The sequence below is a fragment of the Octopus bimaculoides genome, chromosome 20, assembly GCF_046866305.1.
Source record: "Octopus bimaculoides isolate indiv1 chromosome 20, ASM4686630v1, whole genome shotgun sequence".
NCBI classification, from domain to species: domain Eukaryota; kingdom Metazoa; phylum Mollusca; class Cephalopoda; order Octopoda; family Octopodidae; genus Octopus; species Octopus bimaculoides.
Genome location: NC_142947.1, coordinates 15,441,770 through 15,513,858, shown reverse-complemented (window position 1 = coordinate 15,513,858; position 72,089 = coordinate 15,441,770). Strand labels below are relative to the sequence as shown.

General features: G+C 38.9%; 4 protein-coding genes across 5 annotated transcripts in view; 3 read left to right on the top strand and 1 right to left on the bottom strand.

The window, feature by feature from the left end:
* LOC106871709 (salivary peroxidase/catechol oxidase) overlaps positions 1–12,117 on the top strand; it is a 25,310-nt gene extending 13,193 nt beyond the window's left edge. Inside the window, exons 7-14 of one of the 2 annotated variants that reach the window (XM_089338064.1) lie at positions 622–737; positions 2,424–2,525; positions 5,305–5,400; positions 6,637–7,108; positions 7,830–8,042; positions 9,170–9,336; positions 10,514–10,616; positions 11,814–12,117. In XM_089338064.1, coding sequence (XP_089194190.1) covers positions 622–737; positions 2,424–2,525; positions 5,305–5,400; positions 6,637–7,108; positions 7,830–8,042; positions 9,170–9,336; positions 10,514–10,616; positions 11,814–12,009 — 1,465 coding nt within the window. In that variant the 3' untranslated portion in view covers positions 12,010–12,117. The remainder of the gene's footprint in view (positions 1–621; positions 738–2,423; positions 2,526–5,304; positions 5,401–6,636; positions 7,109–7,829; positions 8,043–9,169; positions 9,337–10,513; positions 10,617–11,813) is intronic. The other variant, XR_016237507.1, reaches the window with a different exon arrangement.
* A 13,599-nt stretch (positions 12,118–25,716) lies between these two features.
* On the top strand, positions 25,717–45,447 carry LOC106880475 (salivary peroxidase/catechol oxidase). Its single transcript, XM_089338061.1, has 14 exons — positions 25,717–25,753; positions 27,624–27,856; positions 30,571–31,201; positions 31,641–31,855; positions 33,117–33,302; positions 34,244–34,268; positions 36,444–36,559; positions 37,514–37,615; positions 37,801–37,899; positions 39,571–40,039; positions 41,362–41,574; positions 43,039–43,205; positions 44,135–44,237; positions 45,139–45,447. The coding sequence occupies exons 1-14, from the start codon at positions 25,746–25,748 to the stop codon at positions 45,347–45,349; spliced, it is 2,778 nt and encodes a 925-aa protein (XP_089194187.1). The 5' UTR covers positions 25,717–25,745; the 3' UTR covers positions 45,350–45,447.
* Positions 45,448–49,915: 4,468 nt separating this feature from the next.
* On the bottom strand, positions 49,916–50,810 carry LOC149131601 (spermatogenesis-associated protein 24-like). Its single transcript, XM_089338060.1, has one exon. It carries the CDS (start codon positions 50,774–50,776, stop codon positions 50,057–50,059), a length of 720 nt encoding a protein of 239 aa, XP_089194186.1. The 5' UTR covers positions 50,777–50,810; the 3' UTR covers positions 49,916–50,056.
* A 257-nt stretch (positions 50,811–51,067) lies between these two features.
* On the top strand, positions 51,068–64,053 carry LOC106880476 (uncharacterized). Its single transcript, XM_014930416.3, has 7 exons — positions 51,068–51,481; positions 53,255–53,353; positions 55,716–55,868; positions 59,104–59,361; positions 61,626–61,809; positions 62,311–63,035; positions 63,674–64,053. Exons 1-7 carry the CDS (start codon positions 51,385–51,387, stop codon positions 63,856–63,858), a joined length of 1,701 nt encoding a protein of 566 aa, XP_014785902.1. The 5' UTR covers positions 51,068–51,384; the 3' UTR covers positions 63,859–64,053.
* The last annotated feature ends 8,036 nt before the right edge of the window (positions 64,054–72,089 follow it).

Here is a 72,089-nt window from a genome sequence, read left to right as displayed (position 1 = left end):
AGTCGAAATACGAACTTATAATTCTCCGGAAGAGAAAAGGTAATGCATTAACTCACCTATACCTGACGCTGACGATATAAATCTGTGTTCTTTGAAAAATGCTTTTATACGTCTTTATATTTGGACACAATGTGCTTACGTGTGTATTTCTGCTTACATGTGTATGTGTGTGTGTGCGCGCGCGTATCAACGGCCGTCTGCCTCTTTTATAGTCGGCCTGAGTATCTACACCTGAAAATTGCTTCTCCAAGTAGCAGGCCTTCGTGTAGCAGAGCAAGGTTTTGGGGAAGACTAGGAGTTGCCCACGCATACAAGCCAACTCACCTATCTCCACGCCATCGAGAATATCAAAAGGAAAGACAAAGCTGATACAGATTGGTACTTGTGTCTTTTGCAGAGTTTGCCATCAGAACGTAGGGTTAGGGTTAGGGTAGAGTTCCGTTCAAACAAATTCCGCTAACCCATCACCCTGGAAACAATGACCTTGACGGATTTTAAGCTCGGGATTTAATTGGGCTCAATTACCGCAAGCGCGTGTGCGTACGTGAGTGATGACCCTCATGTTTATCTAATTCTATTGATTGATGAATTATGTATTTTGTATTTTGATTTACATTATAGGGAACAGTGCATGCCGATTTTGCTTCCCAATGATGACCCTTATTTCGGCGCATTTAATAGAGATTGTCTTCCTTTCACGCGAGCTCTTACAACACCTCCACTCAACTGTCAACCTGGTAACGTGACATTTCATTCATTTTATTTATCTATTTATCTTCCATTTGCCTGCCACGTGTATTACACATGGTGCACAGACAGGACATATCTCCAAGACGTCCATTCCCCAATTTCTTTCAACCGCCAGAGTAACTGGGGCTTATGATGAAAGGAAATCTTTATATTACTGAAAACGTATGAAACAAGGGCTAGCTAAAAGTCTGAAAGAAAGCATGCACACTTACGCACAAACTTATGAAAATGCTTTGGACAAGCAAAGGGTCAACTTTGGGAAGATCTTCAGCTTGTTTGTTTATTTGTTTGGTTTTTAGTTGTTTTATTTTTAATTATAACTCAGTGGAAGAAGAAAAATGTCTGTGATTTTTTTCAAAACCTGAGAGGAAGAAGAAGGAATTCATTTTCACTTCCGAAAGACCTGGTCCGAATGTTTGCTATACGGTGTAATCATTAAAGACGCCTTTGAGCCATATAATAACAATATAGTGATATTAAAACTGGTGACAGATTCAGCAACAATGGTCGATAACTGAATTATGTAAATGTCTAGTGTTATTAAATATTATCTCAAAAACGTTGAGCTTGCAAAATCGATAAGTGCATCGGACGAAATGTTTCGCAGCATTTCTTTCTGATCTTTACGTTCTGAATTCAAATCTCACCGAGGTTAGTTTTACCTTTTTTCATTCGGGATTAAGGAAATAAAGTACTGGTCAAGTACTAAGGTCGGTGATTTACTCTTACTGTCCTTGTGCCAAAATTAGGACCCGTTACGAAATTTTGTTTTGCTACGTTCCAAGTTCAAATCGCACCGGCTGAAACTTTGCTTTTCACATTATCGAGATCGAAGTGTTTGAAGTGACCGAAGTGATTGTCATGTATTGGGATCCTTTTAATTGACAAAACTCCTTTTTTTTTTATAAATCTACTGCCTCATGCGCCAAATGTGAGAAATTATTTCATTCTACATTTGTTTCAATGCAACTATGTTAACGTTACCTTTACTGGAAGAACAGAGCAGAAGATTTTTGAATTTCTGACGTTAATTTATGTGTGACAATGTTCTGAGTTCATACCTCCCATTCATCAACTTCGTATTGTAAATCTGTTAAATATGACTTGTAATACTGATATGTTCAACTCTGCAGAATGGTTTAGCTCAAAAAGACTCCGAGTGTCAGATCTCTCTAGAGTAAATTCATTGCTTTTTGTCTCTGTACGATCGATAAAATAAGTTCCTCTCTTGCAAATGGAAGACATATCATCGATTTTATGCCAAAATACGAATTGGAAATGGTGATTTAAGATAAAATGATGATGGAGAATTGAATTAAATGCCTTGTACGTACTTTTACGTTCGGATCCCGCCGAGGTCGGCCTTGCCTTTCATTTCTCCATCGTTGACGTAATAAAATACGTCATATATTGTGTGAATATAATCCATCGTAGTACTTATCACACGAATATGTAACTTAGTGTCTATGGTAGAAATGAATGTGTATAATAAAGGCAATGTAAATCATTGTATTATGTGTCACACTTTGGTAACTTTACTAAATGAAATCTCTCTGTGTCTTTCTCTGACTTCATTCGGAGTTAGCCCCACCATAAATGTGATTGTGTGAGCGCGTGTGCGTGTGTGTAACAGCTTTTGCTTTAAACATGAATGTAATTTATTTATTGAACAGGTGCTAAAGAAGTATTGAACAGTCAAACAAGCTTTATCGATTGTTCACAAGTCTATGGAAGCACTCGTGAGCAAAGTCTCAGTTTAAGGACAATGTCTAATGGTAAGATGTTCATAATTGTTTACAACGTCATATCCATAGAATTATTCTGTTCGTCACAACGTGTGTTAAAGCATTACGCTATTAACAATCTTATCTATGGAAGGTAGTCGGTGACATAATCGAAAATTTTAACATAATTTGATAAATTTATAAATTTATGAGTTATACCTGTATTTTAAAGGGCCAATCTTGTCACGATGAACCTCCCTGAGGACTACGTTAAGGGCATGTGTGTCTGTATAGTACTCGGCCACTTGCACGTTAATTTCGCGAGCAGGCTGTTCCATTGATCTGATCAACTGAGACCCTTACCGTCAAAATCGACCGAGTACAAGTTATTACAATCATAGTCGTTATTTGTTTTATCTCCTTCTATATTTTCTCAATCTTCTACAAGTTCCCTCTGTTGCAAGCATTCGTATGATGTCTGTTGCATTGGGATAACATTTAATTAATAATATACAGAAATAAATTTATTTCTCAAACGCGTGATAATGCTATACGTAGCGTGATCAAGATAAATTATCCATATAATGCAGAAAAATACGTTACCGTCCAGCCATGAGACTCGAACTCACATCTCTGTGATTACACGTCTGCAGAAGAATTCGTTGCTGGGCAGCTTAGTTTAATGGTAAAACACTTGACGTGTAATCACAGAGATGTGAGTTCGAGTCTCATGGCTGGCCAGTAACGTATTTTTCTGTAATGTATGGATAGTTTATCCTGATCACGCTATTTATTAGCATTATCACGCGTTTGAGAACTAAATTTATTTCTGTATCTTACGATACACCTCAACGCTTCTAAAAACAAACTTTGTTTGTTTACTTTCATCGTAAAAGTTGAATTTAATTAATAATATTTTTATCCTTCACTTTACCTCTCTGGCCATGGCGGTTCTGCAAAAAAAAGTTTATAGTAGTTAACCTTCATACTCTGTGTCACTATACTATAAAGAAAAGCTGTCTTGTTGCTTATCTGTTGAGACTAAATAAACACACACACACACACACACACACACACACACACACACATATATAATATATTTTTTTATAGTTTCAGCTTAGAGCTGCGGCCATGGTGATGCACCGCCGTGTTGCTACACTGTTATTACAGGGAGCCTCTTACAATATGTGGCACTTGGTGAAGAATGGAGTTTGATTTAGCAACCCTCATTTGCACCTCCTGCCGCGAGGTAGGTTCATCTGGGACTCTCGACAGGAAGAGGTCCAGCTTTGATTAAAAAACCCCTACATCTACTTTGTGCAGGTTCCTCAGGCTCTTTGGGAGAATATTAAAAAGCTGTGGGCCCCTGAAACCCAAACTGTTGCAGTAACTGGTCCTGAAGCGCGATGGCATTGCTGGGATCTTTGGCACTATGCAGTGTCGTCCCGTTCTGGCATTGGTGTAGCTTTCAATGCCAAAATTTGGCACAATTCCTTCCAGGATCTTCCAGATGTATATTACTGCATACCTCTCCCGCCTTCTCTCCAGGGAGTAGAGTCTTAGCTGTTTCAGCCTTTCCCAGTAGCTGAGCAGTTGCAAAGAGACAATCTTCTTTGTGAATCTTCTCTGGATTGCTTCAAGGTCTGCTGTTAATTTCACACTGGTGGGTGACCACAGCTGTGAGCAGTAATCCAGGCGGCTGAGGACGAATGTCCTCCAGAGGATCATCATGGTTTCCTTATCTCTGGTTCTGAATGTTCTCAGGATCCATCCAGCAAATCGTCTGCACTTTGTGGCCATCCTGGTAATGTGCACTTGGAAAGAGGTATCATCACTCATGTCGATACCCAGGTCTCTCACTGATTTAGGCTCTGGGATTGAGATTCTCTGCGGACCAGTGTACTCTGTAAGTTTCATATTCAGTTTTGGGCGTTGGTAGCGCAGGGCTTGGAATTTTTCAGCATTAAACTGCATATATAGTAAAGAGTATTTGCCAACATAATTTGGCAGTCTTGATTAGGACGAATGTTACTGTTATCTAGCCCCAGGAAACATCGTGAGGCTAAATAACAGTAACATTCGTCCTAATCAGGACTATCACATTATGTTGGCAGATAATTTTTACTCTAGAGTACTGTTACTGAAAGTTTCTCGTTCAGAAATTTAGAAATAATACAACATTACACGCATTTTCCGACTTCACTTTTTTTTCTTGGAACAGTCGTGTTCCAATTTCAACTCTTAACAATAAAACACATGGTGATTTGAAAACGACAGATTACACATATTTTTCTTGGACCCTTTTATCATTGTCAAATACATCTTATTCATAAAATCCAATTGAGATGGTCAGTGGCGAACTGGACAACAGACAAAAATATTAAAGTCTCGCCGAAAATATAACATACTACCCCATCTTTTTCTCCCCTCTCTTTCTTCCCTCTCTCTCTCTCTCACTCTCTCACTCTCTTTCCCTCTCTATGTCTGTTAAATACAATGACATAGGAATCATTTGTCGTGATTTTGCTTTCAAATGAAAGAACATACACATTAAAATTAAATAAAATTGGATTTATTGAAACCAATACAGTAAGTGAAAGTGTTAACAAGTACCGTTTCATATTTGCGAATGAGCTCTAAAATATATGTACGTGTTTATGCATAAATGGTGTCTGTGAATCTGTGCGGGGTGAATATATAGATATATATTCATTCTTTATTTTTTATGCCTATATTTTATTCTGAAATAAAAGAAAACAACAAACAAAACAACATCAATAATCTTTCAGTTTATTATAACTACAGAATGTCTTTCTTTATGTACCTCTAGGTTTATTGCTAACAACCTCAGCTGAAGATTTCGATTTATTACCTGTTAATAACTCCTCTTTCTGTCGAGTACCGGACAATTTCTGTTTTATCACTGGTAAGGTCATTGTTTTTTTCCTTCGGCAATAATTCCTAAAAGAAAATTTCCCTAGTTCGGTAATTGTTATTGATGTGTATAAAAACAGCATAAAGCTGTTGAATGGTTGAATCAGTAGAGTGACGGCCGAACAAAATTGCTTTGTCTTATATAGTTACTTTCCTTTACGTTCTGAGTTCAAATACCGTCCAAGTTGTCTTTGCCTTTTTGGGTCGATAAGGAAATCAGAAGTTGAGCATTGAAATTAACGTAATACATATTACTCCCACACCCATACCACCTCCCACTCCACTCACACCAGCACCGACCACATCTCAGCACCCACACCACACACTATTATCCACACACCCACACACAATTTTCAATAGCGTCACTACACAAACCACTATACAAGCAGCCACAATGTTCAGCTCAGTACATACACCACACACCCTCATGTACACTCCCATTCCCACACAAGCACATAATACCTGAACACAGACAATATATATTCCCATACCCACACAAGCACATGATATTTGAACACAGATAATACATATATCATTGGTTGTAAGTGAAACAAGCTAAAAGCGATTTCATAGTTTAAACGTAAGAACTACACATCTCGCCGTGTTCCCAGCATAGTACATCTAGGACTATACTTTAAGACGACAGAGTATGATTTTGAAGGTTAAATAGTTGCTATTTCTAAAATAAATACAGAGAAATATATATTTGCTATTTGAGCTGTTAGTTTTCATTATTTAAGATTAGCTATTCATCCATCTTCTCCGCCCACTTATTCCTGGGAGAGTCGTGGGTGAAGAGTTCTCTGGCACTTCCTCTATATGGTTCTCTCAGAAGCAAACGTCATTACACTTTCCTGCTGATTTCCCAAGTGCGACCAACTAAGATTATGGATATCATCCGACCATTCTTGATCCATCCCTTGGTATCCAGCAAGTTAGTCTTCAGCCGTCTTGCAATTCGTTCCTACGTCACTCTAATCACATGTCCCTTGTGCCGGAGCTATAACCTCTCAATGTATCGGCTCCGCCTTATCAGCTCGGCCTGAATAGACTCCCTTATCTTCAAACTGTGAACCCCGTTGAATAATGTTACTCCAATCCTCCCAGTGAACTCTGCATGTAAGGTTAGTTATTGAATAAATATCTCAGTTATAATGAGTTTTCCCAGTCAAAAATAAATAACCAACTAAAAGATGATTTCGTTCACTATCCCTTCCTTTGTTTACAGGTGATGCAAGAGCCAATCAAAACAACATGCTTCTAACGTTGCACACTGTATTTCTCAGAGAACATAATCGTATTGCAAGATTTCTCCGTGTTGTAAATCCCAATCTTGCCGACGAAGAACTTTTTCAGGAATCAAGGCGGATAAATATTGCACAAATGCAGAATATCGTCTACAGAGAGTATCTCCCTCGTATTCTCGGCGTTTCTGCAATGCAGTCCCATGGATTGCAGTTACTGAATAGTGGCTTCGAAGAATATAATCAAAATATTAACCCAGCCATTAACGTAGCATTTTCTGGCGCTGCTTTTCGTTTCGGTCATTCAACAATCCGGTCGACATTTTCCAATGGTGTAGGTCAGCAAATTTTGCTGTCCACTTCATTCAATACCAACGATCCTTTCTACGTGGTTGATAATGCCGTTGGTAATTTCATACGGGGTCTTTTAGTTGACCAAGCTCAAACAACAGATAGGTAGGTTTTAACAGTTGTTTATTGATAATTGTCAAATGAAGGTGTGAGATTATATTTTATGCTTGGAATATTAAATAAGTAAAAGTAGGATCAAATGTGCAGTGAGATTCAAGGCTGAAGAGATGCCACGCGGTGCATGAAAGACAAGCAGCCCAATTGAAAGAGTGTGTCCAGAAAGATACTGGGGGTGGGGACAACACTTATAAGGAAAGATAGAAGAAAGGGGAATATTGTGGGAAACTACCGTCCCATAGCAAGACTTCTTAAGGCAACTGGAAATCCCATGCAAGATTGATGTCTTGCAAAAAAGCAGCCTTATTGGGCACAGCGCACATCTTAAGGAAAATATTATCAGTCTGAGGTCCTCGTTGTGACTTAACAGATGACTAAAGATTCCGGTGCATTGTACCTACACTGTGTTACGAAGGAATACTACCACTACTACTACTACTACTACTACTACTACTACTACTACTACTACTACTACTACTACTACTAATAATAATAATAATAATAACAATAATAATAATAATAATAATAATAATAATAATAATCTGTCTGTCTATCTTTCTCTCTTTCTCCCTCTATCTCCATGTATATATATATATATATATATATATATATATATATATATGTATGCATGTATATATATATACACGTATGCATGCATGTATGTATATATATATTACCGCTATGATAAGTTTTCAATATTTCTCTACAGATTACTTTCTGATCAAGTAACAGATCGTCTCTTCGAGTCTGTTCCCGGGCAAAGTCTAGATTTGGCTTCAATGAACATACAGAGAGGTCGCGATGTTGGATTAAGACCCTACATCCATTGGCGACAATGGTGTGGTCTTTCTTTCCCGAGAAGTTTTGCAGATCTTGTGGACCATACAGAAGAAGAACAAATTAGACTTCAAAGAGTATATTCGTAAGTTTCTCATTATGCTAAGTTTGTAATTATTATATTACGTTTCTTTCTTTCTTTCTTTCTTTCTTTCTTTCTTTCTTTCTTTCTTTCTTTCTTTCTTTCTTTCTTTCTTTCTTTCTTTCTTTCTCCTTTCTCTCTGTCTCTCACACACACACACTTTTACTTTCTCCCCTTTTGACGTTTACATATATGCATACATAATACATATGCGCGCGCGTGTGTGTGTGTGATGCTTTCAGTTTAATTTTCCATGCTGGTGATGTTTGATTTTCTGGAACAGTATTTTGCGACCGGATGCTCTTCAAGTCGCCAACCCTTTTGTCGTCTCTTATGACCGGCAGTAACAGCTTAAACGAACGGAGGAAAAGCTTTACACACCACAGTAGTGTATAATTGTTTATTCAGGCTGATCAAATGTTTTGTTATTCTACTGTTACCCTGGCGTGTTGCCGAGAAATCTAATGAAAGAATCTGGATAAAGATACGAGTAAGAAGTCGGACAGAAACAAAAAGCAAACAAAGGGAAGAGAAAATGTTTGACAGGAAGAAAAACTAGTGATGGTTCTGTAATCTTGGGGTTATGCTTCAAGATGACGCACACGTATCCAAAAACTCTACCTTGGAACACACACCACCTTACATCTGCATTAAAACAATATTAAATGCGTTGTAATTGAATCTATTTACAAATATGATGAAATTATCCGTACATTTACATTTAGCTTTAATATGCGCGTCTCTTCTTTCGGATAAACAAAATACGAAGTACACGGATTATTTTTGGTCTTCAAAATAAAATACCGTGGATTATTATTTTAAATAAATGACTGTAGAAAGACTCAGCTATCAAAAATGGCAGCAAAAGATGTGACCTGTGAACTTCGGAAAAAAGGCTTGCACGAAAAAATTCACTGCAGCCAGGGAAATATTTACTGTGTTTTTGGATGCGTCGTATTCTCTTGTGCTACGTCTCCCAACCATACAGAACTTGCTGATTTATCTCCCAAACAACCTATAACTAAACATTTCTGTTTCCCGTGTTTCTTTTTCCTTTTATGTCTTTGTGTCTTTAGATATATATATATATATATATATATATATATATATATATATATATAATGTTTCAGGGATGTTGCTGATATTGATCTTTGGACAGGGGGTCTATCAGAAAGACACATGAATGGTAGTAATCTAGGACCAACGTTTGCTTGCATCATTGGACGCCAATTCTTGTTGCTGAAGTCCGGGGATCGATTCTGGTATGAGAATTCTGGTCCTCAAAAATTTACATCCAGTAAGTTTCTCGTTCTATCCAATGTTCTTTTTTTTTTCCTTATTTACTCTACTATTTTAAAAAGATTTTTGATTTACAGAAAGGAAATTGTAGCTTTAGCTATTCTGAAAGTCTAACTATCTCGATTGAACTCTTCTTAACCATACTTAAGTCTTGGCCATACTTAGGTCGGTAGCTAAACTGAAGTCTCATTATCCTTACTGAAAACTTACCATAAGTTTGTCGATTGTTCCACATTTTTATAGATTATATTTCTGCGTTCACTTTCATTACTTGTGTATCAATGTATGTGCGCGTGCAATTATGTATAATTTGATATACATTAGTAAAGATAAGTTTAACACATTAATTAACGCGTAACATCTTCATTAACGCCGCCACTGAATATAGGACTTTTATATTACTCATGTGGTATTCACGAATGTTGAGGGAGAGCTACAGTTAATTTTACAGACTTCGGCACTTGACAGCCACTACAGATGGACGATAGACCGAGCTGTCTTCAGTAGTGATTCGAGCTTTATGATGAATAAGATCATAATTAAATCCTGCATATGTGATTGCGTGTGTGTGTATGTATTTGTGAGTGTGAATGTATGTGTGAGTGTATGTGTGTGTGCGTGCGTCCGTGCGTATATGTGTGTGTATACGATTATCAGCTATAATCACATATTATAATAATTATATACACATCGGTGTGGAATTCGCCTATAAAATAGTGCGCCGTACAAATAAACCATGGGAGTTTTCACTCCACCCGAACCTTACTCGGTGTTACAATGTACATGATAAATGTAAGGAACCAGTGATTCATTTGTTTGAGAAAAAAAAAATTCACAAGACCCATGATATAAAATATAATAGCTTCGCAGAATACTGTTGTTCTGATTTCAAACATGAATTTATACATATTCCATATAAGGAAAGTACAAGGACACATGCTGAAAGACTATACTAGACACACTGAGGATAGTAAGTTGTCAAGCTCTAAGTTGTCAAACATTTCATGTAATATTTCAAAATATGGGACACTGTTTTCCTCATGTTCAGTGGTGGTGGTGGTGGTGGTAGTAGTAGTAGTAGTAGTAGTAGTAGTAGTAGTAGTAGTAGTAGTAGTAGTAGTAGTAGTAGTAATCAATAAAATGTGTTGATTGTAACGTTTTTCTTTAACATCTAGACCAGCTTGCAGCTCTACGCCAAAGCAGCCAATCTCGGATTTTGTGTGACAATAGCAATGTTGTCACTATCCAAGCCGACCCGTTTACAAAAGTATCAGAAACGTAAGTACGACCTAGTAATAATAACTTCTTTTTTTTTATGTGGTGGTGGTGGTGGTAGTCGTGGTTTTATTTGGGTTATAGGCTAAGACAATCTTCTAATGGAATGAAATAGAATGATGTAGGATAATCACTGTATCTATTTACAACTTGATGGACTGATTCAGCAACAGTTAAGAACTTGAACCATGATCACAGTATAGAACGGGTGGCGGCATCGAACCATTAGCCTTTTGGTCGGTGATCCTCTTCGCCACTCATTCAGTCAAATATGTGTGTCAAAAGCTAAGTGAGCGTGGTTTGTAAGAAACTCACCAAAGCTTAGTTTCAAACCACAAAACATAATCCAATTGGTTATTCTATTAATCTATTAGTTATTAAATTTTAATTCCAAGACATTGTTGCCTTCCTCATTAGTTTATAGCATGGTCAGAATCCGTCAGATGGAAGGATAAAATGAATGAATAAATAAGTAAATAAATAAATAAATACATAAATATTCTTTTCCTCGGCGGCTGAGGGCCTCAGAGACAACTCCATTATCCCCTCGTTGTGTTTTCATGTTCTCTTCAGGAAGACTAGGGTCTCTTCCGACTCGACCTACTTCCTTAGTCTTCGCCGTTTGCAGGCCCTCACAGGCACTGGATGTTTATTCTCGAAGCTGCTTGTTTCTTAACCTAGCTACTTTCCAGGGTTACCAAGCCCAGACCGCCCAGTTACACTGCCAGTGATAGCACATTAGTGCTATCTCCAAGATCTATTTTAAAACAAAAGCTGAGGAAGTACCACATTCCCACTTGTCTTAAAGTACGCTGGACACTAACCGGGAATTTTCGCGCTATTACTTGATGGTCGTTGATTCTACGTTGGAATTCACCCGTCCTTTTGAGAGGTAATTTGTTCTACTGGGTTTCTAGCAATTCTCCTCATCAGACAAGTCTATTGAGGGAGCCACTCCAGATGCAGACGGCTCGATCATAGAATAGATTGCATTGGGTTACATATGAGAGAAACATCTAAGCGACCTGACTTAATACTTCGCTGTACTATGAAGGATGTTTCAATACCGGAAGTTCACAGATTACTCTAGGAAAACAGATCGGAGCATAGGTATAAAACTTTTATTCCAAATGTGCATCAAGAACTGTCTTCACCGATTGTCTCATAATTCTTTTTTTTTTTTTTTTAATTTACTTTCAGAAATCCAGTTGTTAGTTGCGATTCCTTACCAGAAGTGGACTTGTGTCTGTTTGGTAGAAGCATGGCGGAATGGAGCGAATGGTCGACCTGCGAAATTGGAATTAGACGTCGTGAGAGAGTTTGTCTCGGACCAACTGATGGTCTTTGCTCATGTGAGAAGAACTCGACGGAAACTGATATTGAAAGATGTGAATAACCTCTAGACCGTGGAGTCAAACCGAAGAGGAAAAAAAAAAACCTAGAAACTACAAAATTGCTTTATACTTTTGTTTCGTCAATAAAAGACTTTTCTGGTAGATGTTAACGCTTTTGTGTTAAAGTTCATTCTACTGAGATGTACTTGCATAGCAAGTGACCTGATCTCAGATCGTGTGCTGAAACAAAAACAATTGCAGTGTGGAAGGTGTTTATAAGCCATTAAAATTAATGTGTCAAAATATTTTCGTCGCTTTGAGACCGCGACCTGTTCACTGACAAAATTCGTGATGCAACACGGAATTTTGTCAGTGAACAGGTCACGGTCTCAAAGTGACGAAAATATTTCAATGTTGAAGTGAATCTAACGGTTTTGTGTGTTTTTAATTGGCTTATAAACACCTTCCACGCTGAAATTGTTCATTTTACTGTTATTGGTAATTTGTAAAAGTAATCAGCTATAAATTAACGCTTGTGTAAGTGTTAAGTATAAGTTTCACACACACACACACATACATATATACATACATACATACATATGTGCGTGTGCGTGTGTGTGTGCATAATATATATGCATATATATAAATATATATGAATATATGTGCATAATGTATATGTGCATAATACACATATACGCCTTAGTAACGAAGTAAACTATGAATGATCAACATCTCTTTGGTGAATGAATAATTTCTTTTAGTAGTTGAGTTCTGTCTACGCGAATTAAAAGGTTTCGTGGTTTCATACGAATATATTTGCATGAAATATATAGTGACAACTGCTATACACATACATACACACACATATGTACACATGCATATATATGATATATGATATACGCCTCTCACGCCCCACTGTGACGAATTCGGGACTCGCACTGATGTCAGCCAGTTCATGCGCCGCATCAAACTGTGCGCGTTCTTCCATACATCAACACAGCGTCCCAACAATAGGGACTACTTCTCGGACCTGGGACGCCGCCCATCCAACTGGACGCCGCCTCCAGGCCAATTCAGTAGCCTAAACTTGTTCGTGGATGACTGTAAGGCGTTGGTCGAGCGTTTCGACTTAAAAAAAAAAAAAAAGATCCCTCCGGGCCAATCTTACCCGGGCCGAATCGGTCGCCCTCCGCAATCTCCGCCGCCGCGACGACATCGTCATCAAGCCGGCGGACAAAGGTGGAGCAGTGGTGATGTGGCGCACGGACCTTTACAGAGAGGAATCGCTCAGCCAGCTTCACAATCCCCTCTTCTACCGCCTCCTCCCCTCCGACCCCACCCCCTCCTACCAACGGCTTGTGTCCTCCACAATCCATGACCTCATCTCCTCCTCTGCTCTTCAACCTAACAACCCTGGCCGCCCCATTGTCTCTGCTTGCAATTGCCCCACCGAACTCATTTCAAAATACCTCGACCATATTCTATCCCTGTTAGTTGCTGCCCTCCCATCCCACATACACGACACTAACCACGCCCTTCGCCTCTTCTATTCCTTTTCTTTCCCTCCCGGCCCCTCAAACCTCCTCTTCACCCTGGACATCAAATCTCTATACACCGTGATTCCACACAACGATGGTCTCTCAGCCCTCCAATACTTCCTTGACCGCCGCCCTGACCCCACACCTAGCACTCCTACCCTGCTTCGTCTGGCAGAACTCGTCCTCACCCTCAACTGCTTCACGTTCGCCGGAGATACCTACCAACAGGAATCTGGGGTCGCGATGGGAACGAGAATGGGTCCCAATTATGCCAACCTCTTCGTTGGTTACATTGAGGCCCAAGTATTCTCCCAATTCTCCGGTCCGACCCCAGAATTATACGGTCGCTACATAGATGAATGTATAGGAGCCACCTGCCTCTCCCGCGAACAGCTCTGCCTTTTCATCTCCTTCCTCTCTAACTTCCACCCTGCTCTTGACTTTACTTCTACCATCTCTGACACCTCTGTTAACTTCCTCAACATCTCTCTTTCCATCAAACCCCCCTCCAACTCTCTAACTACCTCCGCCTTCTTCAAACCCACTGACTCCCACCTCTACCTCAACTTCTCCTCCTCCCATCCATTCCACACCAAACGGGCCATCCCCTACTTCCAGTTCCTCCGCCTCCGACGTTTGTGCAGCCTGGACCAGGATTTCGAGACCCAGTCCCAGTATCTTGCTCGTCTGTTCATGCATCGAGGATACCCCTCCCACCTTGTCCAATCCGCCCTCGCCCACGCTCGTCGAATCGACCGCATCACCGCCCTCTCTCCTTCCCCACACCAATCCCCTAACCGTACCCCCTTCCCACTCCGTTTCCACCCTGCCACCCTGCCCCTTCGTCGGAGGATCCTACGGTCCTTCCGTCGCCTCCAGCTCGATCCCACCACCCACCCCATTTTCCCTAACCCACCCTATCCTCTTTCAAACGCGCCTGCAACCTACGCGATCTACTGGTCCATAGTACCTTCTCCTCTTCCTCCCCACCCCCACCCGGCTCCTTCCCGTGCTCCAGATCCCGCTGTCACTCCTGCCCCTTCATCACCAACACTACCTCTGTCACAGGATCGAACCTACACGCTCTTCACATTCCACACAGTTTCACCTGCACCTCCTCCAACCTAATTTACTGCATCAAATGCACCCTATGCAACCAACTCTACGTGGGGCAGACGGGCCGCCGGCTGGCCGACCGTTTCACCGAACACCTAAGGGACGTTCGGCTAGGTTCGGACTCCCCCGTCGCCCGTCACTTCCACTTGGCCAACCACTCCCCCTCTAACATCTCCGTTTTTGGCCTCGCCCTGCACTATGGGTCCACTCCCTCGCGACTCCACTTGGAACAGCGCTATGTTTTTAACCTTAGATCAACTTTACCCTTCGGACTCAACACAGCCCCCTCCTCCTTATGACTCTCCCCTTTACGACAATGCAACACTTTTCTTTATTTATTATTCTTTTATATATATATATATATATATTTTTTTTTTTTTTACCGCCCCCCCCCCCCATCAACTTTACATTATATCCATTATTCACTTTTTTATTACAATCACTACAATTTTCCACAATTTATTTCACCCCTACCTACACGCACACATACCCACACACAAAAAATACACGCACCCATACAAACACATGTAAGTACACCTACCCCCCAACACACCACACACACACAACACATATGCATGCACTTACACGCTCAGACTCGCCCGTCCACTTATACAAACGCACATACACACGCACACTTGCGCCTACACACACACGCTAACAATCACGCAAACATACACACACACACACACACCCAAGCATACACACCCTTGCACACATAAACTCATATATACCCCCATTCACACATACCTCCCTCACACCTGACAACCCATACATACCTCCATTCACACATACCTCACATACCTCCCATACACCTAACACACACACCTCCTACACACCTTACATATATACCGCCCACACACATGACAAACATACATGCGCGCCCTGACACACACATATAGACGAACGCACATATATACACACACACACGCACAGTGGTAGAGACACACACCTTACACAGCCCTATACACACACAGGCACACACACACACACACATATATACGCGCACGCCTACATACACGTACATACACAGCTGCATACACATGCACACACACACACACAGGAGTGCACACACAAAATAACACACATACCTGACACACATCCTTACGCTCTCACACACATACGCATGCACACACACATAAACACACACATACACATACACACACGCACACACACCTCTCACATACACAAACACACACATACACACACATACACGTACACACATACACATACACACACATGCACACACGCACACACACCTCTCACATACACAATACTCACTCACATACACAACACACACGCACGCACGAAAACATACACAATATACACAGACACATACGCACAAAAAATATACACACACGCGCACACACACGCGCACACACGCGCATACACACACACGCACCCGTACCTAACACTCACAACCCCACACACATCACAATCCCACACACACACGCACTTCCACACACATACACACACACACTCACACACCCACATACACATACACACGCACACACACGCACACACACTTCTCACCAACACAACACACTCACACAGACACGCATACAATCACACACACATGGGCATAAACAAGACACGTACATACAATAGCAAACGCACGCACACACACGTACACAGCAACGCACATATACACAACATACACATACACACAAACACACACGCACGCACAAAAACATACACATACACACACGCGCATGTACAAAATACACACACACACGCACACGTACCCAACACCTACAACCCCACACAAACACACACACGAACACACACATACTCAAAAACTGCCTGCTGACCTTCCACTCACCATTGTCCATAAGCACCCACCAACTATTCCTGCTACTAATTCCTTCCACTACGTCACACACACACACACACACAAACACACATACACACTAACAGATAAACCACCAAACCATGCACACACACACACACACACACACACACACACACACACACACATACATACGAACACACACGTTCTGTTATCACACACACACTCGCAGACTCTCGCGCACGCACAGATATTCACCTCCGTTTTCACTCTCCTGTCTTAGAAAGAACTTTTCCCCCATCACCTCCTCTTCCGATCCTTTCACAATGTAACCTCGTGGCCATCGGTGCCATTTTCCTCTTCCTCCGTTTTTCCATTCTCCGAACTTTCTGTCTTTCCGACGAAGGGCTCCGCCCGAAACGTCATACTCTCTCTCCTTCCTTTCCCGAGCGTCCAATAACACTATCCGTATCACGTCCTCATTTTGTTGTATTTTTGTTATTGTTTTTTGTGTTTTTTTTAACCTATATATATATATATATATATATATATATATATATATATATATATATATATATATATATATATATATATATCTTCTGTATATATAAAATTCACTGTGTGTGTGTCCTCTATGCACGGCCAAACCGCTGGATCAATATCTACCAAATTTAGCATGAAGGCTTTTCATTACTCGGAAAAGGTTTTTATTACTCGGGAAAGGGGGGAGTCAAGTTTTGGTCCTTGCCCATATAGGGGGCTGTAGCACCCACCCCTCCGCTAGACGACCCTTCCGATTTTTTTCAACGGATTCCTATACGTTTGATGACCAAGCTGTAGTTTTACCAACTGAGTTCCTGAACTCTCTACAGCCACTTGGGATGCCACCTCACAACTTAACTCTTAAAATGGGGCCCCAGTCATGCTGCTCAGGAATCTGGATCCACTTCGCCTGTGCAATGGCACCAGACTTCTGGTGAAAGCGATGCAACCTCATGTCCTAGAGGCAGCAGTTATCACTGGGAAATATAAGGGTGAGGATGATTTCATTCCACGGATCCCGTTAATCCCATCTGATCTCCCCTTTGAATTTAAACGGCTCCAGTTCCCAGTGAACCTAAGTTTTGCTATGTTGATAAACAAATCTCAAAGACAATCTCTCGAGGTTGTTGGACTTAACCTTGCTTCTCCTTGTTTCTCTCATAGGTAATTATATGTAGGATGTTCGCGAGCTGGAAGTCCCCAAATTCTTTTCATTTGTGCCCCAATTAAAGGACTCACTGAAAGCATTGTATATATAGAAGTTCTACCAAATAAAACTGACTGATTTCAGGATTTGTTTTAATAACTTTGTTTATACTCACGTCATCTGATAGAATTTTTTCTGAAAATACATTTTTTATCAGTATAAATATATTTATTTTCTTTAACATTTTTTAAACTTCCAAGCAACGCCGGGTACTTAGGTTAGTATATATTATATATATAACGAAGTAGCCCAAAGCAGTGAAATAGTGTTGAATAAAAGAGGTGCATGTACAATGCTATTTAACACATTTGTGTGCACTCGAATATGAGAAGACCTTTCGCTGCGGTAATAGTCTCGGGAGAAATATCTCCTCTTATACAAGATGTGTGAAAACACACTAGATTATGAATGATGTCATCGGGTTGCGAGACATATACGTTTCTGCGCTATTACGCATCATCAGCCACGAATACTGAATTCATCGTTCGAAACAGTATTTCTGAAAGATACTTCTGACCATCGGAACGATACTTCTGATATATAAGAGCAGCAAACAGGAAATTTGCCACAAACAGACATATGCACACACACACACACACACACACACACACACACACACACACATGTACATCCAATCTAACAAACACAGAAATATATAAATACATAATTGCCAGCATAAAGCTGGTAATTATGTCGATTGATGAATCCATTCACATTAAATGTAACTCTATCTTATCAAACTAAGCAATCAATGATATAAAGATCAACACAGTAGAATATTTCCACGAAGAATCGGGATCGGTGCTCAAAATCGTTTTCATTTAGTGTCTGTACGATCGATTCGACGGTTAAAGTGACGTGAATGTTTAATCTCTCAGAATGTCTCCCAGTTAAACAGTGAGATGAACCCCCGTAGAAGACGAACTCTTTACAGAATTCATCTTAATATTTAATTGAAATGAAGGTCGCATAAGTGACGTCTAAGGATGTTGTTCATAATATGGACTGAGTAATTAAATACTGTCTTCAGTCTTGACTGATCCAAGGTGACCTATACGCGACTCATTCATCATTAATTGAACTTGTAAGACGGCGAGCTAGCAGAACGGCTAGCACGCTGAAATTAGCGGCAATTCATCCGTCTTTCGTTTTGAGTTCAAATGCCACAGAGGTCGACTTTGCCTTTCATCTTTTCGAGGTCGATAAAATACGCAGCCCTCTCCTCCAAAATTTCAGGCCTTGTGCTTGTAATAGAAAGAACAAATCGACCCCTAGTACTATCGGTCTCTTTAGCCGAACCGCTAAGTTACGGAGACGTAAACACACCAACAGCGGTTGTCAAGCGATGACGTGGGGGTACAAACACAAGCACAAAGACACACACACATAGGTATATATATATATATATATATATATATATATATATACATACGAAAAGTAAATCCTTATATTCACACGCTGATATATGACCTACGTTGGACCCCTTATTCGCATAACCACCGAACCTGGAGCTTAACTGTGGTCTATCCATAGCACTTACTCAGCATTACCTGAAACCTCTGCGTCTAATTGACACCACTATCGCTCATAACCTATATATATAAATATATATATATATATATAAATATATATATATATATATGATACGACGGGCTTCCTTCAGTTTCCGTCTTTTAATTCCACTCATGATGCTTTGGTCAGTAGAAGACACTCGCGCATGCCACGCAATGGAATTGAGCCCGGAACAACGTGATTGGGAAGCAAGTTTCTTACCACACACCTGCGCCTATTTCTTTCGGTTCTTATCCACCGAGGTAAACTTGCTTTTCGTTCTTTGGGAGGCTGCAAGATAAAATGTAAGAAAAGAACTACGGTCAATATCGACCACCCCCGTCCTTCACAAATAACTGGTCTTCTACTGAAATTAAAAACTATTATTACTAAGCGACGAGCAAAATGTTTAGTGGCATTCCATCCGACATATTGGTTTCAAATTTTGGCACAAGGTCAGTAATTTCGGGAGAGAGAATAAGTCGATTACATCGACCCCAGTGCTCATTTGGTACTTATTTCATCGACTCCGAAAGGATAAAAGTCAAAGTAGACCCCGGTGGTACTAGAACTCAGAACGTAAAGTCAGACGAAATGCCGCTAAGCATTTTGTCCGAAGAGTAAACGATTCTACGACCTCGCCACTGGTTTCATATTTTGGTACAAGACCAGCAATTTCGAGGAGTTTGGTCGATTACATCAACCCCAGTGTTCAACTGGTACTTAGTTTATCGACTCTGGAAGGATGAAAGGCAAAGCTGACCTCAGCAGATTTTGAACTCAGAACGTAAAGGCGGGCCAAATACCGATAAACATTTTGCTCGGTGTGCTAACGATTCTGCCAGCTCGCCACTTTTCTGACTATTTACATATTGGCTTCAGCTTCAGCTTCAGCTGAAATCAACCTTGCCTTTCGTTTTTTCGAGGACAACAGAATAAAGTAATCGTAAAATACAAGATGGTGAACTGGAAGAATCATTAGTAAGTCGGACAAAATGCATCGCGGCATTTCTTCCGGCTCTTTAACTTTTCCTTTCATCTTTCGGGATGAAAGGCACAAGACCAGAAAGGCAAAGTCAACCTCGGTGGAAATTTAACTCAGAATGTAATGACGGACGAAATGCCGTTAAGCATTTTGCCCAGCATGCTAAAGACTCTGCCAGCTATTAATATTACTTTTGTCTACTACGTGTAGTCATGGATCTACATTCTAAATACTTCTGCTCACGAACAGTTTGGTTTTTATTATATGACTGTCTTTGGGGTGGAGAAGTGAAGTAGACAGTTCTTTTACACTTCGAGAACCTTTAATGTTTTAAACACGGTTATAAATCATCATGTCTATTTTCACCTTCTACTTCAACCTGCGGTTGTAAGCGCCCACGTACACACACACACACACACACACACACACACACACACACACACACACACACACACACACACATACACACACACATACATACATGTAGTGGTGGGACTGTACACGGATACACCCTCGAGCTAAAAGAAGCCACTACGAATTCACTTGACCTGTTAGAAATAAAAGTCAAGTTCCTTCAAAATCGTTTTTTTTTTCTGTTTTAGAAGGAAACGCTACTTTGGATATTATGATCTAAATTGCACTACGTCTTGAAAAGAAGGAAGGAGGGTCACGGCTGAAACGCATACGACCGTATGTGTGCTTGATCACGACCGACGTGAGACTAAGCAACAATAACATCATTTACAATCGGATCAACTTGATAGTGAAGTAACCTTTATGAGGTAAATCGATCTTCTTGAAATAGCAGCCAAATCTCCCTAAAATCACACTGTCGTCTTCAAAAAGAGGACACCATAGATAATGCAATTCTAGAAACTCCACCAAAAAAACAGACTGGATAGTCATATCTGGGATGCCTTTGATTACAGTTCTTTCTGACTGGGATTGACTGGGAATAGGCAACAACCTGCAATGGTACTTGTCAAGGTGGATGCCTTTACACGGAAGATCCGATCCGAAAGAAGTAGCAGTCAAATTTTCCTCAGATGTAGGCGCAGGCATGGCTATGTGGTTAAGGAACTCGCTTTGTAACCAAGCAGTTTTAGGTTCAGTCCTACTGTGTGACGCCTTGGGCAAGTGTCTTCTATTATAGCCCCTGGGCTGACCAATGCCTTGTAAGTGTGCGTGTCTGTGCGCGTTTGAGTTTGTCCGCCACCATTGGAGTCGGTTTGTTTATTTCCCTGTCACTTAGCAGTTCAGCAAAGTGTTTGTTAGCACAAGTACCTCACTTAAATAACAAAGATAAAGTAAGTATTTGGACCATTTGTTCGGTTAAACCCTTCAAAGCGGTGCCCCAGCATAGCCGCAGCTCAATAACTGACACAAGTAAAAAATAAAAGATTAATTTCACCCCACTACTGGATAATGGTACTTATCGTCTTCCTTGCCCCAGCACCAGGAATAGGGCTAATGTTAGGGTTTGGGTTAGATGAAAAATCGCCTTGAATAATCTAGTCTTGGACACCCAATGAAGACACCCAAATGCCGGTAGGTAGAGATTGATGCTGGAATTTGATCGTTGGTCTGCTCAATCAGCTTTGACCTGTGGTTAACCAACTACTATATTAACTCTGACTATAACTAAAACAACAGCATGAGATTGTAGCATTTACTATATGTTTATCCTCGTTTATTACGGTTCATTCTAAAAAGAAAAAAGAGCAGTGATAAATAAATCACTTCCAGGCACTTTGTAAATGGAACGAATGGAAGATTCATTGACGCTAAACTCACAGCCCTCAGCAACGAAGCTTCCACCTTCATGTATTTCCTTGAGTATCTCTGTCATTTCCTGTAGAGGATACAATCGTTTGCGTCGTTTGTTAGGATCAGACACCTTCATATTTTTTTTCTGTTCACTTGGTCCAATGTTGATGTGTACTTGAGTTTAGTGTCAATGAATCTTCCATTCGTTCCATTTACGAAGTGCCTGGAAGTGATTTATTTATCACTGCTCTTTCTTATTTTTGGAATGAACCGTGATAAACGAGGATAAACATATAGTAAATGCTACAATCTCATGCTATAGTAGTACTTGTATAAAAAATACGCAGCCTCGCAGCAAAGTCATGTAAACACAATAGTCAATGCATTCCGGATAGCTGAGCATTCTGGATAGTTGAGCATTCCGGATAGCTGAGCATTCTGGATAGTCGCTGAGGTGCAGCGGGGGTTTTATGGTATCAGCAGAATCTCCGACGGATCACTGACCTGTGTTATTACTGTTCAATCTGCGATAAGCGTAACATAGTTCACCATTGATTATACCATGTTATCCCGGATCAGAGTGACTGAATCAGGGATTAACGAGTCTGCAGTTTATTTCATTCCTTATATTACAAATGAAGTGGAGGCGCAATGGCCCAGTGGCTAGGGCAGCGGACTCGCGGTCATAGGATCGCGGTTTCGATTCCCAGACTGGGCGTTGTGAGTGTTTATTGAGCGAAAACACCTAAAAGCTCCACGAGGCTCCGGCAGGGGATGGTGGCGAACCCTGCTGTACTCTTCCACCATAACTTTCTCTCACTCTTACTTCCTGTTTCTGTTGTGCCTGTAATTCAAAGGGCCAGCCTTGTCACACTGTGTCACGCTGAATATCCCCGAGAACTACGTTAAGGGAACACGTGTCTGTGGAGTGCTCAGCCACTTGCACGTTAATTTCACGAGCAGGCTGTTCCGTTGATCGGATCAACTGGAACCATCGACGTCGTAAGCGACGGAGTGCCAACAACAACATTACAAATGTAGTTATATGCTTGTTATATGAATTAGTATCTTTATAACTTGACATAAATATGTCATTATAATTTAAGGATCATTTGAAGAAATAGGGGTATGGCGTAACTGCTTTTCTTGACGTGGACATTAGCGGTGGATGTAATGAAATAAAATTAAATTGCTTTAGTTTTTATTCCCATGCTAGCTACTTTGTATGATCGGTACTTAAAATAACGATCTTAAATTTATATATATATATGTACGTAAATAATATTTTTTTGTGGTTTGGTTAGGAAAAAGAAGCAGGACTTCCATAATCGTTGCATGAACTCTCAAAATTGTTAGATTTTCAATAGACGTTTTGTGTTTAGTATTCTGGAGATGAAAGACTGGGTGTAGCTGTTACTGCAAAGAGGCTAAGGCACGATGAGAATTATCTACAAAAATAAATAAATAATGCTTATAACCTACTTTAACAAAGAGAGCTGGCACATCATAACTGGTAATGCTGTTTTCCGTTGGAGAAGCTGCATATTTTTACTATCCCAAGTGTTTATTGTTGTTGTTGTTGGCACTCCGTCGCTTACGACGTCGAGGGTTCTAGTTGATCCGATCAACGGAACAGCCTGCTCGTGAAATTAACGTGCCAATGGATGAGCACTCCACAGACACGTGTTCCCTTAACGTAGTTCTCGGGGATATTCAGCGTGACACAGTGTGATAAGGCTGACCTTTTGAATTACAGGCAAAACAGTAACAGGAAGTAAGAGTGAGAGAAACGTGGAGCTTTAGGTGTTTTCGCTCTATAAACACTCACAACGCCCGGTCTGGGAACCGAAACCGCGATCCTATGACCGCGAGTCCGCTGCCCTAACCACTGGGCCATTGCGCCTCCACCAAGTGTTTATAACGTCTTATATCGTCTATCTAGAATTGACAAAGCTGTTTCTAATAGTGCAAAACAATACAAATAAGTAATATTTCTTTGATGCATGAGCACACTGCTACAAAGGGAAATTTTTGATGCTTTTGAGAGCGCTTCGTAAAAAGTTGGAAAAGATTTCAACTATATTATATAAAAATAAAACTAAAATTAATTTTTGATTTGTTAAATCTCATTTTTAGTGGTCAGTTTTTTTTTTTTAATATTTACATTAACTAGGCGTAGGAGTGGCTGTGTGGTAAGTAGCTTGCTTACCAACCACATGGTTCCGGGTTCAGTCCCACTGCTTTGCATCTTGGACAAGTGTCTTCTACTATAGCCTCGGGCCGACCAATGCCTTGTGAGTGGATTTGGTAGACGGAAACTGAAAGAAGCCCGTCGTATATATGTATATATATATATATATATATATATATATATATATATATATATATATATATATGTATGTGTGTGTATATGTTTGTGTGTCTGTATTTGTCCCCCCAACATCGCTTGACAATCGATGCTGGTGTGTTTACGTCCCTGTAACTTAGCGGTTCGACAAAAGAGACCGATAGAATAAGTACTAGGCTTCCAAAGAATAAGTCCTGGGGTCGATTTGCTAGACTAAAGGCGGTGCTCCTGCATGGCTACAGTCAAATGACTGAAACAAGTAAAAGAGTAAAAGAGAGAGTAACTATATATTTCGATTTGTTTGATCTCATTTGGCGTCTTGTTGCTGTCTGACATGAATGTCCTTCCCTAGACTATTACTACCAATCTAAGGTGGTGAACCCGCAGATCGTTAGACAGCGGACAAAATGTTTAGCAGCATTTCTTTTAGCTCTTTATTACGTTCTGAGCTCAAATGCAGCTGAAGTCGACTTTGCCTTTCAACCTCTCGAAATCAATAAAATAAGTACCAGTTGAGCACTGGGGTTGGTGTAATCGATTAGTCCCGCCTCCCTTCAAAGCTGCTGACCTTGTGTCAAAATTAGAAAGAATTGCTACCAACAAAACGAAGACCAGGCGGTGGCAGAATCGTTAGCACGCCAGAAAAAGTATTTCTGGCTTTTTACTTTCTGAGTTCAAATGCTTCCGAGGTCAACTTTGCTTTTCATCCTTTCGGAGGGCCGATAAACTTAAGTAACAGTTGAGCACTGGGGTCGTTGTAATCAGCTAACCACCCTCCCCTCCCCCCATAAAATTGCTGGCCTTGTGCCAACATAACTGAAGTTAAATGGTTAGAATCGGTATTCGAAATCTTCTCGGGCACTAAACTTGCCGCGAGATTACTTTTAGACCACGGCACTCTTCAAACTGAAACGGAAAAAGAAAAACTGAATTAACAATACTTTAAATTGCTATCATGAGTCAGTACCTTATTTCTTGTAAAGTTTATAACCTCAGTTTTATTTGCAGACAAATTTGTTTCGTCATAGCATCTACTTACTCCGAGAATAAATATTTTAAAATGATCAGTTATTAAATAATCAAAGGTGAATCTCTCTCCTTCTTTCTTTCTCTCTCTCTCCTTCTCACTTTCTTTCTTTCTTCCTTCTCTCATCCACCTACATAACCTAATCTTCTCTTTGCGGGTTTTTAAGAAGTCCTCATATTTTTTTGTGTTCGTTGCTCAAGTGTCACGATTCGTATCCGCGAAGGCGCCTGCTTGTACTTATACATTCATTGATTTATTAGGCATTTTTATTGTCATTTTATTAAGAATTTTTCAGTCAGTTGATGCTTAGAACAATTAGTTTTTATCGTGCATCATTACGTCATTATTCAATTGCTCTCATTTTTACCTCCTATATAATCTCAGCAAAGACAAGATTTTGAACAGATTTGCTTGGATCTTCGAAGAACAACCATGATTCGGTGAGATTTCTTGCGTATTTCCCGTCATTTTTCTTCTCTTTCTGCCTCTCTTTCTATCTGTTGTCTGTATTTTACACTTTCTTTCTTCACACACACACACACACACATGACTGTTTGTTGACTTTTTCCGTCTTGTAAGGGTAATAACACCCAATTTTTCTGCTGTTTTAACGGCGATACTACATTCCAAAATATCACTTTCTTGTTTGTATCGTACGATATACATTCGACACTTCTAAAAACAAATGTAAGTTTGTTTATATACACACGTAGTTCTTATATATATATATATATATATATATATATATATATATATATATATATATATATATATATATATATATATATATATATATATAATACAACCGCTAAAATGTTAATTTAAAAGAAATCTTTGGCAGTGACATGGACTTCTTTTATATATAGCAATTAACGTACAGGAGGAATAAGCGGGCAGATTGTGAAATACATGAAGCAAAGGGGATAAGTGGGAGTAGAAACTTTTGAGAATCATTGATGCAGATGATTCTTCGTTGGCTTTAAATATTCGCCTTTGTTTAGCTGAAGACCTGACTGAGCAGACATAATGAAAGCCATTCAGCTATGACCACCCGTCTTTTTGAATCTCGAAGATAAGCATTCTTTTATCTCATATTCTATGCAAGACATGGTGTATCTGGAATGACATTATCCAATGTGTCATTCGCTAAGCATAAGGCGTGATCTGAGGCTAAATTTGACGGTATTTTTCTAACGAGTAAAGACGCCCTCCTTGGCTTTTATAACTGCTTGAGGTTGTAAGATGCGGTTGGTCTTATTTTGTTGAGATTGTTTAGCTACAGGTTAACTCTGATCAAAGTGTATGTATTATATATATATAAGTGAATGATGGAATGGAAGAAGCAGTTCTATGCGTGTATATGTGTGTGCATGTATAGATATACGCACATACTCATATCTGGTATTCAGACACACATATATAGAAACATAGACACACTATCTCGTTGAGATATATATAATGAAGCGTGCTTGTAATATATGATTGAAAATTAAATCATTAATGAAAGTATAACACTATTAGAAACAATTTTCGAATGAACTCCATTAATAAATGTCGATTGAGAAGTGAAAACTAACGTGTTATAAACGAAAAGGCCAGTTCTAAGTGAAGAGGAATATCAATTATTGCAAAAAGATAAGAAAATCAAGAAGTATCTTAAAAATCTGAAAGCTTACATTTAGAAAAATTTATGTCGTCTGTTTGCACATATCGGCTCAACAAATTGGAAGCATTTGTCTGTTGTGAACATAAAGGAATTTTGTGATGATAAAAAAAAAATGTAGTTTTGATTAGTTCGGGTGGAAATGAGACTAGTTTGCTACCGGAAATTCGCACAGATAAAATATATATTTTTTAATTAAGCGAAAAATGAGGAAAGAAGCATGAGATTTGTTGTTGTTTTCGCTCTTTTAACGAAGTGTAATTTCGTGAGCAATGAAACAATATGGTTTCCATCTCATATTTAGCTATTACTACTTTAAATGAACTTGACTTCATATTTGCTTTCTTTTAACAGTATTTCACCTAATTCCTCCCTTAACTAATCAATAACTTCCTTACTTGACTGATAGGAATGGTTAGTTCTATCATATCGTCTTCTAATTTCTTTTTCTGTTTTTTGGTTTTTGGTGTTCTGCTCTACGCGATGGTACACAAAACCAGTTTCAATTTAGTTATACACACACATGCGGATATTTGAATATCCTGAATATTTCGTTATATTTTGTGTTGTTTTGTTTTTGAATATAAGAAGAAAAGTAACAAACTATTACATTATTTATTGATAATTTATTTTCTTTTCTTTTTCAGTCCATCTTTAATCTTGTTACTAGCGGTTCTACCTTACATAGTTTTATGCTTGACACCCCTCCAAGATAAACAATGCCAAAGTGTCTACGCAAAAGCATCTAGAATAGTACGAAACAAATGTCTCTTTCAACGTTACGGATCTTGTAGCGGACGAAGGCATGGCGGAAGAAGATCGGGAGGAAGATCGGGAGGAAGATCCGGAACATCAGATGCCATTGATGAACGACAAAACAGTATGTATAGCATTCTTAGTAATAATGGCTTCTAATTTAGGTACAAGGTCAGCGATTTTAAGGGAATGAAATTAATCAGACACTATTGACCCTAGCATTTGATTGGCACTTTATTGCATTGACTCCGAAGGAATGAAATGCAATTTTGACCTCGGCGGAATTGGAACTCAAAGCATTTAAAACCAGAAGAAATATGGCAATGTGGTTTTTTTTTTCTCCCGCTATAAAGATTTTGTCAATCCACTGCCCTTCATAATTCCTGATTTAGCATAAGACCAGTATATATTTCTCAATCTGCATTTTATGTATTCCCTGATGGCCTATATGCAGTACGTGCAAATAGGCAATCAGCACCTTGTTAGCTATACGAAGCAGTGCGAAATTTTATAAGTTCCCGGGGAGCGATAAACTCCTTACATGTTCTACTTGCCTTCCCTAGAGGTGCTCTTTTCTTATGGGAGGTGTCTTTTAATTTATATTCTTTTAAAATATATTCCCACTATGTCCAACAATTTTACACTTCTATTCCTTCTCCATGCACCTACTCATCGCTGTCGCAAACGCTGGGGTAGTAAAACTGGTTGGGAACGGAAGATGGAACCGCTAATCATCGGCTCGTGACACTGAAGTAATTTTTTTATCGCCACCCTTGAAGCTATAACCAGTTGAACGACTGGTGGTGAACTAAAAGAAAGAAAGAAGGGAAACAACTTCTGGAACCTCTTGTTATTAATAATTCTGCTGTTGTCCACTGCTCTTTATCCTCTTCTGTCGTCCCATTTCTTCAGAGTAGAAAGCCTTCAAGTGGCCTTTACTTCCATACGTGGAACGGCTGGTCTTTCTGAATCAACCATCTCATTACTTTTCTTTGCGCATCCATGACGGGGCACAGCTCCAGATTGGCCCAGTGGTCTTCGGGTATCATTAGAACTTCTGATCACGTCGTTTCCAGTCATTTTGGCACCATTCAATATTTGCTGTGACGCAAATGTGACGCAAATGGGAAAACAAGCCAAGGGGCAATGTTATCACCAATGTGTTTCACCGCGTTGTTGTTGTTATTGCTATTTTTAACCTTCGGTGTTGTTGTTGTTGTTGTTTGACATCTTCCTGTTGTCGTTGTTATTCAACAGGTTGTTGTTACTGCCATACTTTTCTATTCAACAATGCCTATAGCGATAGTGGTGATAGCGTAGCAGTGCTGATTGAAAGAAAAGGAAGCCTTCTACTGTAAAAGAAATGCAAGGAAAATATTTTCCAACTCTTCTTTCTCTTTCTCAAGACTTTCTACTTCAATTCTGTCGTTTTTTGTTGGAGCGAAATCCTCTACTCTTTAAATGACTCGAAAATACTGGGAAATGTAACAGAAAGTGCAACAAACATTCGGAAGAATAAAAGAAAACCTCAGAAGAATAAAACAAACTACAACTTGGGTAACACTTACAGAGAGATGAAAATGCGTGGCACTATGCCTGAGGCAATTAATAATAATAATAATAATAATAATAATAATAGTAATAGTAAATGCCCGGATGCAGTACCAGGCAGTGGCTCTCATGGCTTCTGATCTTAACTGATTGGAGGTGTTATCTTGTACATTGTTTTGTCTGGGTATAAAAGATGGGCTACAGCAAATATTCTGCTCAATACCACAGATTTGCTTGTCAGTTGTTTGACCTTAACCAGTTGAGCATGTCCCTTGGTGGTTGATGATATGTGCATCTCTGATCATGAGAAGAAGTAGTGGGGGAGCATCATAGCCATGTGTTGAGAGGAATTCTTTAGGGTTTGGATAATTCACCTTTGGAAACATGGGTGTTTTGCTCAACATCCTTAAAAAAACCTTATTCAGGGACCTTTTGAGTGGGATGGGCTACTCGACCTGAAGAAAATTCTAACTGGGCCCCACCTGCGAGGTCATGCGCTGCTTATCTTGATATGAGATCTCCATGTCGCGCACATATGGTTGTGATGCATGTGCCTGGTGTACCCTTGTCAGACGGGTAGTCATGATGGGTATACTGGGCTTCGTATATTTTACCCCAGTCTCACTTTGATGGCATGCACTGCTCTCTCACTCAATAATAATAATAATAATAATAATAATAATAATAATAATAATAATAATAGTAATAATAATAATAACAACAATATAGGCGCAGGAGTGGCTGTGTGGTAAGTAGCTTGCTTACCAACCACATGGTTCCTGGTTCATTCCCACTGCGTGGCACCTTGGGCAAGTGTCTTCTACTATAGCCTCAGGCCGACCAAAGCCTTGTGAGTGGATTTGGTAGACGGAAACTGAAAGAAGCCCGTCGTATATATATGAATATATATATATATATATATATATATATATATATATATGTATGTATGTATGTATGTGTATGTATATGTTTGTGTGTCTGCGTCCCCCAACATCGCTTGACAACAGATGGTGGTGTGTTTAGGTCCCCGTAACTTCACGGTTCGGCAAAAGAGACCGATAGAATAAGTACTAGGCATCCAAAGAATAAGTCCTGGGGTCGATTTGCTCGACTAAAGGCGGTGCTCAAGCATGGCTGCAGTCAAATGACTGAAACAAGTAAAAGAGTAAAAAGAGAGTATAATAATAATAATAATAATAATAATAATAATAATAATAATAATAATAATAATAATAATAATAATAATAATAATAATAATAATAATAATAATAATCTTTCAACTTCCAGATCAAGCAGGACCCAATACACCCAATGGACCCGATGCACCCAATAATGCTGGAACTGGTAACACAGTTGTCGATATTGGAAACCTCACCCCAGCTGCTGCTGCTGCCGCCGTCACCGCTAGAAACGCTGCTACGGCTCAAGCTGCTGCTGCTGTCGCTGCTGCCAACGCTGCTGCTGAAACTGCAAATGCCGAAGCTGCAAACGCTGCCGCCGCCGCCGCTGCTGCTGCTGCCGTCGCCGCCGCTGCTGCTGCAGAAGAAGCTGCTGCCGTCGCTGCTGCCAACGCCGACGACCCCGAAGCCGTTGCCAACGCTACCGCCGCCGCTGCTGCTGCTGCCGACGCTGCTGCCCTAGCCACCAGTACTGCTGCCGATGCTGCTGCCACCAATGCCGCTGCCGACGCTGCTGTTGCGGCCGCCGCTGCCGCTGCTGAAGCCGCCGTCACTGCCGAAAATGCCGCTGCTGTTGCGGCCGCCGCTGCCGCTGCTGCTGCCGCCGCCGCTGCTGCCGCCGCCGCCGCCAATGACACTTTGGTAAACGGAGAAGCAGCAGAAGTTCTGCCGGATAACCAGTTGGCCATCGCGGAGACCGGTCTTGTATTTGTGGTCACTGGAAGACTGATTCAACAGCTGTAAGTCGATCGCTTAGTTTCTTCTCCTCTCCCTCCACCTTTTCATCATCATCATCACCATCATGATCATCGTTGCTCCGCCATCTCCGGCGGCTTGGCAGAATGGTTAGAATGGTTGAACAAAAAGGCGTGGCTGTAAGAAACTTGCTCCACAACAACATGGTTCCGGTTTCAATCCCACTGCGTGAGACCTTGGACAAGTGTTTTCTATTATAGCCTCGGACCGATTAAATCGTTGTGAGTGGATTTGGTAGGCGGAAACTGAAAGAAGCTCATCATATATATATACATAGGCGCAGGCATGGCTGTGTGGTAAGAAGTTTGCTTCCCAACCACATTGTACCAGGTTCAGTCCCATTTGGGAAAGTGCTTTCTACTATAGTCTTGTGATTTATATTAGTCCTTGTGACCATTAAGAAAAGAATAAATTATTTTTCAGGTTAGACGATGGAGCTATCACAGCAGAAAATCTTCTACCTGCAGTCCAGCCTCCTTTGGAACTTGTTGAGAATTGTCCGTTCGTCGAAGCCTTAACTTGTGATGTTGCAGCTCCTTACCGTTCTGCTGATGGCTCTTGTAACAACATTCAGTTCCCCTATCTTGGCCGATCAAACACTCCTTTCGATCGTTATTTGCCAGCTGTTTACGAAGACGGTAAGTTAGAATGAATAATCTCAAGAGTCGGAATTAATGTCACGCCCATCATAATGTCAATAGAGAAAGAGCCGGTTTCTAACCTAGATCCAAGGCTCCTTCACTGCATGTGTCTATGTGTGCAGTATTTGGAGTCAGTGCATGTGCAGATTTGTATGATTTTTTTTATGTCTGTTTTCTCACGTATATAGTTGCATATCCAGACATGCGCACTTAAATGATAAATTTCTGGGAAGTCCTACGACTTTTTACAGTTCCAATGATGACTTAGATCTGTTGTCTTCGAATCAGATTTAACCTTTCTGGTTCGGAGAAGCCTTAATTTCTCAAGATTGTTACTTAGGCAGTGTGCTACGTATCCTAGTGCCCTAATAATTACAAGAATAAACCTGAACTTGTAATCTGGGTAGAGTATTTTTCGCCGATCGTTAGCTTTAGGTTAACATCTGATAGGCAGCTGATTTCTGCTGCTATACTCAGTTTCTCTTCTCTATTCCAAATCACTATATCAAGTTGGTTATGTTTACAATTTATTGAGGTTTTAACTGAGACATTCCACCAGTGCTCCTTCTTATTATGCCTATGTATGCATGTATGTATGTATGTATGTATGTATGCATGTATGTATGTATGTATGTATGTATGTCTCTTCTATTTTTTAATTATTATAACTCTTCCACTGAGGGAGCCGGTTTCTAACAAAGATACAAGGCTCTATCTTTGGGATGTAGTTAACACAAACCGATTCACATTTGGAACTTGAGAAAAGTCTTGCTTTCTCCTTTCTGGTTTTGAGAACCTACATATGTATGTATGTATGTATGTATGTACATACATACAAAAATGCCTTGTTGTTGTTGAAATTCCAAAGAAACCTTGGATCTAGGTTAGAAACAGGCTCTTCCTCTATTAGCAAGAAATCTTGAAACAAGATTGAATAATGACATACATACATACATACATACATACATACATACATACATACATACATACATACATGTAAAATGGCATCGCGGGTTCGATTCTTCTGTAAATCCGCGGCTCGAGTTCCATTTTCAGTTTGTACTTATTTACTTACTTTCATGTTCCATTTCATTGACGGATTTCGAAAACGCACGGAAACCATAACATCCCGTTTCACTTTCTCTACAAATTTGAGGTTTTCTACAATATTATTTTCAAAAATAATAAAAGAAATCTTATACTTCAAAAATACACTGTGAATAAAATAAAATGAATTTTCTTTTTTGTTTCTCAATAGATCTCAGCGCTCCTCGTGCTACCGGTGTTAATGGAGGAAACCTTCCTGGAGCTCGATTGGTTAGTACAACATTCCATGGCGCCAGTACTGAAGAAAACGTCAATCCTGATTTTACCCATCTGAAAACAATGTTCGGTGTATTCCTCAACCACGATCTTCAAGATTATCCTGCTATGCCAACAAGTGGTAAGATCTTGTATAAATATACACGGCCTTATATGGAATATGTAATTGGTCTAATATAAATTCATATATGTGTGAACGTGTGTGTGTGTGTGAAATGAGAAAGAGAGAAAAGGTAAGAGGGAAAGAGGGAGTGATTACGAGAGAAAGAAATTGTAGATGAGAGAATAGGTAAACTGTGAGGTTACTTTCAAATTACGATATCTTCAAGAACAATGCCAATGACTTTTCCAAATTTCCTTGATCGAATTCAAAGACTGAATTGATACCCTTACTAAATGCATTACTGCTTCTTATTCGCAATGGCTTCGTCAAATTCCAGTAAAATAATAATAATAATAATATTAACAATAATAATAATAATAATAATAATAATAATAATAATAATAATAATAATAATAATAATAATAATGCCCGGATGCAGTACCAGGCAGTGACTCTCATGGCTTCTGATCTTAATTGATTGGAAGTGTTATCATGTACATTGTGTTGTCTTGGTATAAAAGATGAGCTACAGCAAATATTCTGCTCAATACCACAGATTTGCTTGTCAGTTGTTTGACCTTAACCAGTTGAGCATGTCCCTTGGTGGCTGACGATATGTGCATCTCTGATCGTGAGCAGAAGTAGTGGGGGAGCATCATAGCCATGTGTTGTTGAGAGGAATTCTTTGGGGTTTGAATAATTTACCTTTGGAAACATGGGTGTTTTGCTGAACATCCTTAAACAAACCTTATTCAAGGAACTTTTGAGCGGGATGGGCTACTCGACCTGAGGAAAATTCTAACTGGGTTCCACCTGCGAGGTCATGCGCTGTTTATCTTGATATGAGATCACCATGTCGCGCACATATGGTTGTGCTGCATGTGGCTGGTGTACCCTTATCTCGTTGTTTAATCCATTTATAAAATAACGACTATTTTCTTCTTGTTCTTTTCTACCAGGTGACTGCTGTGAAACTGATGACATGTAAGTAATACCATATTAAAGGTGATGAATTGACGGAATTAGCAGAACGTCAGATTGAACTCTTGACGGTATTCGATTCGGCTCTCTGCTCTCTGTGTTCCAAACCTGCTCAAATTAAATTTCCCTTTCATCCTTTAGGGGTCGATAAATACAGTACCGATTTATTACTTGGGTCAATTCTTTTTTTTTTTTTTTCTCTCTCTCTCTCTCTCTGGACTACATATATGACTTAAAACGTCCAGCCATGTCACATAGCATCGCACTGATTTGGTCTGAGAATGACATTAAAGATACAAATGTTTGCGGAATACTCAACCGCTAACACGTTAATTTCACCAGTATAAATTCAGTTGGTTGAGCGACTTAATGGTCTTCAGTTGGGTAGAGACATAGTATAGCTGGGAAGATGGATCAATGAATCACACCCCGTCCTTTGAGAGACTGCCTGGGTCTAAGCAACAAGACCCGGTATTTTATGAGGAGAAGATGGTTCAATGAATCACATCTCATCTTTCGAGGGGTGATTCATTGATCCATGCTGAAAAGCTCGATCAGAATTGACCTGGGGTCTAAACAACAACATCCAGTGTTATATGAGAAGTGTGTATGGTTAAGAAGCTGACGTTTCAGCCAATGCACTTTGTTTCTTTTCGAGGTACTTAATTCTCAAAAGATACGCTCCACGTAGCTATAAACAGATGAGAACTTACAGCTGAATACTGAAATTCAGTGGTCGGCAAAGTTATCAATATTGATCTTTGGGGTTTCTATGTAATCGATGTGGAGGCGCAATGGCCCAGTGGGCGTTGTGAGTGTTTATTGAGCAAAAACACCTAAAGCTCCACGAGGCTCCGGCAGGGTATGGTGGCGAACCCTGCTGTACTCTTCCACCACAACTTTCTCTCATTCTTTCTTCCTGTTTCTGTTGTGCCTGTAATTCAAAGGGTCAGCCTTGTCACACTGTGTCACGCTGAATATCCCCGAGAACTACGTTAAGGGTACACATGTCTGTGGAGTGCTCAGCCACTTGCACGTTAATTTCACGAGCAGTCTGTTCCGTTGATCGGATCAACTGGAACCCTCGACGTCGTAAGCGACGGAGTGCCAACAACAACAACAACTATGTAATCGATAAACACCAGAGGAGGCTGAATTGTTAACGAACGGAATCTGGAAGAGTGCAGTAATTTTACTCTCTGATCCTCAACTAAATATCGATGCAATAACTTGCATTTGCCACACATATTTCACATTAAGCAGTCTAACTATACCAATATAATACCACTGAATTTTTATTATTCTTTATCAATTTCGTTGAGTAGTTTCATTAAATTTCTTCAAATATTTCTTATTAAAATCGCTTCGGCAAAAGTAACCGATAGAATAAGTAGCAGGCTTAGAATAAAAGTACTAGGATCGATACATCCGACTAGAAATTCTTCAAGGCAGTGTCCTAGCATGGCCGCAGTCTAATGACTGAAACAAGTAAGAGATAAAAGATACGTTTTAATTTTAGATATAGAAATTTACATGGTAGGAACCAATAAGTACTCAACGATCCCATGAAGAGGTCACTGGTATATGAACTCGCTGCCTCTTGCTGTAATTAAACGGAAACACGATGCAATAAATTAATGAGCGTTCTGAGTTACGTTGCTAAATTCAAGTTATTGTTTTGGTTTGTCCCATGTAACGTGGTAGTTCTTATTTGAACAAATTCTATCCCTATCACACCAAAACAAAATTGGATATGAATATCGTTGATTTAAGGCGGCGAGCTGGTAGAATCGTTGGTACGCCGGACAAAATAAGTACCAGTTGAGCACTGGAGTCAATGTAAATTTCAAGCCTGGTACCTATAGTAGATAAGAAGGCGGTGAGATGGCAGAATCGTTGGCACGCCGGGCAAAATGCTTAGCGGCATTTCGTCAGTCTTTACACCCCGAGTTCAAATTCCGACTTTCATCCTTCGAGGTATCGATAAAATAAGTACCAGTTGAGCACTGGGGTCGATGTAATCGACTTACCCCTTACCCGAAATTGCTGGCCTTGTGCTAAAATTTGAAAGCAATATGAATATCGTTGATGTTTTAATGGCTCGATATTGAGCGACTTTGTTCAGCCTACCTCTCCGGTAACAATAATTTTTTTAAAAATCATTTCTTATCTATTCAGCGACATCTGCTTTCCTATCGCCATCCCAGAAGACGATCCCTTTTTCGCTCAATACGGTAGAACATGCATGGCATACACCCGTAGCCTAGCCACTCCCCCACTTTCCTGCGCTTTGGGTAAGTATGCTTACGTCATTTATAATCTTTAAGGCGGCGAGCTGGCAGAAATGTTGACACGCTGGGCGAAATGCTTAGCGGCATTTCGTCTGTCTTTACGTTCTGAGTTCAAATTCCGCCGAGGTCTGTTTTGCCTTTTATCCTTTCGGGGTCGATAAATTAAGTTCCAGTTGCGTACTGGGATCGACCTAATCGACTGGCCTCCTCCCCAAAAGTTACGGGCCTTATGCCTAGAGTAGAAAAGATTATTTGTAATATTTAACGCGGCGAGCTGGTAGAAACGTTAACACGCCGGGCGAAATGCTTAGCGGTATTTCTTCTCTCTGAGTTCAAATTCCGCCCAAGTCGGCTTTGCCTTTTATCCTTTCGGGATTGATAAATTAAGTACCAGTTGCATACTGAGGTCGATATAATCGACTGCGCCACTCCCCAAAATTTCGGGCCTTGTGCCTAAAGTATAAAAGATTATTCTTAATCTTTGTCTGAGGAAAAATTAATAAAAATGTTGCTTTTTTTCGAAAAATATTAAAGGCAAATAACAAAACAATTCACGAATTTAGATGCTGCTTGCTAACAGCAGCTTTAGTTTCGACAAGCATTTCAAATGTCCAGATGCGATGTATATGTATTTATTTACTTTATTTCTAATTTATGAATCTTTGTGGCTTCGAAAATGTAAGAGTAATCTTGGCGAGAAAGTTGTAGAAAACCTGGAGGAGAGTTGGTTCGTCGTTTCTCCTCACTGATTCTAGAGACCCTGGTCGATTTTGCCTTTCATTCTTTCAGGGTCAATGAAATAAGTGCCAGTTGAGCACTGGGGGTCGATATAACCGACTTAGCCCCTCCCCCTAAATTGCTGGCCTTGTGCCAAAATTCAAAATCAGTATCATGAATGTCGTTTTGTTGATGCGTGTAACAGTTTGTAAAATAGTTTCTTTCATTATCATATTTCAGGTCCACGTGAACAGTTGAACGGCGCAACTAGCTACATAGATGCATCTCAAGTGTATGGCTCAGATTTGACTAGGCAAACCACACTAAGGACAATGACTGGTGGTAAGTTTTATGTTTGTGGGTGAGTGTATGTTATGTCCATCATGTCTTTTCCTTGTGTGTGTGTGTGTAGGAGAGAGAAAGAGAGAGAGTATTCCTATTTATGCGTACGTACGCGTGTATGCATACATAATTTGTATTCGTTCTTATGAGGTCGATTTAAATTATTTTGTCTTCTATATTTGCAGGACTAATGCGAACAACCCCGACTGATGACCTCGACCTTCTACCCCAGTCTAACACCACATTCTGTCTTGCCTCTGAAGGAAACCTCTGCTTCATTGGAGGTGGGTTATTCTCTTAATTATCAATGTATATTTTAACAGAGTTAGCAGTCTTTAGGGAGGTGCATGGCTTAGTGGTTAGGGTGTTGGATTCACGATCGTAAGAGTGTTGTTTCGATTCCTGAACTGGGCGATTCGTTGTGTTTTTGAGCAAAACACTTCGTTTCACGTTGCTCCAGTCCACTCGTCTGGTGAAAATGAGTAATCCTGCGACGGACTGGCGTCCCGTCCCGTGCAGGGAGGTGTATATACATCAGAGAAACCGGGAAATCATCCTTATGCTTCATCCTTATGCTCCTTACAGTGGACTCACTTTAGGGACGTCGATGAAATGCACTGCGGTAATTATTCAGGCTCCACCGAAGTTAATCAGGCATTTTATCCTTCGTGGGGTCGATATATAAAGTATAAGAACTATAGCAGTAGACTGGCAGAAACGTTGAAGTGTGGGACCAAATACCTTGCGATATTCGTTCCACCTCTGACGGTTCTGGGTTCAAATCTCATTACGGCCAACTTAGTTGGTAGACTCCAAGCGTCACCCGGTTTAACACCACCACCTGATCCTTGGTGGTCTTCAGCGGAGTCAACCCTGTTGTAAACATTGAGGTCAGGTCTCCGGGACTAGAATATCTTCCTCCCTTCTTCCAACATTATCGGAAACCCTTTAAAGGATCTTGAGCACTGATCTTTTCTTAGAGGTTGTATACTTTAGTAACTTGCTTTGCAAACACATGACTTTTGGGTTCGGTCCCACTGTGCGGTACCTTGGGCAAGCGCTTTCTACAATAGCTCCAGGCCGACAAATGACTTGTCAGTGAATCTTCTAAACGATAACTGTGTGAAAGCCTCTGTGTGTGTGTGTGTGTGTGTGTGTGCGATTGTGTGTGTGATAAAATAATGTGCCAATGTAAAATACCAATTTACTTCAATATTTGAATGATGTGTGTCAAAACAAAACATCAAATGGAATTCTTTAACACGTTAGGACCATGTTTCTACTTCTACCGCTTTTCTCCCTCTCTATTCGCATGTGTGTGTGTGTGTGTGTGTGTGTGTAAGTGTGTGTGCATATGTGGGACGAGATAGATAGGTTGAAAGAAAGGGAGAGATAGGCAGATGGATAAAATCTTCTGCGAGCGAGTTTCAATACAAGAACACATAGTGTTTGGGTAGTCCAACCTTAACCACTACTCCACTGTTCCAGGCAATTGCTAAATAACAATGACACTTGACTAACAGACCTCTTCTGTACTAAATACGTGATTTATAAAGTAAAATCTATCTAGAATTTCGAGGAATCCGGTACAAGTTTACGTCATCAATACATTTACAATATACATGGTGCGGCAGAAAGGTTGCCCTGATTTCAATAATTAATAAAAAAATATACAGAAGAAGATGCATGAAAAAACGTTGGATTTCTAAGAAGTTCATTAAATGTCATTTTTTCCGTTTCAGGTAGTATCCACCATCGCCTGGAGCATCGTTTTTTCTTGTACCTTCAAGCGGTTTTTTTAATTTTTTTTTTTTATTAATCTTTGAAATTGGGGCAACCTTTCTGTCGCGCCCTGTATTTATTTCCATTACCGTTTCATATCAATATAACACTTCACTCATTTTAACATGCTTTTTGTTTGGTTTTATTTTTGTTATGTTTTTTCCCCGCTTCAGGTGATAATCGAGTTAATGTACAACCTATGATGATGTCCCAACACACACTCTTCCTTCGAGAACACAACCGCGTAGCTAACGTTCTGAGCACCGCCCAACCAGATTGGACCGACGAAATCGTCTTTCAAGAAGCTCGCAAAATCGTCATTTCTGAGATGCAACACATTGCATACGACGAATATCTACCCAAAGTACTCGGCCCTGATATTATGAACACCTACAATCTGAACTCACTTACAGAAGGTTACTCCTTGTACATAGGTAACATCAATCCTGCTGTTCGTAATGGTTTCGGCGCTGCTGGTATTATCTACAGTCACTCCGGAATTAGAAGCCTTATTTCCATTGGAGAAACTCAGAATGCTCTTAGTTCCCTGTTCTATAACGCAGATGTTTTCTATGGAGAAACCGATGCCCCTACTTTAGTTTACCGAGGACTTATCTCTGATTTGGCACAAGAAGTTGACAGGTAAAACCATTTGTTGAGGATAGTAACGCTAAGAGCAAAGACGTTTGAGTTTTCATACATAATGTAACCTATATTGATACTTTATTCAATATCTGCTGAAACAACATCCTCCGAGGGGATGTTTCAGCTAGTATCGAATAACGGTATAATTACATCTTCCTTATAGTGTTTGAGTATTTTTATTGTCGATGTTGATGTTCTTTTTGTCTAAGAACTTCATTCCCGACACCGAGAACTTGCGGCCTTCTGAAGGAGTAAGTGTATCATTTTGAAAGATTAAGTGCGGCTTTCCGACAGAAGCCACATTTAAACCTTTCTCTCAACGACAGAGAAAAAAAGTTAATATATTATTGCCGTTTTGATTTACATTCATTTAAACCTATCTTTCACCTAAATACAATTTTTAGAAACACCTGTTTGTATTTCTTTATCGACATCTGTAATTACTTGTTTAAAGTAATTATTTTGTGTTAAAACTTTAAAATCCGAAGAAATTTTCAAAATAATTTTTCTTTTTAAGTTACTGTCGGGAGACATCGTTCGATTCTTTTCGTTTTTTACATTTTGTTAGAGCGTTTAGGAAAAATTACGTTACAAATGAACAGGTTTGTTATTTTATAGAAATAAAAAGCAGTGTATTTCGCTTTTGGATTTGGTTTACAAGATCCTTTATGTGAGTTCGTGAGTGGAAACTTTACCGGTGAGTGTATCAAATAAGGCACTAAAAGAGAATGACTCTCCCCAGACACAACAAAAAGGCAGAATATTTCAATAGAAATATGGTAACAAAATGGAGGCGCAATAGCCCAGTGGTTAGGGCAACGGACTTGCGATCATAGGATCGTGGTTTCGATTCCTAGACCGGGCGTTGTGAGTGTTTATTGAGCGAAAACACTTAAAGCTCCACGAGGCGAACCCTGCTGCACTCTTTCACCACAACTTTCTCTCACTCTTACTTCCTGTTTCTGTTGTGCCTGTATTTCAAAGGGGCCAGCCTTCTCACACTGTGTCACGCTGAATCTCCCCGAGGATTACGTTAAGGGTACACGTGTCTGTGGAGTGCTCAGCCACTTGCACGTTAATTTCACGAGCAGGCTGTTCCGTTGATCGGATCGACTGGAACCCTCGACGTCGTAAGCGACGGAGTGCCAACACACATGGTAACAAAATAGTTTTAAAAGATGAAGACATATAGGATTGTAACAGCTAGAATGCCTTTGACCATCAGTCTTCTCGGTTCGAACGGAGCTGAACTAAATAACAATAGTTACGGTAGCCGTTATGTGTACATTGTTATTCTTTTTTTTTTCTTTTTTTTGCAGACTGATGTCGGAAGATCTAACCAACAGATTAGTTGAAACAGCCCCAGGAAATGGCTGGGATTTAGCTGCACTAGACATCCAGCAAGGACGTGATAACGGAATCCCAACATACACAGCTTGGAGACAGTGGTGTGGATTGTCTGTTCCTGAAAACTTCACAGACCTCGTAGACCACACTGAAGAAAATCAAAACCTTCTTTCACAACTTTACGAGTGAGTTCATCTCTCTCTCTCTCTTTATGTCTCTTTTTCTCCCTTTCCCTCTCTCCCCTTCCTCTTTCTCTCCTTTTCTCTTTCTCTCTCCCCTCTCTCTCTCTTTCTCCCCCTCTCCCGCTCTGTCAGTCTGTCTGTCTGTCTCTCTCACACACACACACACATTCACACCCACGTAATGCCTAGTGCCAGTATTAGAAATCAATATCTAACGATATTCATGTTATCAGATTTATAAATATTATTCCTTTTAACTTTCCAGCCCTTCCTACGAATATAAACATGGAGTCAAATATAGGCGCCCTTCGCTTTATCACAGTATGACATTCTTGAGAACTTTGCCGCGGTGTAAGATTTCGTGACGCAAAATAATTTCCTCTCACTTTAACTTCTATGCAAAGAGAAAGCCAGTGATAAGTGGGTTTCTCGTTACGGAACTCCATGTTACAGAAATATTTTCAGGAATGCAACGATTCCGCAACACGAAGGGTGCCTTGAGTTTATATTACATATATTTTGAAGTTTTAAAATAATAAGGGTGTCCATGAAGAAGTGCGTAAGTTATCCCTTGATCGGAGATCAGACATTACTGAAATTGTTGTGCAGTGCTACGCAAAAAAGAGGCAGCCAATCCGTAACCACATAGTTGCGAAACAGCTTCTTAAACGCACAGACATTCCTGCAACCAAGTTACTATCAAAAATCGAAATTAGCTCGTCTTTAACGTATGTTAATTCCTCGGGTAACTTTCTCTTATCGCATCTTTTATCTCTTACTTGTTTCTCTCATTGGAAAGCAGCCATTCTGGGGCATAAATTTGAAGGGGTTTAATCAAACAAGTCGACCCCACCCCCAGTACGTACTTTTTAAGTTCTGTACTTATTCCAGCGGTCACTGCTAAGTTAAATAAACCAACGCCAGTTGTCAAACAGGATGGGAAAAATGCAAACACAAAGACACACACACACACACACATAAATATATATGTATGATGGACTTCCAACAGTTTTCTATTTCTTTATTGGCCACAAGGGGCTAAACATAGAGGGGACAAACAAGGACAGACAAACGGATTAAGTCGATTACATCGACCCCAGTGCGTAACTGGTACTTTATTTATCGACCCCGAAAGGATGAAAGGCAAAGTCGACCCCGGCGGAATTTGAACTCAGAACGTAAAGGCAGACGAAATAACGCTAAGCATTTCGCTCGGTGTGCTAACGATTCTGTCAGCTCGACTTCCACACAGTTTCCGTCTACCAAATTCACTCACAATGCATTAGTTGACCCGGAGCTAGAAGACATATGCTCAAGAAACCGCGCAATACGACTGAACCTGAAATTTGAGAAGTGAACGTTTTAACCATACGCCCAAACAAACACATTTCTGCATGTAAGAGATCTCAGTTTTTCCCATTACCCCCATTTATACTAATAACACATTTTTGTCTTTACATTTTTCAGGAGTGTTGCCGATATTGACGTATGGAGTGGTGGTGTGTCTGAAACTCAAGTTGCAGGTGGCGGTGTTGGTCCTACATTAGCTTGCATTACAGCACGACAGTTCCAAGCTTTGAAAGTCGGAGACAGATTCTGGTACGAAAATGCCGGCCCCAACCAGTTATCGCTCGGTAATACAAAAAGTCTTTTAATGACCAGCTTTTATGTATGTTTAAATTAGAACGGCGTTAGGATGCCAAAATCAGTAGAGTCACTCAAAATGTGGTATCTCGATAGAAAGTCAAACAAAATGTGATATCTCGGTAGAGAGCCAGACAAAACGAGATACTTCGTTGTGAGTCTCTAATGTTATTTGGAGTCAATTCAGTCAGTTAAATTGCCTACACAGCAGTAATCACGATAGCTGCAACATTCGGATTTTCCAAGTGGGCTTAGCGTAAGCTGGATGCAGAAAGTGACCAGTGAGCAACTCTATGGCCACATCTTCTATTGACGGGAAATATAGCAGGAAAATTTGCATTTTGCCGGACACTGCCAAAGTCACGCACCTAGAGTCACCATTTTGAAACCAACCCAAGCTATGGTCAAGACTCTGATAGCCGGTAGTGGTGTTACGATTGCTGACGAACTTGGAACACTAACAATGTAAGGGAATATGATTTCCTCGTCTTAACGTGTAGGTGTGAAATATCATCGATAGATAATGATTGTTGTATTCACTTATGTCCTGACTTCGAATCTCACCTGTCGACTTGATTTTTTTTTTTTTACCATTATTGTATCGATAAAGAAGAGATCAAGTATTTTATTCCTCTCTCAAAAGATTAGTGACATGGTGCCATTCTTGGCTATACCATCTCTTAATTGTAGTCGAGGTTCTTCACTCTACAATAGCACGGCCTTGGAGATTGAAACGGCTTTGTCTTTGTTTGCTTGTTTGTTTGTTTTAAGGCTAGGAAAAGAAATATATGTTATAAGTGGAAGGTGTCAACTGTCTCGGATTAAGTGGTGTACGGGGTTATTTTCGGGTAAAGATATTTCTAACAGGTGAATTTCTGGCCTATAATAAATATCCCTCTCTAACAATGTTCCATTTTAGATACTTTGGCTGCTGTAAGAAATGTTACAATGTCTCGATTAATCTGTGACAACACCAACATCGAACAGATCCAAGCTGATGCTTTTCTGCGAATCTCTGACACGTAAGTTTTGTTTAGTTTATATTATTTCGTTTTATGTTACAGCATATGTTGCTCACTTAGGTAAACATTTGGTGTATTCTGTCATCAGAGATGAAGAAATTTAGTAAACAAATGGCTTGCTTTTTTTTAAAAAAAGCGCTCTTATGAGTTGTACTTCTCCACCGATGTTAATTAATATATAACTAGTCACATGTTTATCTGAGATAATCTCGAGTGGTTTCGTGGTACTTTCGATTGGTAAGAGCGAATTGTCTGCATGAACATGAACATATGTTACACATATACAATATGGTGTTTCAGGAGAAAGTCAGGACAAAAATATTGGACAAATCCATTATACATACGTGTGTGTGTGTGTGTGTGTGTGTCGTATGAAAAGCAAGATGGTGGTCCAGCATGTTCTTAGCTAAAAACATACAGTAAAAGAGTGAAAGTTGTTTTTTTAATACCTTCTACGGATTGCTCGAGGCTTACTAACTTCCTACACCTTGATCCTTGGATCTTACCTCTACACCCCGTCCCCCATATATATATATATATATATATATATAAAAACAAAAGTAAATGAGTATATGCATATATACGTACAGGTATGTGCATACCGACATCCACCTGTATGTATAGGTGCATATCTGGGTACAGGACATTGCAAACAAACGTAGACGAGAACACACGAGCCACATAGAGAACATTCTACTTCATCAGCTACCCACGTTTTAACACTGGCGTTTCGACGAGCTTCGGGCCTTCAGCTATAGTGGAGATTAAAAACGACTACATATTATCCGGAAATGCAAACAGCTACGCGCACGCACATACACAGAGAGTGTATAACGATATATATATATATAATTCTTTAATAGTACATTTTTAAATCTATTTTCTTTTTCTTTTTCAACAGTAACCCCTTGGTGGACTGTGACAGTTTGCCAGCTGCTGATGTCTGCGCTCTGGTGAGAAGTTACGGTGCTTGGTCTGCTTGGACTGCTTGCGTTGATGGCCAGATGAGTCGAACTAGAACTTGTGCCGCCCCAGTTGATGGTCCTTGTTCTTGCGATGGGGTAGCAGTAGAAACCCAAGTACAAGTGTGTCGAAACCGAGGCCAGCAATAAAGGATATAAGCACAAGACAACGATGATAATGAAATGAATATATAAATGTCTATGGAATATGATTGTGAATAAATATTTTCCTTGTCTGCTTTATTTCATCTCATCTTCTTTTCGGTTTTTTTTTTCGTATTTTTTATTATTATTAACATCTCTATAGTGGAGGCACAATGGCCCAGTGGTTAGGGCAGCGGACTCGCGGTTTCGATTCTCAGACCGGGCGTTGTGGGTGTTTATTGAGCGAAAACACCTAAAGCTCCACGAGACTCCGGCAGGGGATGGTGGTGAGTCCTGCTGTATTCTTTCACCACAACTTTCTCTCACCCTTACTTCCTGTTTCTGTTATGCCTGTAATTCAAAGGGTCAGTTTTGTCACACTGTGTCACGCTGATTATCCCCGACAACTACGTTGAGGGTACACGTGTCTGTGGAGTGCTCAGCCACTTGCACGTTAATTTCACGAGCAGGCTGTTTCGTTGATCGGATCAACTGGAACCCTCGACGTCGTAAGCGACGGAGTGCCAACAACTTCTCTATGCCGTTATCTTGAGAAAATTACAGTGTTAGAGACCCTGACGGTTTCAAATTATTTTGAGGAACGATACAACTGAAGGTTTCCTCGTTGGCTCAATGGAATGGCATTTGCTTCTTTTCATGCACAATGCAGTATCATCTCGCACAACGCTATTCAATCAGTCCTTTCCGTTCATAATTTTGAAGGAGATTAGGTTTCTGTTTATAGCAAGTCAGACACACACACACACACACACACAGAGGGACTCTTTTGTTATTTTTAAGGAAACAAGGAAACATCTTGATGTCCAAGGAAGCAGTTTTAAAGACATTGACTGATATATATATATCGTTTGATTTCTGTAATACTTACCACTGTATTTTTGGCGATTAAATAACGGATTTTGACTGTTATTTCAAGCAGGTAGACGTATTTAGTATGTCCTTTGATTTATATATATATATATATATATACATACACACACAAGAGCAGTGCCTGTATTTGGTGCTCAATTGACTTCTCTGAGAATCTTTAGCCAAAATACTGCCAAGGTTAATAAAACAACTGGCACTCCGTCGGTTACGACAACGAGGGTTCCGGCTGATGTGACCAACGGAACAGCCAGCTCGTGAAATCAACGTGCAAGTGGCTGAGTACTCCACGGAGAAGCGTACCATTAATGTAGTTCACAGGGAAATTCGGCGTGACACAGAATGTGACAAAGCTGGCCCTTTGAAATACAGGTACTACTCATTCTTACCAGCTGAGTGGGCTGGAACAACGTGAAATAAAGTGTCTTGCCCACGGACGCAATGCGTTGCCGAGAATTGAACACATGACCTTACGACCGTGAGACGAATACCCTAGTCACTAAGTCACGCGCCTTAAATATTTGTTGGGTGACACTGCTCAATTATGAGATGAGTAAAACTCATGTTTATTACTAGTTCAGACCACGTTGGTGGGTCGACTGACCGCTGACTGCTACTGCTACGAGATGAGACTACTACTAACAATGGAGTTGCTAACTACTCCCAGCTACCATATGGGAGGTAAATTTAGCAAAGTGAACGAGAATAGCCTCCCTTGTGCGTATCAGCAAAGACTGGAAATAAAGATAATGAAAGCTTTGTGTTGCTTAGAGAAAACCAGCCGTTATCAGTGAAAGATGTGGAATAATTACAGAGGAAGAACATCGAAGAAAAGAACAGAGTTGGAAACACTGAGTCTGAGAGGCAAGATTATAAAAGAAAACATACAGAGATGTTGTCGTGTATACACACTTTAAAACAGTAACTCCTTTTCATCATCATTTTAATGTTTACTTTCCCATGGACCTTTGAGGCAAATTTTCTACAACCGAATGCCGTTGCTGTCGCCAACCCTTGTTTCCAGGTAGGTAATAATTATCCACAGCAAATTCCTGTTGGTGTTGTTACAATTACACTGATCCTCTTTCTTTGGTATTTGATGAATAAGGGAGTCTGAAGTTATTATCGTTAGTTGTGTGTCTCCTGCTGTGAAGAAGGTCCATTTGTAATTCTAGACAGTAGAACGTCCAGTTGCACTTTGAAGACATTTACATACACACGATGTAGGTTTCTTAATTCTTTTAGCTGTCAACTGGTGAAGAGAGGACAAACATAAACACTTAAATATGCACATATATAGCCACACGCACGCACACACACACACACACACAAAAAGGGCTTCCTCACAGTTACTGTCTACCAAATTCATTTCCAATGTTTTAGCAGAACTGAACCTGAAATCACAAGGCTGCAAAGCGAGCTTCTTAACCACACAACCTTATCTACACACACACACACACACACACACACACACATACATACACGCACACACACACACACACACACACACACACACACACACACATATATATATATATATATATATATATATATAGAAAGAAAGAACACATCTAAGCAATCAATACAAATTCCAAAACATAATTTAAAACACACAACGAAATAAATATTCATATAGATATTGTGAAGTATACTTAAAACATACTTCATAAGAAAATTTAACTTTATATATTTATATATATATATGTGTGTGTGTGTGTGCATATATCCATACATATATGTACATACCTACATCTATATGTATACATACATGCATATATGGGTACAGGACATCACCAAAAAAACGTTAAACACAATGAGAAACGAAAAACATAAAGACGAAAACAGAAAACGAACTCTTTTTCGAACAACGGGAAAAACAAACAGAGAAACGAGACATGCATAAGGAATATATATATATATATATATATATATATATATATATATATATATATATATATATATATATATATATATATATATATATATATATATATATATATATATATATATATATATATATATATATATATATATATATATATATATATATATATATATATATATATATATATATATATATATATATATATATATATATATATATATATAGGCGTAGGAGTGGCTGTGTGGTAAGTAGCTTGTTTACCAACCACATGGTTCCGGGTTCAGTCCCACTGCGTGGCACCTTGGGCAAGTGTCTTCTACTATAGCCTCGGGCCGACCAAAGCCTTGTGAGTGGATTTGGTAGACGGAAACTGAAAGAAGCCCGTCGTATATATGTATGTATATGTTTGTGTGTCTGTGTTTGTCCCTCCAACATCGCTTGACAACCGATGCTGGTGTGTTTATGTCCCCGTAACTTAGCGGTTCAGCAACAGAGACCGATAGAATAAGTAACTAGACTTCCAAAGAATAAGTCCTGGAGTCGATTTGCTCAACTAAAGGCGGTGCTCCAGCATGGCCACAGTCAAATGACTGAAACAAGTAAAAGAGTATATAGTTTTAGGGAAAAGAACCAAGGTTCATGAACTCATCGATGAAAATCCACTGTCACATATAGAAAATAAATTACAAAAAAAAAAACAAAAATAACAATTTTGTTTTAATATTTCGTAAGATGTACATATATATATTCATGCTGTTTAAAAGTTCCACAAATCTAGATACTGCAACATATTTCTATTTTGCAATCTAAAGAAAAGTGAAGAAATGCTATTAATTAAGAAATCAATAAATTATTATAAAAATATAAGTTTCTTCTTGCGTGTTTATAAGGTTAGCAATGTACCAATCAAGTTTTTTTTAATTTTTATTTGGTTAGTGATTAAGCTCGTCGAAACGCCGGTGTTGAAACGTGGGTAGCTGATGAAGTAGAATGTTCTCTATGTGGCTTGTGTGTTTTCTCGTCTACGTTTTGTTTGCAATGTCCTGTGCCCAGGATATTGGACTCATATAGGATAGCAGAGATGTGATTAGAAATTTCCAGAGGGAACCAGAAGAAAACTTGGTAATAGATTTGGCACAAGTGCTTAAGGAAAACTGTCTTCCTTAAGTAACAATGGAATAATTTAACTGGATGAACGTCTTTATGAGTGACAAATAGTCGGAAGGGACTATGGATTGTATCATGAACTTAAATACCTGTAAATTCTCTAGTAGTTTTAATGATGCTCCGCACTGCATGAGATACTGAATTTATGTATATATATATTTGTTGGAGTTTCAGCACTTCAGCTGCTATTTCTGAACTTCGGTATGTGGTGAAGCAACTGTTGCTGATCCCTTAATTATGTTTATAAATGTATAAGAACTTTTATTAATTTATTAATAAATTAATAAATTGATAATCCTTTACCCTTTTATTTGTAATTTATATATATATATATATATATATATATATATATATATATATATATATATATATATATATATATATATACTCAATTTTTTTTCTCCTTGTCTCCGTATTCTTTCTGTTGAAGAGCGTAGCTCGAAACGTCAAAGACTTTCCGTATTCCCGAGCGTCATACTAATGTATACTTTTGTTATTTACACCACCTGTCCTCGTCTGTTGTTATTATTTGTATATTCTCCCATATATATATATATATATATATATATATATATATAAGAGAGAGTGAGGGGGAGGGAGCTTGATATATATATATATTTAATCCGGTGGTACTCACAAAAAAACCTCCTTTAGTCGACCAGGCTACAAACCCCGCAGTAAATCAAATCATAGTGGTGTAATGTATAATCCTATGCAGTTTCAATTCGGCAAATTCAGACTTGGTTGAGTTCATTTGGGTAAAGCCGTTTTTCTTATTTTCTGTTTGTTGCATAATTTTGCTCACACTTCTTGATACGTGTTTGATGACACTGATCAAGATAATTTGAAATGTAGTCTTGTTGACATCGGTTCACTTCTAGTTCCATCAAATTACGGCTCTGTAATTCTTTCTGTTTTTGTAAATTTCCTTTTAACTTTTTAACTTCCGAGATTCTAGAAGCTAATTTTTCATCCAGCTTCTTATTCTGCTCTTCAAGCTGACTACATCGGGTCTCCAGTTCACATTTCTTTTCATTTTCAAGTTTCACAGATTTATTCAAGGAGTTTAAAATTCTTCGGAAACTTTCACGGTCGTCTTGTATCTGCTTCTGTAGAGCGGCTACTTGCTGCTGTGATATTTCTAAATGATCAGTTAGCTCACAGCAGCGTGTTTTGGTTCGGCAATGGTTTAATTTCTCGATCTCCAATTCCTGAGCTACTGATTCATATCGTTTCCAGGAAACCACTGAATCCAATATTTCGGATCCCTTAAAAGTTGATGATTTCGAATGATCAAAATCTGACATAACAGTAGCACTTTCATTGTGACTGTTTGACTGTCCAGAAGCTTTGGAGGATAATTCCGTAGTTTTGTTAATTAAAAAGTCTTTGAGTTGCAATAAATCTTGAAACTGTTGCTGTATCACTTCGTAACCAGTGGTAACACCACTTGTTAGAGTCGGCGCCGAACTTTCACCACAATCCGACGCCATGTTTGTAAACAAACCGAAGACAGTATTTCAGTTCTCTCCCTTAGATTCGGTGTTTAAAAATTATGTAAATTTAATTAATTAGATTCCATGTGAAATGATATAAACACACACGATTGGAGAAATAACTCGATAGAATTATTTATATTCTAAAATATTCTCTGAGATTACAAAATTGTTAAAATTATTGAACACGGATGCTATTTATCGCCAATCAATTAAGCCAGATATTATAATTTCTCATACATTAATTTGTTCCCCCGTATAAATATTACAGGAGGGATTTCTAAGGTTATCACCGTTATCAGTTAACAGCGTTTTTTCGTAAATTTCTGCTGCAAAACAAACTTAACAAAGTTGAGTGTCTTTTGTAATTTTTCGTTAATTAAAAATTAATTGTAATGTTCGATTAAGAGTATAATGTATCAAAGAAACAGAGAATTATCTACTATGACATCATGGTGACTTGATAAAAATAAGAAAAATTTTTTTTTTATATATTCTATTTTGCCATAATAATTTCTTAATCGCAACATTGTTCTATCCCGAATACAAAAACAAAAAAAGCTGTTAAGATTGTTTTCAAGGATCGATTTATCAAAACATTCAAAATGGACTTCTCGGAAGCTTACGCTGATACTTGTTCAACGATAGGAGCAGCCGCAAGAGTCGGTGACGTTTGTGCTCTGCAAACATTACTTACACAAGGTAACATAAGAAGCATTCAAATTTTTGTCATTACGTCTGCAATTTTTTTATTTAATTTTAATTATAGTTTAACTTTAAAACCATTTCTTGGCTTACAATTAATTGACTTTGTGTTCACTTTATTCTTAGTTTCTGATGCAGCAGGTGTCCCTGGGTATTCCCTCTCTCTTCAATTCATCTTTTAAATTTTCTTATAGAAAGATGTATCCAGAAAGAAAAACGTCATCTATTGAATTTACAAACAAGAAATGTTAATACTTGCTCAATACAAATAAACTATATATGTACCTGTTTTTGATTTTTTAATTATAAGTTGAAATTAATCACTTCATTGTTTGTGAGTGTGTGTGTGTGTGTGGAAAAAAAAAAGAAGCGGACTTTTAATTTTTAAACAAGCGGGTTTTCATTTTAATCCTGTGGACAATTAGCTTATGAATCTAATTGAGTTAAAGTTGTTTAGTGTTTATCTATTATTCATAATTATAGCTTGGATTTTTTGTATAATTGCTTTTATTACAAGGTTATTATTATATAGCACAACTAAAACTATTCTCTGAGAAAAGAAAATTCACTTTTGTAGTGTTTTTTTTCTCCTTTGTTTGCATCGTATATTATGTGTTTAAACGATTGCAAACATTTACCTGTTTGCTTAATACGTTTAGATATAGAAGGTGGGGCAAAATGAGGTGTTTTTACTGTATTTCTTTCTTTGAAACAAAATATGTTTTTGACAAATGTTCGCTACCTTACGAAAGCTATACCAGTTAAGCAAATGGCCTTCCCTAAATGCATTATAACATAATTTGGGTACCATTTCAGAAAATTATCGCCATTCTCTTTGAGCGTGTAAAAGACAAATTTTGACCGGGGCAAAATGAGTAAGACAGGATTATGTAAATTTGCCGCTTCACTTCTCCAGAAAACAGACTCATATACATCAATATCCATCCTTGGACATCAGAAAAATCATAATTGCAAAAAAAAAAAAAAAAAAAAATTCAATATCTAGGTCAAATGAAAGAAGATAACGGTAAAAATAGTACATGATATCAAATTAACGAAACTTGACTAAGAAAAACAGTAACTTAACATAGAATATTCTCTATAGCTTCTTCATGATATGCTGGAGTGTCCTCTTCGTGATATATTCTCACACCATGCAGTTAAAGAGAAGAAATTATTGAAATTAGTCAATACTCATTTTACCCTATTTTATACATCAATTTTTGGGAACTTGAAAATTATCAAATTAGACATTGGTGTGGGTTAAAAAATTGACTTGTAATCCAACAGAGAAAAGAATATTGATTGTTAAACACCGAAAATTATCCAGTTATTTTATTAGCAACCTCAATTACAATTAGGTACAAAAGTTGAGGAAAAATTTCTTGAAAAAAGAGGACCTGCCACCTGACTATGTTTTGGGCTCCCACAACTTCATCAACAACTATGCTGACCAATTGTTTCTCCTAAATATAAGGTAGCAATACAAAATGACAATGTAATACTTGCCATGTCATAATTTCAAACAAGTAAAAAAAAAAAAATAACAAGAAATCAGAAGTTACTCATTTTGCCCCACCCCTACTTTTTAAGACGTTTTTAATTGATATTTTTAAACTTTGGTATAAAGCTTCAAAATCATTGAATTAGCAAGAAGCTGGAGATTGTATGAGGATTTTCTTAAAATTCTCGTATGATATCCATGACTAATATTCTTTCTATTTTTCCTGTCAAGTTGCTCATTATGAACTTTCTCGTTCTCTTAACCAGGGAGGCCGGTTGACGTCCGAGACAACAGGGGCTGGGAACCATTACACGAAGCAGCGTTTTGGAATAATACTGGTTGCTTGCAAGTTTTGTTACACAGAGGTGAGTCACTAAGTTATCGATCTCAACTTGACAGAAAATGCTTCAAGTCAATGGTTGACGTCTTCATCACCCTTTGTAAAATGTTATGATATGCATAACACTAATGCACAATTCTATTACAATGCAGCATGTACAGTACAGTACTGTTATAGTGTTAGTTTCCAAATGTTGGATGTGTACTTTAGTCTTTGACATAACCAACCTTATCTCTAAGCTTTGAACAAACCCCTTCAGGAGTAAAAAGTCTGGCTTTGTACAGATCAGCTACTGTAGCATGGGGGAAAATACGGGCCCTTATTCAGCACAGTGAAAACTGTATGCAGTCTAAACTAAACTAATTCAAAATAATCTAACCTGAGCTGACCTTTCACAATATATAAAAACACTCATTTACAGAACAAATTTGATTTTTTTTTTTTAATGGATTACTATAAGCACATTGAGAGATCACAGCTCCTATACTATGTGTGATTAGAACATTGTAGGAAGGCAGATCTTTCAAGTCAAGTCAAACAGCAGGGAACCTAGGGGGAAGACCAAGAACAGGGTGTGGTTGGATAATATCCAGTCTCAGTTGGTTACACCTGGGAATCCAGCTGGAAAGTCTCATGACAGCTGCTTCTGATGGGACTCTGTGGAGGAGGTGCTTGAGGACTCTATCTCTACAACCCTCCCAAGAACAGTGGACAGAGAAGATGGATGGATGGTTTACCATCAACTACAGACCGCTACTTACAGCTTTGCATTTACCCTGTATCTCTGGCATAGTCTGTAAAGAGCACAATTCTTTTTAATCATTTAGGAGGAACCACTCCCTTTTGTGAAGTGGGAGAGCATGAAACTATGGACTCCCCTCACTGCACCTCTCATATAACCCCAACCAAATACAGTTTCCATCCTGATTGGGGTAATTATGTCACATTTGTGAACCACTGTTTTTTATAGTTGTTAGGCAGACTGAAAGCAATCCTGATTGAGCAAGCTTATGATCAAAGGTATTCCAGATGTGAGTATCCCATCTATTTTTTAAGAAGGTCATTTTGCAACATCATGGTACCAGATTTGATTTCACTGCACAGCACCTTTGACAAATATTTACTACCATTCTTTGGGTTGATCAAGATGATTTTTGTGGAATTTGGTCAACTGAAAACTTTGTGGAAGCCCATTGTATTCCTCTGTTTGTTGGCTCATTTTCATGCCCATTTTCACATGCTAGTATGGGTTAGCCAAATATATTTCTGAGGCGCTGCTTTACAACTGAATGCTCTTCCTGTCACTAACCCTTACCTGTTTTTCATGAAAGGGATGTCTTTTTGGAGACAAAATACCCAGCAGATAATTTGTTGGTAAATAAAATGACGTCACCAGTGTTGTGACACAGAGATTTTCAGAGAAGTACAAATGGGAACAAGGACACATAAACACGTTTGTGAGAGAGAGAGAGAGAGAGAGAGAGAGAAATGAATTGACGCAGTTAACGAGATAGACTTATAAAATAGAGGGGAACAAGTTCTCTTGAAGCAACCTACTGGGGGTAATGGACTAAATTTGTGACTGGCTGAAAGTTCCAGCTAGACCAAGGGGGGTACACGAAGCCATAAAAGCAAAGAGACAGGCTTGGAAAGAATGGGAGGATGGAGGTGGCAAATTTTTTCTCATTAACTATGACTGGGTCACTGACAGTTCCCATGCAAGAGTTAAATTGCATTTCTCTTAAATTTTAACATCTTCTCTTCTCCATTTTTAACAAATATATATATATATATATATATATATATAGGCGCAGGAGTGGCTGTGTGGTAAGTAGCTTGCCTACCAACCACATGGTTCCGGGTTCAGTCCGACTGCGTGGCACCTTTGGCAAGTGTCTTCTACTATAGCCTCGGGCTGACCAAAGCCTTGTGAGTGGATTTGGTAGACGGAAACTGAAAGAAGCCCGTTGTATATATGTATATATATATATATATATATATATATACATATATATATATATATATATATACATATATATATATATATATATATATATGTATGTGTGTTTGTGTTTGTCCCTCCACCATCGCTTGACAACCGATGCTGGTGTGCTTACGTCCCCGTAACTTAGCGGTTCAGCAAAAAGAGACCGATAGAATAAGTACTAGGCTTGCAAAGAATAAGTCCTGGGGTCGATTTGCTTGACTAAAGGTGGTGCTCCAGCATGGCCACAGTCAAATGACTGAAACAAGTAAAAGAGTATATGTTGCATGGCTGAATGGTTATGGAATTGCACTCTTGATTACAAGATTGTTGTTTCAATTCCAAGACTGAGTTGTGTTTATGTATATTTAAATCTTTTTTTTTTTTTTTTCTCTCAATTTAGGAAAAGTGGATGTTAATGTACAAAGCTTTGCTGGTGAAACTCCCCTCCTTCTAGCTGCGCGTAAAGGACACTATCAGTGTGTTTCTGCATTGTTGCATTGTGGAGCAGATCCAAATCTAACAACACCTGAAGGTCTCAGTCCACTGTGGGAAGGTAAATATTGCTAAATATTCTCCACTATGCCTGCAATCTATGCAAAGTCTACAACATTTAGTTTAGTTATTGTTGTTTAGCATCTGGTCATCTCTGGTCATGCTGACACTATGGTCAAAAGCAGTCCGACTGTGACCCTCCTATCTTTCTTCTGTGCATCCTTTGGTCACATGTAGTTTTCGTTTCAAACATTTGGATGTGACTAGGGACAGATTTAACTGTTATTTCTTGCAGGTCAAAGTTTTTTTTTTATTAGTTTGTTTTTAAATTGAGCATGGAGCATTTTAAGTGAAGGCGCGTGGCTTAGTGGTTAGGGTGTTGGCATCATGATCGTAAGATTGTGGTTTCGATTCCTGGACCGGGCGACGTGTTGTGTTCTTGAGCAAAACACTTCATTTCACGTTGCTCCAATCCACTCAGCTGGCAAAAATGAGTAACGCTGCGATGGACTGACATCCCGTCCAGCTGGGGAACACATACGCCATAAAAACCGGGAAACTGGGCCCATGAGCCTGGTTAGGCTTTTAAAGGGCGCATTTATTATTATTTATGGAACATTTAAGCTTTGCTCTGAGCAGTTTAGGTTTGAGCATAAGTACACTGACTTCATTGAGTATTCAGGATTTCAGCCTTGAAAGAGAGAGGACTGCAGACAACAACCATAAAGACTTGAAGTATCTTGCTGATGTGCTAATATCAGAATCCTCAAGGAGTTACTCTGTTTCTTGGAACCTCATTAAGGAACCATGAAAATATATCTTTAGCATAATTTATCCTACAGTCAACTAACATGTCAGACTGAACTGATACGATACCCAATGTACCTTGGCTCTATGGTGCCTCAACCATTCAGGAGGTTGCATTGCAGACAACAGCACAGAACGTGGCAACAGTAGGTTATCCAAGTGTCATGACCTGGATGTGGCACAGCCCCCCCCTAAGAGTGTAGTGTGTTAAGGTCCAGAACACTTGCATAAGATAGTGGTGAGCTTCTCTAAAGAGCTTCTACTGTTCAGCTCTCCTTACAGTTTCTTACAACTACTAAGCAGTATTTTATATAAGATTAATGTTACAGACAATGTAGCAATAAACCATAATTAAATGGTTTGCATGAATTGTTCAGTCTTGTTATAAAAGAATGTAAAATGAAAGTGAAATTAAGGGGAAGTGTCACGTAATTGGTTGCTGCTTTGACTAATACTGCTCGCGAAAAAAAAATAAAAGGGAGATAACTCTAATTAGTGGTTATAACTCGTTGAACTCGATCATTCCTTGGAGAGAAGTCGTAAAATAAGTACGAGACTGCAATTGATATAATTAATAAAAAATAAAATTTTGAAAGCAGTGCCCCAACATGTCCAATCCACTGGTTGAAACATCATACTTCTTGTATACCTTAGCTCATTCATTTTTTTCAACTCACTTGCGTTCAGGCATTCAGATTATTTCAACTGTCCTTGCTATATTGTGAGCTGGCTATATACTATCATCGTTAATTTTTTTTTCAAAGTTATTTATATCTGAAGGCTACTCGTGAGTTCAATTCCCGGCTACGCATTGTGTCCTTGAGCAAGACACTTTATTTCACGTTTCTCCAGTCCACTCAGCTGGCAAAAACGAGGAATACCTGTAATTCGAAGGGCCAGCCTTGTCACAATCTGTGTCATGCTGAATCTCCCTGAGAACTATGTTAGGGGTACACGTGTCTGTGGAGTGCTCAGCCACATGTATGTTAATTTCATGAACAGTCTGTTCCATTGATCTGATCAACTGGAACCCTCATCGTCATAACCAACGGAGTGCCAGTTGCTCCTCACAGAAATATTGTTGCTGTTGGATGTCTACACTCTCAATTATCCTTAAAGCACATGTTGTACAAAGATGATGTTCAGGAGGATTTTCAAGGAAGGAGTTATTAATTTCCAACTAATATGTTGTTCATTGTTGTTAACAACAATGAACAACAAATTAGTCGGAAATTAATAATTTAAATATTTTTTTCTATTATTAACCTTGTGTTAGGAACATAACAGAAGGTTCTTATATAAAATTATGATGGAAAGTTTTAATTCAAATATAAACATTTTGAAACAACCAGTTTTGTATCATAATACCAAATGTTGTCTGATGTGGGTTGATATGAAATTATAATTATATAGTGAAATAGGTGAGTCCAAAGAAAGGTATGTTGGGCTATGTTTAAAAATGGTAATGCAAAAAGATCAAACATTGGAGTACACACTCATCTCTCTCCAGTGAAAACTTCTACTCAAATTGTTTGAAATCTCTTCTTCTTAGCATAAAATTTATTTCAGTTTATTGCATTATAGGCACATGCATGGCTGTGTGGTAAGAAGCTTGCTTCCCAGCTACATGGTTCCAGGTTCAGTCCCATTGCATGGCACCTCGAGCAAGTGTATTTTACTATAGCCTTGGGCCAACCAAAGCCTCACGAGTGGATTTGGTAGATGGAAACTAAAAGAAGCCCTTGTATATATTTGTGTGTCTGTGTGTGTGTATTTGTATATATTTGTGTGTGTCCGTGTTTGCTCCCCCCCCCCCAAAATGCTTGACAACCGATGTTGGTGTATCTGTAACTTAGCAGTTGGGCAAAAGAGGTTGAACATACTAACTTGACAAATAACTTTGTTTCTTATTTCATTCAATCTATTTGTAACATGAAGTTGATTTGATTTTCTCATCAAAGCCTATCTCGAAGCCCTTGTATATATTTGTGTGTCTGTGTGTGTGTGTGTGTGTATTTGTATATATTTGTGTGTGTCCGTGTTTGCTCCCCCCCCCAAAAAAAAAAATGCTTGACAACCAATGTTGGTGTATCTGTAACTTAGCAGTTGGGCAAAAGAGGTTGAACATACTAACTTGACAAATAACTTTGTTTCTTATTTCATTCAATCTATTTGTAACATGAAGTTGATTTGATTTTCTCATCAAAGCCTATCTCGAAGCCCTTGTATATATTTGTGTGTCTGTGTGTGTGTGTGTGTATTTGTATATATTTGTGTGTGTCCGTGTTTGCTCCCCCCCCCAAAAAAAAAAATGCTTGACAACCAATGTTGGTGTATCTGTAACTTAGCAGTTGGGCAAAAGAGGTTGAACATACTAACTTGACAAATAACTTTGTTTCTTATTTCATTCAATCTATTTGTAACATGAAGTTGATTTGATTCTCTCATCAAAGCCTAAAATCTCTTTGTATTCTTTTGTGTATTTCAAGCTGTTACTGCTCGCAGTTTTCCGTGTGTGAATCTACTGGTCGACAAAGGTGCTGACATTGAAAATAAAAATTATACCCAAGCTACTTCGCTGCATCAAGCTGTTGACTTAAATGTGGTTCAAATAGTCAATTTCCTATTGAAGGCTGGAGCCAACATTGATGTTGTTGACGAAAATTTGCTGACTCCACTGTTTATGGCTGCTCAACGAGGGAATTATGAATGTCTGAAATTACTGTTGGAGAAATCCGTTGAAGAAGGTTTGATGGTTTATCTAAGAAATTTACCTGACTTGATAAAAGAAAATTATTATCTCTTGTAATTTTCTATTAGTTTTAAAACTGTTATAAAGCTTGAGCTGACAGAATCTTTAGCACATCAGACAAAATGCTTAGTGGGATTTCTTCAAACTATTTATGTTCTGAGTTGAAATACTGCCAAGGTGAACTGTGTCTGTCATCCCTCAAGGGCTGATAAAGTACCAGTCAAATACTTGGGTTGATGTAATTGATTCACCCTTACCCTCAAAATTGCTGGTCTTGTGTCAAAATTAGAATTATAAGTTACTATGGTTGCTTTAATCCTTTATTATGATTTACTGTTATTTGTAACTTGTGACTATGTTTTAACCAATTACAATCGCTCTACTTTATCTACTTCTCTCTCTTCCTAGGCCAACTGGAGTAGCTGTGTATCTCCTCTACTGAAAGGCACTTGTCTCTCTATCATATTTTAACTTCTCTCCACCTGGTATAAAACCAACTCCCTCAATACTACTCTCGTCTCAGTTGAACGGAGTCTTGTCTTACAAGTTATTTGGTGACCTACCTGGTACTGGTACCATGTAAAAAAAAAAAACGCCCAGTACACTTTGTAAAGTAGCTGACATTAGGGAGAGCTGTAGCCATAGAAACTAGACCAAAACAGACATTGGAGCTTGGCATAGTCCTCTGGCTTGTCAGCTCTTATCAAACCATCCAACCCATGGAAAATGGTTGTTAAATGGTGACGATTATCCATTTTTATTTTTTAAGACAGTAATTGGTGGGTTGAGATAAATTTAACTGCTTTTTCTAGCTGGTCAAGTAACCATGTAGAGACTTCTTTTTTGAATCATGCAATCTTAAGATAACACATTGACTTGTTTTGTCTTGAGAAATATAAATTGAGAGCTAATCTTTTGAATGTTGTGCAGTCATACAGTTCTATATTTAAGAGATGAGGATTTATGTACATTATTTACATTTGATGGATATTTGTCCTCATCTTGTTTGTTGTTAACACAATGTTTCGGCTGATATACCCTCCAGCCTTCATTTGACATAGAACACTACTGGAAAATATGAAAACTAAAAGAAACAGCACATATGCTAGGACACAACAACCTCCTAAGCAGACTGAGTGCAGATATGAATAGCATATGGGAACCAGTATTAAGGAAAGATAGGAAAATATTAGATTTATAAGCCCTTAAATTCACTCCATAATTGCCCACAGGCATATGACATAGTGGTTAAGAGCACAGGCTACTAACCCCAAGATTCCGAGTTCGATTCCAGACAGTGCCCTGAATAATAATAATAATAATAATAATAATAATAATAATAATATCGAAAAATACCTTAGGAATGAGAACCCAGGTTCGAAATTTCCCCAAGACACCTGATGAAGGTATATCAGCCGTCCAATGTAAATAATGTTGTGCAGTCATTTGCAGTCTGATATGATAATCTCATTGTTATCATTTAGTCCAAGTTCAATCCTAATTGGGCAGACATACTTGTATTTAATTTGCTGATATATTTTCCCTCCACCATATTACTGATATTCTTAATCAGTATCTATATGGCTCAGTGGTTTGAGCATCAGGCTCACAATCATGAGGTTGTGTGTTCGATTCCCGAACCAGGCTGTTTGTTGTGTTCTTGAGCAAGACACTATTTCACATTGCTCTAGTTCATGAGTTGCAACATCACTGGGGCCAAGCTGTATTGGCCTTTACCTTTCCCTCAGATAACATTGGTGGTGTGGAGAGGGGAGGCTGGTATGCATGGGCAACTGCTGGTCTTCCATTAACTGCCTTGCTCGGACTTGTGCCTCAAAGAGGAACTTTCTAGGTGCAATCCTGTGGTCATTCATTTACCCTTTACATTCTTATGCTCTGTTGGACTTGAAAGAAATGAAGTTAGTATGCTCCACTACTCAACAATGTCATTTCTAAAATATACAATCACATCATTGAAATCTCAAAGCTGTGAGATAATGCAGAATTAATTCAAAACAATGTCAATAAACAAGCATTACATCTGACAGAGTAATCTGAACACTAAAGGGTTAAAGTATATCATGCTATCAACTGTTTCCTTGGTTAATGAAATCTCAAGTATTTAAAACCAGACATGCTTATCAAAACAAAAGCAGATTAGAACAGGCAAGAGATAAGAGCAATATAAGAAATGATCAAACTTCTTTAATGTATCTCCCTCTCTCTCTCTCTCTCTCTTTTTTTTTTTTTTTTTTACAGGAAAATCTCATCTCGTTGATGCTTCTGCTTTTGATAATGCCACACCATTATTAGTAGCCGCACAACAGGGCCATACTTCCTGTGTTGAGCTGTTGATATCTTATCATGCCAACCCTAACCTTTTCACTTCTGATCCTGAACCAGTGTGTCCCCTGCAGTCAGCCATTGTTTGTAACAATCTTGAGTAAGTTATATATATTATCATCATCAACATTGAATGTCTGTTTTCTATGCTGGTATGGGTTGGACGGCTTCACAAGAACTGACAAAGCCAAGGGTTACATCAGGTTCCATGATCTGTTTTGGCTTAGTTTCTGCAGCTGGATGCTCTTCTTAGTACCAACCACTGCACAGAGTGCACTGGGTGCTTTTTTTCATGGCACCATCACCAGTGTTATTTATGAGGCATCAGCACCTACACTAATGTTTAGTCATTAGACTGCAACCACCCTGGGGCATTTCTTCAACAATTTTACTACAACCTGATGCCCTTCTTGTTACCAACCCCCAACTTGTTTTTAAGCAAAGTAATGATCTCCCAGTCTATCAAACAACAAACATTTTGTGAATGGATAATCTGTTTACAATAAATTGTTCATTGACAAAATATTGCTCTAAAAAGCTTACAACTATTTCATTCAAAATATTATCTACATAAATACATATATTTCTTTCCTTCTGCTAGATGTGTGAAGCTGCTGTACAAAGTAACTAAGATTGAAGAAATCCACAAGAAATGCTTCTCTGAATGGTTTCCCCTACCCCTGTCTCTGGATTTGTCTCACCAGAGCATCTTACAGTTTCTATTGTTGGATGATGTTTCTACTGATATCACGGTCACTTACCAACTTTCGTCTGGTCGTGTCTACCCACGAACTGTGCCACTGCTCAGCTATGCAGTTCTAGAATGTTCTGATGTGCAGTGCATTGAAATCCTGCTGCAATACGGCTTTCCAGTGAACGACCTTCGTGAAAACCTGATGCCACCAATAATGGCAGCCTTTGAAACGATGAGAGAAGAGTGTTTGAAACTGTTTTGGAAGTACGGTGCCAAATCGAACATCTATCATCCAAATGTCTTCGGAAACTTCACAGTCCTCTATGCAATACACAATGATCTCATGACTCAAAGTGTTCACACATCTACATTCATTGGCAAGTTCCTGCTTTTACTGCTGAGGCAGAAGGTTGAAGTGAGATCTTGTCTGGTATTCCAGAGACAGCCATCACCAGAGTCTCTCACTGTACAAAGTATTGCATCCCTCCTCTGCTTCCATCGACTTCACTTCATGCACTTTGACATCATATTCAATTTGTTGATTTTCAAAAGTGGTGCCCTAACAAATCTCAACGAATCATTTGCTGCATACTTCGAAGATGCTGAGTGGCAATCAGTCAAACAGACTTGCAGTAAGTATTCTCTTTAGCATTTCATCTGGCCATTTCCAACCAAAATATTCGACCTGTTTTATCTTCAGATCTGGTCTCTCACCCCTACCCTACAATGTCATCCTAAAAATAAATAATCACACCATCGAATCTCGAAGCTGCGAGATCATGCATGATAAATTCAAAACAATGCAAATAAATAAGCATTACATTTGACGAAGCAATCTGAATGCTGACGAGTTAAATGTCATAACCACTGATATTTGATGCTGACAGGACAGAGCATGAGTCGCCTACCTTTCATCTGGATCGTCGTTGACTCTTCCATTCAACCAATTTGTATTCTCAGTCCATTTGATAGTCTTCCACATCATTTCTTTTCATTAAATTTTACTCACAAGTCTTTGGTCAACCCAAGGCTATGGTAGAAGATATCTATACAAGGTACAGTACTGTGGAATTGAACTTGGAATCATGTGGTTATAAAGCAAACTTCTTTATTATACAATGATGTCTATGACCGACCACTCTACATCAAGTAAATTATGAGATTATATTTATTGAAATTTTCTCTTTTTATCCCATTTTTCATTTTTCTCAATCTCTTTACATTTTTGTTAATTTTAATATTTCTTTTTTTTTTCTTTTCTTCTTCACAGAAAACTGCAACACCTTATCACATTTAAGTCGATTAAAACTGATCCATGTTCTAAGAAACCAGAATACATACAACAAAGATTTCATCAATAGCATGGCTCTTCCATCAGCTGTACAAGATATGTTACTTCTTGAAGATACTGGCAAATTGCAAAGCTACCTAACAGATATCTTTGATTTGAAATAGCACAATATTATTCATAATTGTCCAGTTTCTTTGTTTCTTGTTGTTATTATTATTAAGTTTAACGTGGCAAGCTGGTAAAAAACAAAAGTAATGTTCTAAATACAAAGATTGCCACATTGGTGTGTCTACTTCTATGTATTGCAATCATTCAAATTTCAGAATATATGCCTTTGAGAAAAGGGCAAGATATATAAAGTTTGTGTATCAGACTTTCTTCAGCTGGATGTCCTTCCTGTTGCCAACCCTTACCTGTTTCCATGTAAAACATGTAAAACTAAGTGAATTGATAATATTGCAAAATTCCAGTTTCTTTTGGGTAACCCTTTGTACAAGGTTAATCTGTATGAACAAACGACAGGGTACAAGATGGGTATTATTTGGCGTGTGGTCTACAATTTAAAGGGAGATTACTTTCAGTTTTTAGTTTTCAATTTCTAAATTTTTTTAGTAAATTCTTTTGTACATAGCACTGTAAATGTATGCTTTTCAAAATTCTTACTATTTTAATAATAATAAAACCATGTTTCGTTTATGTCTTAGTAAATAATAATAAGAAATCAAGAATAAACTTGTAGGTCACAGAAGTGTGGCAGCTGCAAATTTTGCAAAATTTCACCGTTTTATCCTTCTCTTTGAGCTTTCTTCAATTCTCCACCTCATTGATGACATGATGCAACATTTTCTTCATCATCTCTAAAAGGCCATTTCTTTGTAAAAGTGCAACTGCCTTCATCTCGTTGCTGATCACATTGTAAATTTTTTAGCCATCTTAAGGGTTTTTAGAAATTCAAAAGTAACATAAAGTAATCGCCCTTTAGATTGTAGATCACACGTCGAAGTAGCTCCCACAGAGTGAGCTGACAGAACAGTAGGTATTAGATGAGATGTAATGTGTAATAAAGAGACTAAGCTGGTCTGAGTGTGATGTTCATTGAGAGATGATAGCTGTATGAAGAAGTAATGAAGGTTCCAACTCAAGGAGCCTGTGGAAGGAAAAGATGGGATGAACGCTTACTTCAGAAGGGGCTGAACTTTAGATAGAAGATAGCTAAGAACTGCAATAAATGGCAGGACGCAGAGCTTTTCGTTTCACGGAAGAGTGGAAAAACTAACGTGTTAATTAGTAAGCCTTTCTTGACCAGTAAATTTCAGGAGTGGGGAAGTCGATTACTTATTTTATCAACCCCAAAAGAATTAAAAGTAAAGTTGGAAGAAATGTCCCTCAGCATTTTGTTCGGTGCAGTAACGGTTCTGCCAGCTCACCACCTTATCTAGCATATCTAAGCAAAGCAGTTTACGCGAATTTTGTTGCTCAAAAGAGTTATTCCCCTTGCATTGTTATTTATTTATTTATTTTTTTGTATTGATTTGGAATAACGGAGATGGTTATATTTTCAACAAAAAAAAAATTAGCTATTATTAACACCATTTGTATGCTGAAAACTGAATCTTTGGATTCGCTTGAAATAAGATTCCTAGCAATAAATGTCATTCCAGCTATTCTTTTAATGAAATCTAATATTATTTTCCCTGCTAATATGAAACTTCGTTTCTCCTAAACTCGTAAATCATTTGCAATAGGATCTGAAATTGTCCATCTCAGGTCAGGTCACTCTGAGCTATATTGATTTGACCAATAAGATCACCAAGCGTGAGTAGTGAGGTAAAGTAATGTACTAATTTCAAATTTTGGCGCAAGGCCAGCAATTTCAGGGAAGGGATTAAGTCGATTTATATCAACCCAAATGCTCAACTACTATTCTTCATCGACCCCCAAAGGATGAAGGGCAAAATCGTCCTCGGCGAAAATTGAACTCTGAACGCAAAGATGGGCGAAATGCCGCTAATCATTTTACCTGGCGTGCTAACGATTCTGCCAGCTCACCGCCTTAAGGTAAACTAAAAACATCGATAACAAATTGCTAATGAATAGCTGGTGTCTTAATGATTCTGCTACTTGTGAAACATTAAGAAAACTCCTTCAGTATGGCTGTGTGTTTAAAGAAGCTTACTTTTCACTCGCATACTTTTGGGTTCAATCCCACTGCGAGGTGTCTTTGGGAAGTGCCTTCTACTATAGTCTCGGGTTAACCGGTACTTTTTGAGTGAATTTGGTTGACAGAAACTGTGTAGAAGCGGCGAGCTGGCAGAAACGTTAGCAGGCCGGGCGAAATGCTTAGCGTTATTTCGTCTGCCGTTACGTTCTGAGTTCAAATTCCGCCAAGGTCGACTTTGCCTTTCATCCTTTCGAGGTCGATAAATTAAGTACCAGTTACGCACTGGGGTCGATGTAATCGATTTAATTCCCTTGTTTAGCCCTTTGTGAGCAATAAAGAAATAAGTAACTGTGTAGAAGTCCGTGTGGTTATGCTTGCCCCACCAGCGGCGTTGATTTGAATACGTTCCCGTAACTTAGTGTTTCGACAATAGAGAACGATCGAATAAGTACCAGATTTTTAAAAAATAGACATATACTGAGGTTGATTTGTTCAACGGGGATGGCAGGCAGAAGTGGAACACCTTTAGTCATAAATCTACTCGGTAGAAAATGATACGGAGCTAAAGCGGAGAGCTGGCAGAAACGTTAGCACGCCGGGCGAAATGCTTAGCGGTATTTCGTCTGCCGCTAGGTTCTGAGTTCAAATTTCGCCGAGGTCGACTTTGCCTTTCATCCCCATTCGGGGTCGATAAATTAAGTACCAGTTACGCACCGGAGTCGATGTAATCGACTTAATCCGTTTGTTTGTCCCCTCTATGTTTAGCCCCTTGTGGGCAATACAGAAATAAGAAACTGATATGGAGCTAACAACAGCATATCCACCAGTGAGGTGATACATTCACGTTTTCTAAATATCCTGGCATTTTCCTTACTCGAATTAAAGAAAAACGGAGACGAATTAATTCACACACACACACACATATATATGTAAGTTCAAAAAAACACAAAAAACAATAACAAAAAAAACAACAAAGTGAGCACGTGATACGGATAGTGTTATTGGACGCTCGGGAAAGGAAGGAGAGAGAGTATGACGTTTCGGGCGGAGCCCTTCGTCGGAAAGACAGAAAGTTCGGAGAATGGAAAAACGGAGGAAAAGGAAAATGACACCGATGCCCACAAGGTTACATTGTGAAAGGACCGGAAGAGGAGGTGGTGGGGGAAAAGTTCTTTCTAAGACAGGAGAGTGAATATCTGTGCGTGCGCGAGAGTCTGCGAGTGTGTGTGTGAATATATATATATATATATATATATATATATATACACACACACATACACACTTGGTAATTAAAACAGCATACGAGAATGACTGATTTAAGGAGTTTTTTTCTTTTTTTCGCAGACATAATATATCTAGGACTACATGAAATAACGTAACATTCCTAATTTAAGGTGGTTGAGAATTGTTTGCCAGCTATTTCTAGCAGGTCGAGTGACCACTAGGGGTTCCCACGTTCCCACACTCGTTCTGGAAAAGCTTGGATTTATTCTGCGAAGAAAAGCAAATCTGCTAGAAAGGAAATCCATTCCTTGATACTTGTACGATCTTATTAGGATTAAGGGAATTGCATCTAATCCACTTAACCAGCTCACCACCACCATCATCATCATCAACATCATCATCATCACCATCATCATCTACATAAGTAGAGAAAATATTTATTTTTGCTTGCAATAGCTGGTTCTTTTGGTCAAATTATCGTATCTCCAGCTGCTTCAGATGCCAAGATATCAAAAATTGTCAATGTGTAGTATAACGGTTTTGCTATTTTTTCGTTTTTCTGAAAAAGCAACGTGTTGATCTTACAACACTTTTGCAGAATAGCAGCGATGTATATATATTTATATATATATTGAAGAGCGTAGCTCGAAACGTCAAAGACTTTCCGTATTCCCGAGCGTCATACTAATATATACTTTTGTTATTTACACCACCTGTCCTCGTCTGTTGTTATTTTTTGTATATTCTCCCATATATATATATATATATATATATATATATATATATATACCCCACACCATAGTGCTCGAGTCCTTGTTCAGCATATTTAGCATTTATTGGGTCACTATCCTCTACACCACCACCAATAGGAACAACAACACCACCATTACCATCAGCATCATCAACATCATCATCACATACATCTCTACTACTACTACTGCCGGCACCACAGCCGCCACCATCAACACATACAAAACCGCCACCATCGTCAACATTGTCATCACACACATCACAACCACCACCACCACCACCACCATCACCACCACCATCAACAAATACGCCGCTGATGCCATGACTAAGCATCTCCAACAGCTGATTGTGTTATTTGCTATCAGTTTACATTAATTTGTTCTTAACCAACCGATACTGCACAACAATATCTGGCTGACGACACTGTCTGCTTTCTTCACGTTTGAAACATCTTATAAAGTAGTGTGGCCTTCTACCTAACCGTATAGTCTTCTCCGTGCTCCAAATGTCTCACACACACAAACACACGTATGTATATATATATATATATATATATATATATATATATATATATATATATATATATATATATATATATATATATATATATATACGTTCTCGTAAACACACCAACATCGGTTGTCAAAAGAGACCAATAGAATAGGTTCGGCAAAAGAGACCGATAGAATAAGTGCTAGGCTCACAAAGAATAAGTCCAGGGGTCGATTTGTTTGACTAAAGGCGGTGCTCCAGCATGGCCACAGTCAAGTGACTGAAACAAGTAAAAGAATATATATATATATATATATATATATATATATATATATATATATATATATATATATATATATATATACATACATACATACATATATATATAAGTTCAAAAAAAGGAAAAAGGCAAAAAAAAACAACAACGTGTGGACGTGATACAGATTGTGTTACTAGACGCTCAGGAAAGGAAAGAGAGAGAATATGACGTTTCGAGCGGAGCTCTTCGTCGGAAACAAGGAAAGTCCAAAGAAGGGGAAAACGGAGGAAGAAAAAATCGCCACCGATATCCACGAGGTTACATTATATATATATATATATATCGTTGCTATTATGTGCAAATGTAAATTAATGTTCAAATTTTGCCAAATGCGTTTGTTTTCAATATTTATTTTTGCTTGCAATAGCCGGCTCTTTCGGTCAAACTATCGTATCTCCAGCTGCTTCAAATGCCAAGATATCAAAAACTGTTTAAGTGTAGTACAACGGTTTTACTATGGAATTGCGAAACTATTTTTTCTCCACTATTTAGCAGCTATTTCCAGCAGATCGACTCACTGTGCAGAGAAGCTCCTTTGTATATGTTTTTTTTTAGATGATGGAGATGATGATGTTGGTGGTAGTGGTGGCGGCGACGACGATGATGATGATGGTGATGATGATGATCGTCGTCGCCGTCGTGAGGATGGTGACGACACGACAACGACGACGTGACGATGATGGTGGCGGTGGTGGGGGTGGGGGTGTTGGAGGGGTCCTGACGATTACGTTGATGGCAATCATTGTTGATTGGCTATGAGTTTGTCATTTTGCCTGTCGTAATGATGGTGGATACTGATTATTATGAAGGTGGTGGTGGTGGTGGTGGTGGCAGCGATGACAGGCATCGACGGCGATGGTGGTGGTGGTGGTGGTCCCGACAGACTGCGGCGGCGGCGACGGCAGCGGTGGCAGTGTTAATGAAGATTACGATAATGAGTCATGGCGATTATGATGACACCGATAATTAGAATTATGTTTGTATAATGATGGCGATGATACAACTAATTAAGATGGTGATGACTGTACTGATGTTGATCAAACAAGCATTAACCAATCTTTCATAGAAAAATAAAACGCATTCCTAGCAGAGATTAGATGTAAAAGATTTGGAAATAAACCGACGACTTCTCCTTGATACATACAACACAAGGCAAAAGTTACAAGGCAGCTAGGTTCTTGCTGTGTGTGTGTGTGTGTGCAGTAATACCTCACTTTAAGAGGGCCCGCTTTACGAGAACCCGGGTTTACGAGATTTATTTTTCAAGCACAAGATCCAAATTTTGAACGCTGTGCAAAAGTTTCTACTACCGTAACAAACGCTTCTGCGTGTTAACCGAGGAATTTATAGAGAGCGAAAAAGAGCTTCTTCTAAGCAAACAACTCTAGACTTGTTTTTAAAAGAAGTCCGTGAAACGCCGGTGTTAAAATGGGGGTAGCTGATGAAGGAAAATGTTCTCTATGTGGCTTGTGTGTTTTCTGTACTCTGGTTATCATTATTTTCTTGTCTACGTTTTGTTTGCAATGTCCTGTACCCAGATATGCACCTATATATACAGGTAGACGTAGGTATGCACATACCTGTACGTATATATGCATATACTCATTTATTATTTGTTATATATATATATATATATATGTATATATATATATATATATATATATATATATATATATATATATATATATATATATATAATATACACGCGCGTAACTCCTTTAATTCTCTCTCTCTCTCTCCCTCTCTCAATCTCAATCTCGATGTGTATATTCTTGCGCAGGTGTGTGAGTGTGCTTGCTTACAGTACCAAAAAGTACCGTAGTCAAATATAGGCTGAATGTTCGGTCAGCTGTATCAAATGTTCAGCGTCCAAGTAGTCGGACCCAGTTATTTCATTCTGCAGTGCTCATGACTTTATTTATTTTTTAGAACTCCAAGAGCGGTTCGCCTCAAACCTGAGATTCAGTCCAAATACTTGCACTACACAAAGGAAACTCCATTAAAAGTAAGTAAGGGCCATATATTAAATCATCCAAGAACTAGGAAAGGAAAGAGCAGAACAAAGAATTTCGACTGACTATCACACACACCTCCCCGGTCAATTGATATATTTTGCCGACATGGAAAGCATAAAACGAAAAGTTGTTGGTCACGTTTGACCACGATGAGGATTGAACTCAGAGCGTTGTGAAACAGATCGAGTACATACATAAATATGCGTATGTATGTATGTGTGGAGGCGCAATGGCCCAGTTGTTAGGGTAGCAGACTCGCGGTCATAGGATCGCGGTTTCGATTCCCAGACTGGGCGTTGTGGGTGTTTATTGAGCGAAAACACCTAAAAGTTCCACGAGGCTCCGGCAGGGGATGGTAGCGAACCCTGCTGTACTCTTTCACCACAACTTTCTCTCACTCTTACTTCCTGTTTCTGTTGTGCCGGTAATTCAAAGGGTCAGCCTTGTCACACTCTGTGTCACACTGAATATCCCCGAGAACTACGTTAAGAGTACACGTGTCTGTGGAGTGCTCAGCCACTTGCACGTTAATTTCACGGATCAACTGGAACCCTCGACGTCGTAAGCGACGGAGTGCCAACAAAAAAAAAATGTATGTATGTGTGCCTTTGTGCATATGTGTGTGTGCTTCTCCCTACCACCGCTTGACAACCGGTATTGGTACGTTTATGTCCCTGTAACTTAGCCTTTCCGCAAAAGAGATAGAATAATTACCAGGCTTTTAAAAAATAAGCGTTAGTGTCGATTCGTTCGACTAAAATTCCCCCAAGGCAGTGCTCTAGCATGGCCGAAACAAGTAAAAGATACATATGTATGTATGTATGTATATATGTATATATATATATATATATATATATATATATATATATATATATATATAATACTTATATGTATAGATAGATAGATGTGTGATTGTATGCATGTATGTATACACTGTGTGCGTGTGTTTGTCCTCTTATTACTGCTAGGCAGTGTTGATGTGTTTATGTCCCCGTAGCAGTTCAGCAAAACAGACTGACAAAATAAATATTATGCTTTAAAAAAAAAGTCCTGAGGTCGATTTGTTCGACTAAAAACCCTTCAAGGTGCTCCAGTATGGCTCCAGTGAAATGACTGAAACAAGTATAAAGAATAAATAAATTACTGCGTGGCACCTTGGGCAAGTGTCTTCTACTATAGCCTCGGGCCGACCAAAGCCTTGTGAGTGGATTTGGTAGACGGAAACTGAAAGAAGCCTGTCGTATATATGTATATATATATGTATGTGTTTGTGTGTCTGTGTTTGTCCCCCCAACATCGCTTGACAACCGATGCTGGTGTGTTTATGTCCCCGTAACTTAGCGGTTCGGCAAAAGAGACTGATAGAATAAGTACTAGGCTTCCAAAGAATAAGTCCTAGGGTCGATTTGCTCGACTAAAGGCGGTGCTCCAGCA

Excerpts from the sequence above, each read along its gene's own strand:
- LOC106880475 (XM_089338061.1), top strand. Across the intron at positions 37,900-39,570 it reads AAACCTCTGCTTCATTGGAG|GTGATAATCGAGTTAATGTA; the intron begins GTGGGTTATTCT and ends TCCCCGCTTCAG. Across the intron at positions 44,238-45,138 it reads TTTCTGCGAATCTCTGACAC|TAACCCCTTGGTGGACTGTG; the intron begins GTAAGTTTTGTT and ends CTTTTTCAACAG.
- LOC149131601 (XM_089338060.1), bottom strand. The coding sequence starts at position 50,776 with ATGGCGTCGGATTGTGGTGAAAGTTCGGCGCCGACTCTAACAAGTGGT.
- LOC106880476 (XM_014930416.3), top strand. The coding sequence starts at position 51,385 with ATGGACTTCTCGGAAGCTTACGCTGATACTTGTTCAACGATAGGAGCA. Across the intron at positions 53,354-55,715 it reads GCAAGTTTTGTTACACAGAG|GAAAAGTGGATGTTAATGTA; the intron begins GTGAGTCACTAA and ends CTCTCAATTTAG. Across the intron at positions 59,362-61,625 it reads GGAGAAATCCGTTGAAGAAG|GAAAATCTCATCTCGTTGAT; the intron begins GTTTGATGGTTT and ends TTTTTTTTACAG.